Source organism: Anolis sagrei, chromosome X, assembly GCF_037176765.1.
Source record: "Anolis sagrei isolate rAnoSag1 chromosome X, rAnoSag1.mat, whole genome shotgun sequence".
Taxonomy (NCBI): Eukaryota; Metazoa; Chordata; class Lepidosauria; order Squamata; family Dactyloidae; genus Anolis; species Anolis sagrei.
In genome coordinates this window covers 30073508-30130268 of record NC_090034.1, presented here as the reverse complement: position 1 = coordinate 30130268, position 56761 = coordinate 30073508, and the positions used below count along the sequence as shown (strand labels likewise).

Genomic DNA, 56761 nt, shown 5'->3' with positions numbered 1-56761 from the left:
AGCCCAAAATCCCATTGGCTTTTTGAGCTGCTGATCACACTCTTGGCTCATGTTCATCTTCTTGTCCAGGAAGACTCCAAGATCTTTCCCACATGGAATGTTGTTGAGTCAGGCATCCCCTATCCTGTATCTTTGTCTAGACCTAAACAACTTATGTCATATCAAAGGCATGGGAGACTCTGTCGAAGGTCTTGCTGAAATCAAGATATGCTCTATCACAGCATCCCCTGCATCTACCAAGCTTGTAACTCTATCAAAAAAAGTGATGAGTCTGGCATGACTTGTTTTTGAGAAATCCATGCTGACTTTTAGTAATCACAATATTCTTTTCTAAGTGATTGCAGACTGCCTCCTTTATGATCTGCTCCAGAATCTTTTCTGGTCTTGATGTCAGGCTGACTGGACGGTAATTATTCCAGTCTTCTTTTGTTCCCTTCTTGAAGATCAGGACAACATTTGCCCTCCTACAGTCTTGTTATGGGACTTCTCCTGTTCTCTGAAAATTCTCAAAGATTATTGCCAGAGGTTCTGAAATGCCTTCTGCTAGTTCCTTCAATACTCTTGGATATAGTTCTTCTGGACCTAGAGACCTGGATTCATTTAGATTAGGCAGGTATTCCTAGACTACTTCTTTACTTGTTTTGGGTTGCATTTCCCTTGTTACCTCATCCACTCCATATTGCTCAGGTTAAACCCCAATCTCCTTTTGGGAGAAGACTGAGCAAAGAAGGTGTTGAGCAGCTCTGCCTATTCCCTATCCCCTGTTAGCATAATCTTGGGGAGCTCCTTTTAAGCCCCCAGGAAACCTGTCATGCCCTATGGAGCACTAGCCATGCCATCAATTCCCAACTGATTTGGGTCAGATCTATTTCAGGTTGGGATACTCTCTCCAGTCTTATGCTCAATTCTTCTGTGCCTTGGCATAAGGGGAAGTGTGTGTGTGCGTGTAGATATATAGATAGCTCTATTCTGATGCCAACTGGAGAGAAGTGGGCGCAGATCAGCACAGGATGCTTTGGTCGTTATGACAACCACAGGTGAAGGATGCTTCCCCCACACAGCTTGTCTTTCACCGGTGGAGGACAGGGCATCAGTCTTGGGGACCAACATGACATTGTTCCTTCTCATCACCAAACCAGGTTCCATCCCATTTGAGGAAGCAAAGCTTTGCATGGGACGCAGGCAATCGGAGGATGATGTACAAGCACTATAGAAACATCACAGCATAAGCTACCTTCTCAGAAAGTTTGATGGATCATTGGAGCTGATTGTGGGCAGGAGAGGAAGAGAGAGGGGCATCTTTCCTGCTAACATTGTTTCTGGGGGACGCTATTCCCAGGAATCCCCCAACCAACTTGGATAGGTCAAAGAGGTTTAGCTAACCAAATCAACTTTCTCAATCCCTGTTATTTGAGGAGATAGGTGTCCAAGACCTGAAATGCCAAGAAGAACCTCCAGCTGCTTTGAAACAGGCATGTCCAAAGTCCAGCCCGGGGACCAATTGCTGCCCCTGTTCAAATTTCCACTGTCCCCCTCTCTCCAGGCCTCCATCCTTCCCTTGCTTCTTCCTTCCTCTCTTCCTTCCTTCCTTCCTTCCTTCCTTCCTTCCTTCCTTCCTTCCTTCTTGGGATCAGGGCCCTGGAAAAGGCAGGCTGCTTGGGAGGAGAGAAAAAGAGATGGCCCCTCACTTTCCCTTCACCCTAATTATGCATTGCCTTCTCCTTGGGTGACTCCGACTTTGGGCATCCCCTCCAGTGGTACATCAGTCCCATCTATTCTTAAAATTTAGAATTAGCATCTTATGTTGCCATGTGAATTGTCCCTGAAATTATAGCAAGGAAGTATTTAAACTCACACAACTATTATGCACTTCTCTCTCTTCTCCTCAACTTTTTCTATATTTCTTTGCAAAGGAAGACTCCCCAATTGCCCTGCTTGCTTCTGGTGCTTACTGCTGACTCTGCCGCCTCCTGCATCATCACCCTGCGTTTTCCACAAAGGTTGCCCTTCGCTGTGGTCCCTCATTTTGGAAGAAAAGAGGAGGGCCAGGCAGCAACTATAAGCCCCTTGCCACAATAAAATCCCTCCTGACAGATGGCCATGCCACCTCTGCCGAAAAACCTCCAGAGAAGGAGAACCCACCAGACTCTGAGGCAGCATATGAGGCTGGATCTATACTGCTCTGTACCCTAGGATCTGACCCCAGATTATCTATTTATCCCAGATTATCTGGCAGTGTAGACTCATATAATCTGGAATCAGGTCCTGGGATATAGTTCAGGGTAGAAGGGCCATGAATGAAATGCCCTTGAAGGCATGCAACAACAATAATCCTAATGAACGACTCTCTCCTCAGCCAAAAGCACGCCCACTCTTCCCATTGAAAGACATGTACGTTTACGTTGGTTGAAATTGTTCTTCATTTTATATATTGTATTGTTTTTTCGTGGGGTTTTTTGCACTACAAATAAGACATATGCAGTGTGCGTAGGAATGTGTTCATATTTTTTTCAAACTATCATCTGGCCTCTCAACAGACTCAGGGACTGTGAACCGGCCCTTGGCTTTAAAAGTTTGGATACCCTGCCTTGGAGTATCCAAGCCCCACCTCTATGAAGGAGGGAACACAAGGCATGCTAATCATATTTGTAGATGACACCAAATTAGGAGGGAGAGCTCATACCCCAAGAACAGGATTAGAATCCAAAATGACCTTGATTGCATGGAGAGCTTAACAACATGAACATGGATAGGGATAAACTGAAAAAGAAAGGCATGAGTACTATAGAATGGGTGAGATCTCAGAAGACCACAAGCTGAATGTGACTCCAGAGTGAGATGCAGCAGCGGAAAAGGCCAATGCAATTCCAGGCTGCATCATTACAAGTCTAGGTCTAGATTCGAGAAGTAACCTAGGACATGGAGAATGGACACTTGGCTTGACAACAGTCCATGGTATCTAGAAGTCTTAATAGACCACAAGAGTTGAATCTGCACCAACAGTGTGACATGCCAACTAAAAAGGCCAATGTGAGTCCAGGCTGCATCAATAGGAATTATTATTATTGTTATTATTATTATTATTATTATTACAAAATTACCATCTGTCAGCTGCAAAAGGCCACCCTACTCAGATCTGCAAGCATTATTCACCGATACATCACACAGTCATCGACCCGTGGGAAGTGTCCGATGTGTGATTCTATGCAACAGCCAGCAGTGACCTTGTTTGCTGTGTACTAATCTTGTTGTGTTTCAAATAATAATAATAATAATAATAATAATAATAATAATAATAAAGTGTAGACTCTGCAAGGAAGCAGAATGAAACAATAGATCACATCCTCAGCTGCTGCAAGAAGATCGCGCAGACAGACTACAAGCAGAGGCATAACACCGTTGCTCAGATGATTCATTGAAACTTGTGCCACAAAGACCATCTGCCTGCGACAATTAACTGGTGGGATCACAAGCCGGAAAAAGTTACAGAAAATGAGCACGTCAAACTCCTCTGAGACTTCCAAATTCAGATGGACAGAGTTTTGGAGCACAATACTCCTGACCTCACGATCATGTTAAAAAACAAAGTATGGATTGTCGATGTCGCAATCCCAGGGGACAGCAGGATTGAAGAGAAACAACTGGAAAAGCTGACATGATATGAGGATTTAAAGATTGAACTGCAAAGACTGTGGCACAAGCCAGTCAAGGGGATCGGAACACTGGGAGCAGTGCATAAAGACCTTGGCCTGCACTTAAACACAATTGGCGCTGACAAAATTATCATCTGCCAGCTGCAAAAGACCACCTTACTGGGATCTGCATGCATTATTCGCCGATACATCACACAGTCCTAGACACTTTGGAAGTGTCCGACGTGTGATCCAATGCAACAACCAGCAGAGTGATCTTGTCTGCTGTGGACTCATCTTGTTCTGTTTCAAATAATAATAATAATAATAATAATAATAATAATAATAATAATTCTTACCCATTTCTTCTTGAGGCAGAGTAGAGTGTCTAAATCAAGGGAAATAATATTGGAGATGGATGGAAAACAGTCCATGCAAAAGAGACCTAGGAATGTTGTGCCCCCTCCCCCCCTCGAGCCATGAGGAGAGGTGGGTAAGAAATAACATTATTATTATTATCATTATTATTTTAGTGCAAGGGTCCTCAAACTAAGGCCTGGGGGCTGCATACGGCCCTCCGAGGTCATTTACCTGGCCTGCGCTCAAGGTCAACCTAAGTCTGAAACGACTTGAAAGCACACAACAACAACAACAACAACAACAACAATCCTATCTCATCAGCCAAAAGCAGGCCCACACTTCCCATTGAAAAACTAATAACTTTATATTTATTAAATTTGTTATTCATTTTAATTATTATATTGTTTTTAAATGTTTTTGCATTACAAATAAGATATGTGAAGTGTGCATAGGAATTAATTCTTTTTTTTCCAAATTATAATCCGGCCCTCCAATAGTTTGAGGGACTGTGACCTGGCCCTCTGTTTAAAAAGTTTGAGGACCCCTGTTTTAGTGGACCACAAGCTGAACATAAGTCAAGAGTGTGACATGGCGGCGAAAAAAGCCAATACGATTCTAGGCTGAGTCAGTAGGTGTACAGGGTAAGACTAGATAGCCTTTGGGGTCCCTTCCAATTTTGTGATTCTCTGTTTCCTCAAAGCACAGAGAGCCCAGAGCCTCCTGTTTGTGAGAAAAGAGAAAAGGCTTATCTAACCTTTACCAGAAGAAAGCCCCCAACAGACCTGGTGCGGGGGGGGGGGGGGGTTGAAAAACTATTCCACTCTCCGCCTCACATTCTCTGCACTCTTTTCCCCTTTAATCCTTTAATCCTCTTGCTTCTGGCATTAATCTCCCAGGTTCTCCTTGTTTTGATCCTTCCCTCACTCAAACAATAGCAGTTCGCATAGGCAAAGCATCACCCTAATGGCTAGGTTAGTCTGGAATGCATGCAGAGTTCCCCCCAGGAAGACAAGTGAAACCAGTGAAAAGATACACGGCGATTACTGTGTTTTATCACTCAAACTGCCAATGGCTTGTTGTGGTATACCTTCTGGTTCTTTTCTTGGGCTGAGAGTGTGTGACTCAGCCCTGGGTTTCGAACTCGGCTCTCCAGAGTCTGCCAAGCGTCCGACACATGCTGCATATTTTTGGACGGCCATTGACCCATAGAGTTTGCACCAGCGAACTGAGAAAAAGACACATTATATCAAATATGGATAAATGAAACTGCAGGTATAATGAACTCTATTGCAATGGAGGACTTCTGACCCCTGAGTTGTGCTGGAGGACCTTGAAAAGGCCTAGAGAGAGAAATGTAGATCCCAATCCTTCAGATGTGGCTAATCCTGAACTGTGATGGTTCAGTTTTCTTGAGCGGTGACACTGTTTGACACTGTGAAAAGTTTACCCCATTTGCTGGAATCTAATACTTTTAATTGTAAGGCATCAAGAACAAATGGAGATGATGATGATGATGATGATGATAATACAATGGAAAACAAACAAACAGCGATCAGCCATCCCATGCAGGGGAAAAGAGGGAGGGAAATAGCAGGAGGGAATGAGATTGGCCAAACCCGCAGTGGATTCCCTGCCCCACTGGCATGGGACGCCCTACCCAGAGCCTGTTTTGCGCCCCCTTTTGGTATTGATGATTCTCTCTTTTCTCTCCTTGACCTTGGCTCCATCCCTCTGGGTCTTCTCTCTCCATCTGCTGCTCTCCTTAGCGGCTCCAAAGGCACTCGGCCCCCTCCTTGGCAAGCCACCGGCCAGGGCTTAATTAATTCATGGAAGTTAAAGGAGATGCCAGGGTGACACTTGGCAAAAGGGCAAGCGGAGGCGAGGGCGCAACCCGGCCCAGTAATCCGCCCCAGCTGAGCAGACAGGTGTCTCTGCCGATCCGATTAAGGACGGATCCCATTTACCCAAGGGGGGTTAGGTGGCCGGTCAATTAAATGGATGAGATGGAAACACTTTCCGACCAAGCCAGTTCTCCTGGAGGGCACTGGCGTCTGCTTGCGACAGCACCCATCTTCCTGAGAAATATGTTTTTGCCACTGTTCAGTATTAGTTACCCCAACCATTGGAAACTTTCAGAGGGCAGCGTACATTTTGCTGAGTGTTTGGAAGTGCTGGGGGAATTATTATTTATTTATTTACAGTATTTATATACCGCTTTTCTCACCCCTAGGGGGACTCAAAGCGGTTCCTAGGGGGAACTCAAAGCAGATGGATGGCCATATTTATTTATTTATTTATTTATTATTTAAACTTATATGCCGCCACTCCCCTGGGGCTCGGAGCGGCTTACAAGAATAGCTAAAATCTAACAAAGTTTAAAAGCAATTTAAAACAATTTAAAAACAACAGTATCAAACATTAAAAGCCTGTCGGAACAGGTATGTCTTACATGCCCTGCGGAAAGCTGGTAAGTCCCGCAGGGCACGAACTTCAGGTGGCAGAGCATTCCAGACTGATGGCGCCACTGCTGTGAAGGCTCTGCGTCTGGTTGCTGTTAGATGCAAGGTCTTGACACTGGGGACTTCCAATAGATCTTGGTCCTCAGAACGGAGGGATCTCTGGGTTTGGTAGGGGGTGAGACGATCCCTCAGATACATTGGCCCCAGACCATGCAAGGCCTTAAAAGTGAGTACCATCACTTTGAAAGTGATCCGGTGCTCAATTGGTAACCAATGCAGCTGTAGTAGGATTGGTGTTATGTGGCATCTCATCGGAATTCCCGCAAGAAGCCGAGCAGCTGCGTTTTGTACCAACTTGAGCTTCTGAATCACCGACAGAGGGAGGCCAATGTAGAGGGCGTTACAGTAGTCCAGTCTTGAGATGACCGTGGCCTGGATCACCGTAGCTAGGTCGTCCCTGGACAGGTAGGGGGCCAGCCGTCTGGGAAGGTTTTGATGGTGTCCTCCTTCATGGCAAGAAGGGGGTTGGGCTGGATGCTGGATGGCCCTTGGGGTCCTTCCCAACTTGAGGATTCTATGATATTGACTGAGATTGTCCATTGCAAGACTAATGTCAGACTGATGCCACTCTAATGCTTGGCTGCAATGTTTATTTATTTATTTACTTATTATATTTTTACCCCGCTCTATCTCAACCCCGAAGAAGACTCAGAGTGGCTTCCAAATTGGCAATAATTCCATGCTGCATTAAGACATAAAAACATTTTGCCTTAAAATCATAAAACAGTAACATATAAATACATAAAAAGATAGCACAGAGTCCCGAAATCATAGTCCAAAAGCCGTTTCAATCACATAATAATGATAACAACATCGAGAGCACCTCAATAAATAATAATAGGAACATATATTACAACACGAATAATATAATAATAAATAATATATTATTAATAATAGAAATATTTAATACTAATAATAATATAATAATAATAACATGTAGCCATATTCAGGTTGGAGGTGGCTCTCCCTCTTGAATAATGATGATGATGATGATGATGATGATGATGATGATAATAATAATAATAATAGAATAATAAGAAATATAATAAATATAATTATAATAAATATTATATATATAATTTAATAATAATAGACATATATAATAATAAAAATATAACAACAACAACAACAACAACAACAACAACAATATAGTATAAGAATAAGAACACCACTGCCTGGACCTATAATAATTATAATAATTAATTACAATAGAAATATGTAATAATTGATTGAGACAGTCCATTGCAGGACTGACGCCAGACCGATGCCACTTCACTGCTTGACTATAATGTTGACTGAGATTGTCCATTGCAGGACTGATGCCACTCCAATCTCATAAATGCCCCTCTGCCAGCGTCTTCAGATCCTCTGGGGAAAATAGAGAATGAGTTGAAAACAGTACATGGGAAAAGGATCTAGGAGTCGTCAGTAGACTACAAGCAGAACATGAGGCAACAGTGTGATGCAACAGTGAAAAAAGCCAATGCGATTTGAGGCTGCATCCATAAGATAATGGTGTCCAGATCAAGGAATATGTCACCATTCAAGAAGGATAGGGTCAAGCTGGAAGTGCCCGGACAAGGGCTGCCAAAATGATCAAAAGCCTGGAAACCGCTATTATTATTATTATTATTATTATTAGCAATATAATAATAATAATTAATAATTAATAATTGATAATTATAAACAATATAATTAATGTAATTAATAATAATTAATATTAATATCCTACTTTTTCTCTCCATAGAATACTTAGAGCAGCTCACATTAAAAGCATCACAATACAATTTAAAATATACAAATCTACAAGATAAAAGCAGCCTTGGAAAGCAATTCAGTGAAATCCATGCAAACAAAAAACCTCTAACCTCTGTTTAAAAACCTTGATGAAGGAAATATCCTAAATTCCTTCCAAGATGTAAGAATTAAGGTTTTTCAATAGAGGTTGTAAGGCCAGTTGACAGGATACTTTAGCCATGGGTCAGATTAAATGACCTTCAGGGGCCCCTTCTCAACGATCACTGTTTCTGACCTATGGTGACCCTCTCTTGGTATTTCAAACCTGGATCTTCCGAGCCAGACTCCATCTTTACAATGATACTTCGTTGTTCTGGTCTTCCTGTATTGCAGGGAGAAAAGGAATATATTTATCACTGTGAAAAAAGACCAGGCTGCAAAAAAACAGAGATTTGCAAGGGCTTTTTATGCATGAAAGTCACCCCTGGCTGGTGGTGCCAATAAGCATTTCACTGTGTAAGACGAGGGCAGGGAAGATAAAGGTTGGGACTACAACTCCATGATGCTTTGCTGTTGGTTGCATTGTACAGTGGCTGATGTGAGTGAGGTATATATATGCCTATGGAATAATGTCCAGGGTGGGAGAAAGGACCCTTTTCTGTTTGAAGCAAGTGTAAATGTTGCAATTTGCAAGCTTGATGATCATTGAGTAGCCTTGCAGCTGCAAAATCATCAGTGAGGGTATCTGCAGAGAGGTAGCCTGGCTGTTGTTGCCTGGAGGCATATTCTGTTTGAGCGGTGTTAACTGTCACTTGATTGTTTCCTGTCTGGAGTTCCCCTGTTTCTGAGCGCTGTTCCTTATTTCCTGTGATTTTTTAAAATACTGGTACCCAGATTGTGTTCATTTTCATGGTTTCCACCTTTCTATTGAAATGGCTTCTCTGTGTCATCAAACATAGAATCATAGAATCATAGAATCAAAGAGTTGGAAGAGAGTCTTCAACCTCAGCAAGATGGAGTGGATGAGGGATTGGAGGACATCCAACCACAAATTGGGAAAGAAGTCGTCCAGGAATACCTGGCCGCTCTTAATGAGTTCAAGTCCCCAGGGCCAGATCAACTACATCCCAGAGTATTGAAGGAACTAGCGGAAGTCATTTCGGAACCATTGGCAACCATCTTTGAGAGTTCTTGGAGAACGGGAGAAGTTCCAGCAGATTGGAGGAGGGCCAATGTGGTCCCAATCTTCAAGAAGGGAAAAAAGGATGACCCAAACAACTACCGTCCGGTCAGCCTCACGTCGATACCGGGCAAGATTCTGGAAAAGATTGTTAAGGAAGCGGTCTGCAAACACTTAGAAACAAATGCAGTCATTGCTAATAGTCAACATGGATTTATCAAAAACAAGTCATGCCAGACTAATCTGATCTCTTTCTTCGATAGAGCTACAAGCTGGGTAGATGCGGGGAATGCCGTGGATGTAGCGTACCTGGATTTCAGTAAGGCCTTCGACAAGGTCCCCCATGACCTTCTGGCAAGGAAACTAGTCCAATGTGGGCTAGGCAAAACTACGGTGAGGTGGATCTGTAATTGGTTAAGTGGACGAACACAGAGAGTGCTCACTAATGCTTCCTCTTCATCTTGGAAAGAAGTGACAAGTGGAGTGCCGCAGGGTTCCGTCCTGGGCCCGGTCCTGTTCAACATCTTTATTAATGACTTAGATGAAGGGCTAGAAGGCATGATCATCAAGTTTGCAGACGACACCAAATTGGGAGGGATAGCCAATAGTCCAGAGGACAGGAGCAGGATTCAAAACGATCTTGACAGATTAGAGAGATGGGCCAAAACTAACAAAATGAAGTTCAACAGTGACAAATGCAAGATACTCCACTTTGGCAGAAAAAATGAAATGCAAAGATACAGAATGGGTGACGCCTGGCTCGAGAGCAGTACGTGTGAAAAAGATCTTGGAGTCCTCGTGGACAACAAGTTAAACATGAGCCAACAATGTGATGTGGCAGTAAAAAAAGCCAATGGGATTTTGGCCTGCATCAATAGGAGCATAGTGTCTAGATCTAGGGAAATAATGCTACCCCTCTATTCTGCTTTGGTTAGACCACATCTGGAATATTGTGTCCAATTCTGGGCACCACAATTCAAGAGAGATATTGACAAGCTGGAATGTGTCCAGAGGAGGGCGACTAAAATGATCAAGGGTCTGGAGAACAAGCCCTATGAGGAGCGGCTTAGGGAACTGGGCATGTTTAGCCTGAACTTCCTGACTGTGAGAGCCGTTCAGCAGTGGAACTCTCTGCCCCGGAGTGTGGTGGAGGCTCCTTCTTTGGAAGCTTTTAAGCAGAGGCTGGATGGCCATTTGTCAGGGGTGATTTGAATGCAATATTCCTGCTTCTTGGCAGGGGGTTGGACTGGATGGCCCATGAGGTCTCTTCCAACTCTTTGATTCTTTGATTCTATGAAGAGACCTCATGGGCCATCCAGTCCAACCCCCTGCCAAGAAGCAGGAGTATTGCATTCAAATCACCCCTGACAGATGGCCATCCAGCCTCTGTTTAAAAGCTTCCAAAGAAGGAGCCTCCAGACTACAGACTACACAAAGCCACTGACATCCACAAGCACACGGACAATTTCAACAGAAAGGAGGAAACCATGAAAATGTAAGCTGCCTTGAGTCCACTTCAGGGTAGAGAAAGGCAGGATATAAATAGGGTAAACAAACAAACAAACAAACAAACAAACTCTCGTTAAGTAAAGGTAAAGGTTTTCCTCTGACATTAAGTCCAATCGTGTCCGACTCTGGGGTTGGTGCTCATCTCCATTTCTAAGCCGAAGAGCTGGCGTTGTCTATAGACACCTCCAAGGTCATGTGGCCAGCATGACTGCATGGACCACCGTTACCTTCCCGCTAGAGTGGTACCTATTGATCTACTCATATTTGCATGTTTTCGAACTGCTAGGCTGGCAGAAGCTGGGCCTGACAGCAGAAGCTCACGCCGCTCCCCCGATTCGAACCTGCGACCTTTTGGTCAACAAGTTTAGCAACTCAGCAGTTTAACCCACTGCACCACCGGGTCCTCCCTAAATTCTGGTTACCGGAATTTTAAAAATCCAGAATCAGGACAGTAAATAAAAAACAACACTCAGAAACAGGGAAATTCCAGACAGGAAACAATCAAGGGCCAGTTGACACCTCCCAAACAAAGGGTACCTCCAGGTAACAACAGTCAGGCTATTTATTATGCTTGCTTCACACAGACAAGGGTTTTTCTCCCACCCTACACATTATTCCACATTGCACACTACACTGGCCACATTTCCAACAGACTTCTCAGGATGCCTGCCACAGATGCAGGCAAAATGTCAGGAGAGAATGCTACTGGAATATGGCCAGACAGCCCAGAAAACTCACAGCAACCCAGTGATTCCAGCCATGAAAACCTTCAACAACACATCTTACATTGGGCACTTTGGGGTTACTCTAGATCTCCTCATCCCTCCCTCTTGGATAGGACTGATGGGAATTGTGGGCCGACAATGTGTCTGAGACTAACGGACACCCTTCATTTTCAGCATTGCACCTTCAAGTCACTTAGGACTTATGGTGAAGCTATAATGGGGTTTTCTAGACGGCAAGCTGTCAGGTACAGAGAGCTTCCCAAGTTGGCATCCTTTCAAAGGGTCCGACCAGGAGGCATGACACATTCCCTTTGCCATTGGGGTTGAATGGTGTGGAACGTGGCCTGTGCTGGAGATGATGCCCAAAGGTTGCACATCCCTGTGTGCCTTGCCAAGGAGCTGGTTGGCAAGAGGGGCAAAGATGGCACGCAAGGAGTTAAGCAGTAGGCAGTGCTAGCGGCCTGCGAATAGCACATTTGCTCGGCTGGCGGTGGAGCTACGGCAGCAGAGAGCAAAGGAGGGAGGGAGAAAGGGAGAGGAAAAGAGAGAGAGAGACAGCGCCAGCCAGATAGAGATGTTAAGCCGGGGAACAGTTGGGAGTCACATTTTCGGGCCAGACATCCTCCCCTGCCTTTGGCCAAGAGAATGGGCATCTTGGGGAGAAGAAGGGGGACCCTGGCAAGGGTGACGGCATGATGGAGAAGAAGCTGGTCAGGGGACGCCAGCAGCCAGAACCACTCCGCAGCAGCGTGACTGGGGCTTGCAGTGCTCCGAGGTGCCACATCTGACAGGGGCGGCACGGCATTAGCAGCCTCGATCAGCCTTGGCACCCACTGCCACATCCCCACAACCAAGGCTCCAAGATAGACATGCCAGTGGGATGCATGCCGTGACGCAGGGCTGGCGTGTATCCTTTCGCCAGCCTTGCTGCCAAGGCAGCCGGGAAGAGATGCACCGATGGAAACTCTTTGGACGAGGCCCAAGCTTGCCAAGGCCAGGTAAGAAAGGCAATGCTGCCAAGGCCGCAAATGGATGCGAATGACCTTTGACCCTGTAATGCTTCCCCCCCTCCTTTGAAAACAGAAAGTTTGAAGCCAGCCGTCATCATAGCTGCATCCCCCCACCACCTTGGCAAGGGGATGGAGCGGGTGTCCCTTTGAATTGGTGAGGATTTGTACCGATGACAGATATGTCTTGCATGTACTCTCTGGTACGCAAAAAGGGACCAAGATGGAAAAGCTGCACGTTGAATTGTCGGCCAAAGGGGTGATGGAACCAAGTTCGGTCTTGAAGTCAGAGGGCCCCTGAAAGGTATCGGTGGAAAGCTTTGTAGTCAAAGGGGTCTGAGGCATGAGTTGGTGGCCGACTCTGAATTTGTGCCATTCCTGATTTTGGGACTTGGCATACAGAGGGCTCTCTGTGTGCCGGGGATGATGAGCACAAAAGAGGGCCTATGAGATGCACTTGGGCAACTCAGGCAACTTACGGCCAGGCTCTTCATCTCAGTGGGTACACTCATATTGAAAAACGACCCCTTTGTGTCCTTTCATTGCCTCTTTTGAACAAGAACCTGGACAATGAATGTGACAGTTTGTTTGCCTTTCCGGGGTATGCTCACAGGTGAGACAGACGGTGACATTCCCTCTGCTGGCCCATTACCTCCAGTTTGAACTGTGCAGAAAGTATGTCGTGGCATCTCCGGGCAACGGGAAGATCCAAATGAGTGGGAAAGGGAAGTTAGGGGTATCTTTTGTTGTTCAAAGCCCTGCAAATCCAAGGTGGGGCTTTGTTTCAGGAGCAACTGAGCCAAGTTGCACATGGGGCGAGAAGCTTCCAAACCAAGGGAAAGAAAGGTACCTTGTTGGTTTGTGTGGTATATGGATGCCAAAAGAATGCCGGTGTATAGCACACAGTTCCTTTCCAGCTTTGTAGGTCATTCCCAAATAGTTCCAGTTGTGCTGGGCGAATGGTTGCTCAGCTCCTGCCGGTCAGAATTACCTCTTTCCCTTCCTGAAGTTTTCTGGAGCATCCTTCCCTGATTTGGATGCACCACCAGAGGCTCCAAGCGGGCATTACCCTTGTTGAAATGAACCAAAAGAGGGTTAGCAATCCTGTGTGTGAAGAACCAAAGGTCTGCCCAGGTTGTGGATACATGGGCCTAAAAGAGGTGGAAGTGCCACCTGTAAGACGGCCAAATGGGGAGCCTTCAAGGTCACAGTGAATTGGGATGTTGAGATTTAGATAGGTATGGGCCCAAGCGAGGAAGAAGTGAGCTGCCTTTTTTTTGTTTTGTTTTGGGGGGTTTTTTTTGGGGGGGGTGTTGTGTGGCTGTGAAGTTTGCTGGCTCTCCGGCCTTGACATTGCGCAGCTTGGTCCCGTCCTTCCTTACACACCAAAGCTTGCTTTTGGTGGCCTTTGTCCTCCACTGCCTGGGGAGGAAACGGGCGGCAGTGATGGCTCCTCCTCACCCGGTGTTGGAGCCCGTTTTGCCTCCTTTGATCAACGCTGGAGCAATTATGCCAAGTGTAGGAGATGGACGTTCCTGGGATTTGAAATGCCAGCCATCCTTTTCCTGTAAAAGATTGGCTGGAGGGGTTGGTTTGCTTCCTGCCATTTATCTCTCCCAAAATTGCCTGGACTGGAGATAGCAAATGAGCAAAAAGTCTTTGCGTTTCCCATTTGGGAGGTGTTCCAGAAAGGAAACAGTACAGAAGGTCAGGGATCTGAAGCCCCGGACAGGATGCTTTGTGTCCAAATCATGGGTTTCGAGGGAGCCACTCCAGTCAGGTCCTGTCCCTAAGAAAGTTTTCGGAGTGCTTTGGTTTGCTTTTCCTGCTTGACAGGGGTTTGACTAGATCGCCTTTAGGGTCCCTTCCAGTGCCATGATTTGGTGATTCTAAGCCTCCACTTCTCAAGTGGCCCATCATGTTTTTGTATGATCTTGATATTGATATTGCTTGTTTGCTTCTACTTGTTTTGCCTGATCTGTTGATTGGAATACACTTCATTCATTGATTCAGTCATTGGTTTCCAAAGAACATTTCCCACATAGTCTCTATGATGCCCATCATCCTCTCTCTGGAAGGTGGAAGTTGTATTCCAACATGTTCAGCAGAGTGCTGGGTTGCAGGGGCCCCAAACTGGGAATATATGGTGCTTCGGTTCTTAACTGGGTTGCATCCATCTCATCCCAAACTGTACACACAAAAGTCCTCCCAAAGTAACAAAGTATGAGTTGTTGATGCTTTAATCCTTGTTTGCAAAGACAAATAATTACAGTGCATTTCCTGCAGGAAAACCAGTAATGTCCTCAGCAGTATTCTCCCTTTATTCAAACATGATTGCGGCAGAAGGTTGGACTGGATAGCCCTTGGCCTCTCTTCCAACTTTGCGATTCTAAGATTCTGAAGGGTTGTAGAGAAGATTGTGATGAGTAAAACACAATGGTTTTTGTTCCAAACAGGTCTTTTCTCTGCCAAAAACAGGTTTTCTGCTCAAAAAACTCATGTTTTGGGCAGATTTGTGTTTCGCACAAGGGAAAAAAAATTTCTCCATGGAATCATTCTCATGTGACACCTCGAGATGCCAACAATTCTGCCAAATGCTCTCCCTCTTCTCAGTGGGGTTCCTCAGCTCCCAGGAAATCTGTTGTTTAACCTGGGCCTGTATTCTGGAGAAGCCCTCCTCCTCCTCCGATGATGATGATGCGGCGTGGAGGGGAGTCACGGAAAACCTTGGAGAGCAGCTGTCAGTTGGGAGTCAACCTGGCGGATTAGAATTTTGATTCCAATTTCCAAAGTGAATAATCCCACAGGGGCCACATGTCCCTTTCCAGCTGGCTTTGGCCTTTCTGCCATCCAGGAGCTGGCAAATGGACAGCGGTCAGAGGGATTCACTACTCATTTCCCCCATCCCTTCCAGTTAATTTCTGAAAGTGCAAGGGAGGGAGGAAGTGCTCCAAGGTGTCCCCGAATCAGGCATGTAGCCGGGGGGGGGGGGGGGGGGGGCTTGAGGGGCTTCAGCCCCCCCCCCCCGAAATTCTCATGGTGGTTCGCGAAAAGGCCTTATTGGTGCATTATTTAAACTGTTATGTTTATTCATATCATGATCTGATCACCATACTCAATATATCCCATATGCATGGGGGTATTGGGGTAATGATACAAAAGGTTTGCTAGGCTAGACCCTCTTTCACTCAGACTCAGCCCCCCCCCCGAAACTCAGCCCCCTCGAAACCCCCCCTGAAAGAAATTTAGCCCCCCCCCCCCCGAAATGAAATCCTGGCTACGGGCCTGCCCCGAATCACATAATTCCGCCAGGTCCGTTGGCTCACTTAGCCATTTCTACATTCCCATACATAAAGTTCTGAGAGTGCCTTGGACTGCGAGAAGATCCAACCAGTCCATCCTCCAGGAAATAAAGCCTGACTGCTCCCTGGAGGGAAAGATACTAGAGACAAAGTTGAAGTACTTTGGCCACATCATGAGGAGACAGGAAAACCTAGAGAAGACAATTATGCTGGGGAAAGTGGAAGGCAAAAGGAAGAGGGGCCAACCAAGGGCAAGATGGATGGATGGCATCCTTGAAGTGACTGGACTGACCTTGAGGGAGCTGGGGGTGGTAACGGCCGACAGGGAGCTCTGGCGTGGGCTGGTCCATGAGGTCACGAAGAGTCGGAGACGACTGAACGAATGAACAACATACATAGACGATGGGTGTGTCTGCAAGACCTAGAATCATGGAATTGGAAGAGATCCCCTGAATGGAATATTGGAGTTGAGTAGCCATTTGTTACTTAGATTGCCAACCAGGAAACAGAAACACTGCCAATCAGTTGGGGGATCTTTTGGAGACCTTTCTCCTCCCCCTCCAGCCTCAGGCAGCACAATGTCTTGGGTTAGCCATATCTCCAGAAGAGCCCTTCCCTTCCAAACTGCAACCTGGGAACTACTGAAAAAACGACACTGACTCCTCTCTCCTTCTTGCATTGAGGTCCCCAGCTATCTGAGTAATGGTTCCAGATAGGGTTCGCATGCCATCCAAGGAGAATTGCTCACTTTTGGTGTCACTTTCCCCTCTGCCATGCATGTTCCCCATCCCAGGATAGCTCTTGTGCCACGTTCCACCTTACTTGCCCTTTGCCCTTCTCTTCTCTTTTCTCACTCACCAACTTTTATTTTCCAATAATTTCCTTGCTAGGGAAAACCATGGGGCCACCTTGGACAAGTCCTATACTCCCAGCCCCAGAAAACACCAGGATGGAGTCCCTTTTGGGTTGCCATAAATCAGAAAAGGCGAAAGGACAACATGGGGCCGGAGACCTTTTTCTGAATTGCATTCTCTTGTGCTGGCCTCCATCTTTTAAAGGGACCGTGCTGGTTTTGGGGCTGCTCTCAGGTTCCAGACAGGGATCTGATTTGGAAGGGGAGGGGCTCTTCCGTAGATAATGTTGTGGGGGCCAAAAGTCCCCAAAAGGACCACCATTGTTTCCATATCCATGGCTTGAAGTCCAATTAGCAAATGCCTACTGAGCTATTTATCCAAAATGGAAGTGACCAGATGTCTAGATCGATGGGGGGTTTTTAGCATGCTGGTGGGGCACACTTCTCTGGTCTCCCCTTTTCCTGCTCTGGTTTGCTCTTTGTACATACTCAGCCGAAAAGGCCACTGCTTCCTATCTTGCCTATTCTAAGCAGATACACACGGCTAAAACAGGAGACTAGTGTTATAAAGACTTTCACTAGCTTTACGGTACCGAAACGCAACCCAGGCTCCTCCTTCTGTCTCTGTCTTTTCAGAGTTGGGGGGGGGGGGGAAGCCCGAGTAGACTAGTGGTTCTCAGCCTTCCCAATGCCACAACCCCTTAATACAGTTCCTCATTTGTGGTGACCCCCAACCATAAAATTAATTTCATTGCTACTTCATAACTGTAATTTTGCTACTGTTATGAATTGTAATGTAAATATCTGATATGCAGGATGAATTTTCATTCACTGGACCAAATTTGGCACAAATACTCGATACGCCCAAATTTGAATACTGGTGTGGTGGTGGGGGGGATTGATTTTGTCATTTGGGAGTTGTAGTTGCTGCCAAAGAGGTTTTTAAGAGCATCAGAAATACATGTTTTCTGATGGTCTTTGGTGACACCTCTGAAACCCCCCTCATAACCCCCCCCCCAGGAGTCCCGACTCCCAGGTTGGGAAACACTGAAGTAGACAGAAGATAAAGGAGCAGGTTGAGAAAGACTTTGCTGCAAGCGTCACCCTTCTCCTCGTTTGCCCAAAGTCAAATTAACCTGGCACCTTTGCCTGGCATGAAAGTTCCTTGGCCAGGTGCCGAACTTGCTCTCGGTTGTCAAACTCGGTCATTTCCGCTGGAGATGTCTAACAAATCCAGGCTGTCTTGCTAGTTGGTTGGTTCGCATGGGGGCTAAATCCTGGCACTTGTAGTACTTTGCTTTCCAAGGACTCCAATGCCCAACTTTCAACTGGTGAGACATGCCATTGTTGCATTGATGCTGCAACGTTATGACGCTTTTAATGATAATATAATAATAATAAACTTTATTTGTACCCTGCTCCATCTCCCCGATGGGGACTCGGTGCGGCTTACATGAGGCCAAGCCCAAAACAACAATTACATGAAGGAAAACAAAACCAAAAACGCAAGTAATAAACAATAATAACGCAATTACATAAAACAAAAGACAACATAGCAATATAAAATTACAATAAACACAATAAACACAATCACAGTAACATGGGCGAGCTACATGTAATGGATAAAAGAAAATTTAATAAAAGAAGAAGATTAAAAACTCAGGCGAGATAAACACGGGATAAACAAAGACAGATTATTTGCGGAGGAGAGTTCGTTTTAGTAGAGGTCGTGGAGCAAAACTTTCCTATGGGGAGAATGCACTCCAATAACAAAAGCCGTTAAACTAAACAGTAGTATGAGGATGTAGATCTACTCATCAAATGCGCAGCGAAAGAGCCAGGTTTTGAGGTACTTTTTAAAGGTTTCTAGGATAGGGGCTTTTCAACGTTAGGAAGTGGAATCTGCCATGCTCCTGCTGCAACCAGGCTGGATTGTCATTGCATTGCTAGCCAAATCAAGCCTCCCCTGGGCAAAGGCAGTATATCTTAGTTTAAGCCTTCTGAAAGGCTGTGAGCAGCACAGTGTAGGAAAGCTAATGCTGACTTTCTGGCCTCGTTGAGCAGAGCTTTTTCTATCGTGTGTCTCTGAGCATGTGCAAAGTGCCATCCTATTCTATTGTATTATTGTTGTGTTCGGGCATTGAACAATATAAATAAATATTATTATTATTATTATTATTATTATTATTATTGCTCAATAGCAGGAGGTTGGGCATCGCCCAAACGTCACCCTGCTTTGTTTGCATTGAGCTCAGTGTTGGTCGCCTTAGGTCAACTACAAAATGAATGCAGTCTTACCCCACTTGAACTGCCATGGCTGCCTGGAAGCCCTAGGAGTTGTAGTTTTACAGGGTCTTCTGCCTTCTCTGCTCAAGAGGTATGGGGCCTTGCCAAACTACAACTCCCAGAACTCCATTGCATTGAGCCAGAGCCAGGGGTCCATTGACTTGACTGAACTGCAGCGCTATAATTCCACTGGCATGGAACCCTGGGACATGCAGCTTGGGGAAAACTACAAATCCCAATATTTTCATTGGGTCTGTGGATTTGGCATCTGGGGATTCAGTTGTTCACAGTTTGCAAATACTGCCTGTTCCAGCAGAGTTGAACTGTATTAATAGATGGGGAGGGGATCTCCCAGGGAAGCCCGCCCTGAAATGAGTGGACCTTGCAGTTTCCCCACCGTACAGTGGGGATGAATTTGCTGGCGCAGCACACGCTGCCAACTGTCCAGACAGAACAAGGGAGATGAAAGCAAATAGATTAATCCACGGCCGCTGACATTCAATGGGCTGCTGGAAGGACAAAAGCACCAAGGCCGAGAATGAACTCTGCATCAAATGAGCCGCTCAATAAGTTTCAAAGGCAACCATGTTTTGGATCTCCAGGGTTTCGGATTCCAGACTTGAGGTGCCTCTACACTGTCAAATGAATGCAGTTTGACACCACTTGAACCACCATGGTTCAAGGCTATGGAATCATGGGAGCTGTCGTTTGCATTGAGCCTATTCCGTTCAAAGGAGGTCACTCCGCATTCATTCGACAGGGTAGACAAGAGACAGGGCCTTCTCAGTGGTGGCCCCTCGGCTGTGGAACGCCCTGCCTGCAGATATCAGATTGGCCCCCTCCCTGCTGGCGTTTCGGAGAAAAGTGAAGACCTGGCTGTTCGAACAAGCATTTGATTAAACAGTGTAATTGAACATAGGAATACGTAATAATGGATGATGAGACTGGATTCTGATTTTACTGTTGAGGCACTAATGATTGTTATACGGATGTTTAATGATTTATGTTACAATTGTTTTTAATTCCCCTTGTCTCGTGATGTTTTGTATCGATGTTGTTCACCGCTTTGAGTCGCCTGAGGGCTGAAAAAAGCGGTATATAAATAAAGTAAATAATAGATGCACCCTCAGGCATCACCGAGTGCTTTCAGTGTTGGATTAGAACCTGGGAACACTGGCATTCGAATCCCTGCTAAGTCATGAAAACCCATGGACAGCCTCAGACAGGCCACACTTTCTCAGCCTCAGAGGAAGGCGTTGCCAAGCCTCTGAAGAAATCTGTAGGATCATGGTCTTGTGTCTTGGAGATCCTGGGTTTGAATCCGCACTCACCTGGGTAACCTTTGGCACCTCAGAGGAAGGCAATGGCAAATGTCAGAGGAAGGCAACAGCAAATGTTCTGTGTGCCAAGTTTGGTCCAGATCCATCATCGGTGAGGTTCACAGTTTCTCTGGTTGTAAGTGAACTACAATTGCCAGAAAGGAAGGTCAGTTCCCCACAAACCCCTCCAGTAATCAAATTTTGGCATATCGGGTATATGTGCTAGTTTGGTCCAGATTCATCGGTGTTTGGGTTCACAGTGCTCTCTGGATGTAGGTGAACTACAACTCCCCAAAATCAAGATGCATTTTCCCCAAAGACCTCCAGTATTTTTTACTGGTCATGGGGGCTCTATGTGCCAAGCTTGGTCCAATTCCATCTTTGGTGAAGTTCAGAGTGCTCTTAGACTGCAAGTGAACTATACATCCCAGTACCTACAACTCCTAGCCATTGTCCTCCCAACCCTGCTATACGCCTGCGAAACGTGGACTGTCTACAGACGTCATACGCAATTCCTGGAACAATTCCATCAGCGCTGCCTCCGAAAAATCCTGCAAATCTCTTGGGAAGACAGGCAGACAAATATCAGCATGCTGGAAGAAGCAAAGACCACCAGCATTGAAGTGATACTTCCTGCCATCAACTCCGCTGGACTGGGCACGTTGTCCAAATGCCCAATCACTGTCTCCCAAAGCAGTTACTCTGCTCCAAGCTCAAGAACAGAAAATGGAATGTTGGCGGACAGGAAAAGAGATTTAAAGATGGGCTTAAAGCCAACCTCAAAAACTGTGGCATAGACACTGAGAACTGGGAAGCCCTGGCTCTTGAGCACTCTAACTGGAGGTCAGCTATGGCCAGCAGTGCTGCAGAATTCAAAGAGGCATGAATGGAGGGCAAAAGGGAGAAATGTGCCAAGAGGAAGGCACGTCAAGCCAACCCTGACCAGGACCGCTTTCCGTCTGGAAATCAATGTCCTCCCTGCGGGAGAACATGGGGATCAAGAATCAGGCTTCACAGCCACCTACGGACCCACCACCAAGACACCACATCTAGAAGACAATCATCATCAAGCTTCAAGAGATCGCCTAAGTAAGTAAGTATAGATCATGGTGTATTCTCCCCAAATCTCTCCAAGCATGTTCAGTTGCTGATCAAATCCTCTGTTTGCTGTGTGCCATAAAAAAGAATAGGAAAGGGTTAAGGGAGAGGCAGTGGGCAAGGTCATGCAAATTCCACACCAATGGAGAGAATCAAATAGACTTTGATGTCTGTGGTGGAGGAAAAACAGAAAATCTAGGATGAAATGGTCCCTGGATGGCCTTCACTTGGGTGGTGGGCAGTCTGGTGTTTGTGGAAGACATGGCAGGGCTCTTGGGCATGTTTAGGGCGTTCTTTATAACCTGCAATGTCACTGGAGGGAGGGCCATTGGTGTCTCCTGAGCACTGGGAGCTATAGATATTTGTGGAAGTGGGAGCTAGTCTGTGTAAGTGGACACCCCAGCCACACACACAATACATATTTTCATGTGTGTGTGTGTGTGTGTATCAGGCATGGGCAGGGCCAGTGGCAGAGGGATGGAGAGTTTTTGTGTGAACTAATTCACATAGTGGAAAAATATAAATATAATATTTGATATGAAGAACAATTGTAACCAACCTAAACTTAACAGTATTTAAGTGGAAGACCCCTGTGGCCATCCAGTACAACCACCTTCTGCCATGCAGGAAAAGCACAATCAAAGCATCCCCAACAGATGGCCTTGAAGCCTTTGTAATGATGATGCTGGTGATGATGATTATGATGAGGTGGGGCACCCACAAAGCCCCTGAGCACTCTCACAGAGCCCCAAAGGCTCCCTGGAGCACAGTTTGAGAACCGTTGCAATCAGGAATTCAAATCATTGCCATCTCCCTTGTTCCTGGTCTGTAAAGCATTGCCTTAAGTTCAAAACAAGATCCAAGAGGGTTATAAAGTCCTGATACCAAAGGGACAACAGATTGGCATGTAAGTGCACTGTGGCATTTCTGTTTGTGCGGTAATACTCCCCTCTCCTGCTGGGATATCACCTTGCAAGACAAAGAATGTGGTTTTTCTTAAGCCCCTTGGGGAGATGTTATTCCACCCTGAAACTGGCACCCCTTGTCGTAACTCAAGAGGCAGCTCTCAGGCCGGATTAATGAAATGCGGCTCGCAAAAGGTTTCCCTTTGCCCTCCTCCGGCGCTTTGTTCGCCAAATGTTCCGGCAGGATGGGCGATGCCAAGGCCTCCTTTCTCTCTCTTCTCAAGAATCTGCTTGGGCAAGGCTGGAAGGAGAACTCAGTTGGAGTCCTTTGTCTGATCTTCGGGTCTCTCCAGGATCAAACAGAGCTCTGCCAAAGCGGAGAAGCCCCAAGCTTTAGATCAGCATTTCTCAGCCTGGACATCAGGACCCCTGGGAGGGGGGTTGCGGGGAGGCTTTCAGAGGGGTTGCCAAAGACCATCAGAAAGCATATATTTCTGATGGTCTTAGGAACTCCTTTGGCAGAGAAGGCTGAAGATCTCTCCACCTGTCCTCTTCCTTTTTGGAAACAGATGGCAAATTCTCCCACCATCCCCCCCCCCCCCCGTTCTGATTGGCCAGGGGGAGGGCTGTTTCTGAGACTTCAAGTGGGAAGTGGAGAGCAGGTGTGCTCAGCACATGGCAGCATGGTGCACTTGCATGGGCGAGGGAGAGTGCATAAGGCTGGAGGGAGGCTCACGTTCCTTCAAGGCAGGTGGAAAACTGCCCTCGTGATGTGGGTCCAGTAGCATCAGGAGGATCACAAGCAGAAGTGGCTTAGGTAATTCGTAATGTTGTTTATTAAGGAAAAGTCAGTCTTTTCTTTTGCTTTTTATTAATGCTCCCATTAGAAAATGCATAAGGATGTGGGTGAATCACAACTCCCAAAATCGTGAGTCAATCCTTGCCAAATCCCACCAATATTCACAGTTGGCCATGTTGGGCCTGTGTACCAAGTTTGGTCCAGATCCGTCATCAGCTGGGTTCAGTGCTCTTTCGATGCAAGTGAACTACAACTCCCATATGCCAAGGTCAATCACCCCCAAACCCCGCCTGTATTCACAGTTAGCTACATTGGGTCTGTGTGCCCGGTTTGGTTCAGATCCATCATCAGTGGGGGTCACAGGGTTCTCTGGATGTAGGGAGAACTACAAATACCATCATGTTGGATCAGTTCCCCCCACCCCTGAAACCCCACCAGTATTCAAAGTTGGTCATATTGGGTATTTGTGCCAAATTTGGTCCAGATCCATCAGTTGGATGCACAGTGCTGTCATTGTGGGTGAACTGTAACCCCCAACCTCTGAGGTCAGTTCCCTCGAAACCACACCAGTATTTAAAGTTTGGGCATATCGGGTATTTGTGCCAAATTTTGTCCAGTGGGTGAAAATACATCTTGCATATCAGACATTTACATTATGGTTCATAACAGTAGCAAAATTACAGTTATAAAATAGCAACAAAAATAATTTTATGGTTGGGGGTCGCCACAGCATGAGGAACTGTATTTAGGGGCTGCAGCATTAGGAAGGTTGAGAAGCACTGGTTTAGATTCCGGCCTGCCTCCCTGCTTTTCCACGACACCCAATTTGGCATCACTCTCACGAAATCTATTGTAGATTTCACAAGGCCCCCGGACCAATGCCGAGGAACGGAGATATCAAATTATTGTTCCCTCTCATGTAATTATTGTCTCATCTTGTCATGTGTCCAAAGTACGATAGCCTCAAATCGTTTTGGTTTTTCCGGAGGAAATCCAGTCTTGGTTTACTTTTGGTCCCAAAGCTTTTTCTTCCTGGTGGTCCGTGGCATTCATAGATCCTCCTGGCTTTCTGTGTTTTCCAGCTTTGGAAATATGGCCCACTGTTAGACACCTGGGCGAGGCTCTACAAAATCCTGAGGTGTAACCAAGAAAATTCCTATGCCCAACCAAGGCAAATAAATCCACTATTTTTGGCCCCAAGTTCCAAGATGAGTCTTGGCATTGGCCGTTTCTTCGAAAGAGAGGTCAACGTACTTTGGACTGAAAGCTCCTTCTTTGGTGATTCTTCTTGAATCCAGGGTTTGTTCTTCTTGGTCCTTGCCTTCCCAAGTGGCCAATGTTTGGGCCTCAATTTCTGAAAAAAGAGGAAGAAAATGGAAAGAGAAACTTCATATCCTGGAGCTGACAAGGGGTTGGGGATGTATAGTTGATGTGTCATGACACCGTAAAGGATGTTTTGGCCTGGGTTTAGGATCGTCCTAAACTCGCAACCCTAGTACCATTTCCGTTCCCTCCGGAGACTCTCCACGCCAATCTGCCATGTCACTCCCGTCCTATGCCAGGCCTTCAATGACTTCTTATTCAGCCATCTGGCGCTCATATTTCCCTATTATGAATGGCAAGAGTCTCTGGTCAATTACGACGGATTTGCATTGCAGCCATTAATAAGCTGGCTAATTGTCCCGAAGCAAGGAGGCGTCCCGCACCACTCGGCAGTGTCTCCCCCAGTGAAGGTTACAAAAGGCAAAAGCTGGGACATGGATGCTTCCTTAGCCACGTTCCTCCCCTCCTTGGCCTCTTTTGTGGCCATTTGGAAGGGGAGTCAAGGAATTTCAATGTCCGAAAATGGACGGTGTTGCACCCCTCCGTGACCCAAAATCATAGCCATGGGACACAATTCACTGCCTTAGAGCATAGGGGACAAGAAGAGGCAGGTAATACATGTATTGGGTTGCTGTGAGTTTTCTGAGCTGTCTGGCCATGTTTCAGCAGCATTCTCTCCTGACATTTCACCCATATCTGTGGCAGGCATCCTTAAAGGTTGTGAGGTCTGTTGGGAACTAGGCAAGTAGGATATATATATATATATATATATATATATATATAGAGAGAGAGAGAGAGAGAGAGAGAGAGAGAGAGTTACCTGTGGAATAATGTCCAGGATGGGAGAAAGACGTTTTGTCTGTTGGAGGCAAGTGTGAATGTTGCCATTGGCCAGCTTGATTAGCATTGAATGACCTTGCAGCTTCAAAGCCTGGCTGCTTCCTAATGATAATAATAATGATTAAATAGTGACAACAAGGGCACTTCCTGCACAGAAAACAGGATGTTTTGCGCAGAAAATGACATTTCTGCACAAACAATTAATTTTTCGTGCAGAATAAATTCTGAACCATGAAGCCCCTTTCCCATTTGGCATTATTGCCTCCCTTTGGATTTGTCAACCATTTCCTAAATATTTTGGAGTCTTCTTTTCAAAAGCTTGGCAATACAACCTAGAAACTGCAATGTATTTAGGGAAGAGTTCCCAACCTTGGGCCTGCCAGGTTTTGTGGACTCCTGCTCCCAGAAGCCCTCACTGTCAGCTGAGTTGGCAGGGGCTGCTGGGAGGCGAAGTCCAAAACACTGGAGGACCTCAAGCCCAATGACCCGTTTCCCTTTGGCACCGGCGGACATTTCTAGGACACCCTCCCTGGGAAAACAGGCCCCCGGCGTAGATCGCAATGAAGCCAGCCCTTCCACGTGGAGGAATGTGTGTGAATAATTGCGCGAGGGAGCCACATTAAAACATTTATTTATATGCCACGCTCTTGGCGTATATTTTTTTACTTAATCATTCCGAGACAGATGGCAGAACATTAGGGCCCATTAAACTAATAACATTCAGGGTGCTCCATTTATTTTCTTGTGGGTTATTTTGGGACTTTGGTTGTCGTTGGTGTCCTTGCAAATAAATTCAGCAAAGGGAGCAGCATTTTTTTTAAAGTGGCGTATTCAACAAAGCCGGTGGTATTGCCAGTCCCCTCCTGCCTTCACTAGCTTCAGTGAAAAGAGGAATATTCAACAGGTTCATAGGGAAGGAGGTCTATTGGTGTTATTCCTGACTGCAATGGTAGTGAACATTAAAGCTGCTTGGGGGTCAGGGACTGAGGAAAGCCAACGATCCTGCCATTCTTTCTCCATAATTTTTCATCCCATAGTTCCAACCTGTCGATTTGGCAGGATTCTTACCCTTTAATTCCCTGCCTTCCCAAATTCTCAGATGCATTGAAAAGGTCCCGATTTCTTTTTCTCTCACTTTCCCTCTTTGTCCTCAGCCTCCATCCATTGCCGTCATCTGTGTTCAAACTGCAAAAGCAGAGGAGAGGAAGCAGAGGAAGCACAGAATATGTGTGTGTGTAGCAAGTTTTCTGTTGATGTATTTGAGCATCACTTTGCTTTGTTGAAGGAGAAGCCATGGCGACGGGCCTCTTCACCTTTCCGTTCCTCACCATCCCAATCTTTGTGTGAATTATTCACTGTTGGTTAAACAGCTGTCGGAGCTGTTCAAAGCAAAGAAAAAGGCCCTTTCTTTCTTTCTTTCTTTCTTTCTTTCTTTCTTTCTTTCTTCAAAGCAGCCATTCTTTTCTTTCCCTTTTAAAACAACCCTGAAGATTTGCATTTTCCATTTGCGAAACCTCAAATGAGCATCTCAGAGCAGAATCACATTCGGCTTCTTTCTGATGCAGCCAACCTAAAGACAGATATAATACTAATAAAATGTTATATATATATTCTATACACATAATAAAAGTGAAAGTGTGTGTGTGTGTGGATGGGGTGTCCACTTACACAGACAAGCTCCCACTTTCACAAACAGCTATAGCTCCCACTACTCAGGAGACACCAAAGGCCCTCCCTCCAATGATATTGCAGGTTATAGTGAGCGCCATGAACATGCCCAAGAGCTCTGCCAATGTCCTCCACAAACAGCATACTGCCCACCATCCAAGTAAAGATTTTCATACGAGGACAATTTCATCCTAGATTTTATGTGTTTCCTCCACCACAGACATCCCAGTGTTTTCGACTCTCTCCATTGATGTGGAATTTGTATGACTCTGCCCTCTGCCTCTCCCTTAACCTTTTCCTATTCTTTTCCATGGCACACAGCAAGCAGAGGACTTGATCAGCAATTGAACATACTAGAGAGGTTTGGGGAGAATTCTCCATAATTTATGGGAGTAGTAGGTACTAGGATTAACAATTCACTGCAATCTAAGAGCACTTTGAACTCCACCAATGATGGAATTGTACCAAACTTGGCACACAGAGGCCCTATGACCAGAAAAAAATACTGAAGGTCTTTGGGGAAAATTCACCTTGATTTGGAGGAGTTGTGGTTCACCTACATTCAGAGAGCACAGTGAACCCAAACACCAATAGATCTGGACCAAACTAGGCACACATACCTGATATGCTGAGATTTGATTACTGGAGGGGTTTGGGGGGGGGGGGGGGGCTGACCTTCCTTTCTGAGAGTTGTAGTTTACCCACAATCAGAGAAACCGATCTCCACCGATAATGGACCTGGACCAAACTTGGCACACAGAACCCCCATGACTAACTCAACCTACTGGAGGGCTTTGAGGGGACTGACTCACCATAATGGGAGTTTTAGTTTACCCTACAGCCAGAGAGCACACTGAATCCCACCGACTATGCATCAAGAGCAAATTTGCCAAACATAACAAACTTTAAGTACTGATAGAGTATCTAAAGGTTAACCTGGAATTATGTGAGTTGTAGTTCACCCACAACCTTATGCATTTTGTACCATTTTTCAAATAACCCAGGCAACGCTGGGTATGCAAGCTAATATGTGTGTGCGTCTATATGTGTGTGTGTGTGCGCGCGCGCATGCATGCGTGTGTTTTGGGAGGATGGTCAACCTGAAAGTAACCAGTTCAACAGTTGGATAAGGCATTCAATTTGTTTTATTTTGGAGGGGAAACCGTCAGAAGTTAGAGGCGGAAGGGAGGTCAGAGCAAATGAGCACACAGTAGGCAAGGCATGAATGGCTTTTTGTGGGTGCATCCACACTGCAGAATCCATTCAGTTGCATTCAGCTGGAGATGCTGGGGATTCTCCCTCAGAGGATGAGGGGAATTGAGGATTTTTCATTGAGTCTGTGTCTGATCAGACTGAAACACAGACAGAAATGTAGGCTGTAGATCAGAGGGATGGGCCGGCAGCTGCCAAAGTGATAGAGGATGTTTGGGATTCTGTTTCTCTCGAGAATCGGCCTTCTCAGCCTTCAGAAGATGGGAAATTGCCCTGCGATGTGAGATTAGGTCTCTGCTGGGAGAAAGCAAAGGAAAGGTTAATTAGAAGGTCAGGAAGACTCCATGAGAAGCAGTCCTTGCAATCCAGGTGCCGTAGGGATGACCTCATGACTGTTTGGTCGGGTTAAGCTTAAATTAAGTGAAGTTTTCCTGGGCTCGTTAGAGCAGACAACATCACCTTAAAATCAAGTACATGTTCAGCTTTCAAGTTTGCCTTTGTTCCTGAATGAGTTTTGTCTTGGAAAAGTTCCAGGGTTGCTACCTATGCTCTTGAATTCATGGATTTCATGTACCTTGCTACCTTGGACTATTGATCTTTGAATATTTGGAATATTGCCATTTCATAGCACCTTTTCACTGCTTTTTGTGAAATGTCCATTTTCTGTTTTGTATATGCTTTTAAAAAATAAATTGCTGTGATAATGGGTGGAAAGGAGTTCCTGGTCTAGAGTGCAACAAAGAGGAAGAGACAATCTTGCCCTTCCCAGGAGACTCCAGCAAAAGTAGATTGTTACAGCCTCTCCTCCTTGCCAGTTCTTCCTCGTCCTTCATGTTGTCTACCTTGTTGGGTCTCAGGGGTCACTACAATCCACACTTCCTAGGGCCAGAGAGATCCTCTGAGTATTAGAGGTACTGGCGGGTGAGACAGCTGTGCATGACATCTCAGAACAAAAGGCTACGGGAGCTGCTCTCATACCAGCCAGAACTGTGAACTTCCACTTTGAGTGTAAAGTACAAAAGGTAGTAGTGGCAGCCTGCGGATAGACACCCAGAGCTGTGAATGCACCCGAGGAGAGGTTTTTCTCTCCAGCCGGGTGGGAAAGCCAACTGCCTTCACATGCCCAAAATAGCTCAAGTGGAAGGACACCAGACAAGGGACAGCGGTACTGGCGAGACACAATGAGGAGGGAAAGCCAGGTCCATAAATAAAGATCACATACAATTATCAAGAACAACACTAGTTTTCTCCCTGCCATGCAAGAAAAACCAAGTGAATATTTCTCTGTCATCTTCTCTCCCTATTTGATTGTCACATAGAACTGGAGGAAACTTATCCTGTATAGATCAAGACATGGCTTTCATAGGAAAACATGTTTTTTGTGTGAAAACTATTTTTGCGTGAAACCAATGGTTTGGGTGCTAAAAATGTTTTTTGTGCAAAAAAAAAGGTTTCTTGCATGAAATTTCTTCCTGTTCTTGAGTAAAATTACCCATATTTACTTACCATCAAATCTAATGTGCACCTCAATTTTCAAAACCCCAAAACCCAAAAATGTTTTTGCTACATTAGGCTAATCTAATGTGCACCCTAATTTTGGAAAGGTAATTTAGTCCAAAAAGGTGAGCACTGGAATCGAGGTAATATGGTATTTTTTGTGCAAACAAAACCAAAACCCAACCACAGGCCAGGATCCTGAAATTTAAATAATCAATGGGGGTGGAACAAGGGGGTGGCTAGCCTCAGGTCTCCTTCTCCCTTTCTGATCCTTTTCTTATTTGCCCTGTAGGCTGACTCTCCTCGCTCTGATGCTGCAGAGCTGAATGGCGGCTTGTCGAACAAAGTTTCCAGTCATCTCCCCCTTGCTTCAAGGTCCCTCGATACCTTTCCATTCTCTGGTGGAGAAAAAGAAAGACAGCGACCTGGCCTTTTCCATTTCATTCAGGATCGGCCTGCAAGGAAAGCTGCGGCGTCCAATCAGCTTTCAAGCAGCTTTTGAAACTCCTCATCTTTTTGAACATGATCCTTCCATCCACGGCATCTCCCTTGCAGGGGATATTAAGAGGAGACAAAAGGAAATGGCCTCTGACTAAGATGGTTTGAGACAGGACCGCCTCTTCTCAGAGCCAAAGAAGAGGATGTGCCTTCTTTTTTTGACATCTCAGCCTTTGAGACCAACTGTGGAACCGTGAGGCATTTCTTGTGGTCTATTTGGCCCGTGGGACTCTGCGACAACACTTGCATTTTGTCTTTGGGAGGAATCAACTGCTTGTTCCTTCGCCGCCTTGGAAATTGATGCCCGGGTGGGATTTAACCCCTTTGGGCACTGCGGGTTTGCGCTCTCCTCCCCAAACGGAATGCCACTGGCATGGCCAAGCTCTTGCTGAGATTCCAACGGTATTTTCGGCGGAAACCCATCCGCTTCTTTATGCTGATTGCCCTGTACTTGACAGCAGGAAGCCTGGTGTTCCTTCATGCCAGCTTCACTGGACAGACCCGGGTGCCTGAGCATGAGCCCAGCCCCAACAGCCGTGCTGGGGTTGGGACGGAGGCCAAGTATCCGGGGACGGCCCAACTGGGTGGGGAATTCAGAAATGCCCCAGAAACGTTGACCACGGCCCGCAGGTATGGCACGTGGTTCAAGAGTCCATCCAAGGAGTTGCCTGGGCGGAGCAAAGTCGGCGACTATGGCGGGACATGGAGTCGAGCCCTCAAGGGAAGGAACATGCGTGAGAAGGAGGAAGACCGAGGTAACAATTCATCTGAGTGGGGTGAGGAAGGACACATGTAATCCAAATGGTTTGGGCATCCTACAAAAGCAAGGTCTGTTGTGTTTCTGTGAGTTGAACTTTCGTGGATTGGATTATTACCAGGTTTGATTAACCTGTTCTTTCAAGGAATCTCCACTTCTGCTAGACATTGATTGTAGAGTCATGCTGGAGGACCTAGGCCCCTTCTACACTGCCATATAAAATCTGGATTATCTGTTTTGAACTGGATTATTTGACAGTGAAGACTCATATAATCCAGTTAAAAGCAGATAGTGACTCATACAATCCAGTTCAAAGCCGCTTTGAGTCTCCTGCGGGAGAGATAAAGTGAGGTATAAATATAAAGCAGGACAATAATAATAATAATAATAATAATAATAATAATGTGGATTATCTGCTTTGATAATAGAATAGAGTAGCTTTATTTGTCATTGTGCTATCGCACAACGAAATTACATGCCTTCCTTCGCACACACCACAAAACAACACACCCATCCCGCCACACTACCACCACCACCACACAGCCCCCAATGCCACATCAGCACGAAACCACAGAGTTCAACATAGCCACAGCTCTAGGATAAAAGCTATCCTTCAGTCTGTTTATCCTTGTCTTTGTCACCCTGTACTGTCTGCCAGATGGCAATCATTCAAAAAAGAATATGCTGGGATTATAATATATAATCTGGATTATATGGCAGTGTAAATGGGGTCCTAGAGATTCCCAGAAAGAACACTTCTCTAGGCATTTGTATATCCTCTGGTGCATTTCTATGGCCCACTTCTGATGAAAGTAGATCATAGACTCACACTGGAGAACATAGAGATCTCTAGAGTGATGTTCTCTTAGGTTTTTTAAAAATAGCATTTTGGGTGATTTCCCCACATGTTCCCCAGCACCCTCTAGGCAAGCTTAAATACCCCTATTTCTGCCTGCAGTCCCTTTCAAAATAGTGACAGGAAGTAGTAGGCATGTGCAAAAAAATTTCGGAAGTTTTAGAAATGTAAGAAAAATGAAAGTTTTGTAAGTTGGAAGCCATATCCAAAGTGTTTGCGTGGCCCACACCAAATATTTTAGAATCGAAACTGACTCAATACTTTTTCATTTTACTTTTATAAATCTTGGAAGGCTCCCAAAGTCTGTTTCATATTCAGTGCAAGGAAGCAAAAAAGGCCGCTTGCCTGCCTGCCCTACTGTCTGCCTTGCCATTCCTCACCCTGGAATTAATGGAGTCTTGGCATAAGGAGCCATGAAAAGAGGGAGCAGTGTGTCTTGGGAAGGGGAGGGGCCCTATGCCAAAGAATTCAAAAGGCTCTGCCCTAAACTACATTTCCCAGTATGCATCAGCATCAGAAAGCCCCAATTAGAAGATTGGTCTGTAAGCAGCCAGAGTTCCAGTACATTTGTTAATATTCTACTCTATGATTTCTGTTCCTGGGTTACAAATGTCATTTCCTAATTGGTTCTATCTTTTTAAAAAGATGGCAAAAGTTTATTATACTGCAAAAACTTTGTCTTTGCACAAGGGACGTCGTCCTATATGTAGCAGCACATTTTGCTTTGTTGAGTCTACACCAATTTAGCAAACTTTCTGCCACAAAAGCAAAGTTTCTGAAGTAGAACAAATATGTTCAAAGTATGAACTATACCATTAAACAGGAAATAACACTTTGAAACTAGGAACAGATTTTCTTTATTATTAAAAATGTCGTTTATAAAAGCTTTGAAAATTCGCCAAAAATACGAGGATAAGTGAAACGTACTGAAATTTGGTGGGCTAACAATGGTCATTGTGTTCTAACATTATAGCAAGTTTAACTCCAATAGCTTTAAAAATGAGAGTTAGGAACCCCTCAAGTTTCCCCAATTATAGTCATAATTATGCGTAATTACTGGAGAGAAATAGTAACAACATTTCATTAGTCTCATTATAATCATGAAATTTTCACTAAGTATACTTTAGAAACACTTTGGAAACAAAACGCAATCCCCCCCCCCCCCCCCCCCAGTTTTGTAATGACTTTTGAACCATTCTTTATGGATCACACATCCCTAGGAGTGAAGGTTCCAAAAGCAACAATTCTAAGCTCAGAGGGGACTCATGCAACACTAATCCCAAACTCCCTACATACACAAATGCAACAAGCCAGGGACAAATCTCATCCAGAGCAGCTTCTGGTGTGAAAGTGGCAGAGATCTCAGTATTGGCACAATTGTAATGCAGGAGGTGGGAAGACTGAAATTCGTCCCTCGTGCCCACGGTATCTCCGCTCAGCTCAGGCATCCCCAGGAGCCCCAAAGCCCACTGTTCTAATCTTCTCTTCCATTTGTTCGGCTGAGAGCATCTTTTGACGGGTGACTTATGGGGCCTGTCTGCAGAGCGCTTAGCATCTCTGAAGGCCTCATTTACTGCACCTGACAGGACACTCTTTTCTGGCGAGGAGAGGCTTTCGTTGCGGGCGGCACAGCTTCATTTATTATCGGGCAGCTCTTTCCTGCCGTTCTGACACCAATGTTCCCATTAGTCCTGATTTGCACGGTGGCGCAGATCAGGCAGCGGCTTTCCGGGGTCCAAAAAATCGTTTGATGCGTGGCGATGAAGGACAAGGTTTAGAGGGCAGTCCAGAAAGGGGAATAAGGCCACAGCCTTGACAGTGGGGTGCTTGGCTTCATCTGATCATTGGTGGGAGAGATTGGCCCCATTCTCCCATTAGGGTGGCGTGGAGTTACACTTTGTTTGCACGATGCAACCCTTGTGTCGAATGGCAATACTGCACCACTGAACACATTTTTGCCAAGCAGCCTTTTTGCCAAACAGGAAGCAAACTCAACTTCCTTTTGGATGAACAGTGCCTTCAGGGTCTCAAGGAACCCATCCATGGCAAAATTAATCTTTGTAATTGGTTACTGTTGGCCGTGTATTTAATTTGAAATATCTATTGTTTTATTATGCATTTTGTGATTTTTATTGTAATGAGCTGCTCCGACTCCCTGCGGGGAGAGGGAGCAGGATATAAATAAAGTTATTATTATTGTCATTATTGGGAGCTACAGTAGTGCAGAAGGTTAAACTGCTACTTGCTGATCAGAAGGCCGATGGTTTGAATCCTCAGGACAGGGTGAGCTCCCGTTGTTAGCTCCAGCTTCTGCCTGTCAGGAACTGGTTTCCAGGCCTTGAGTCTTGGCGCAAAAAACCAGGATCCTGACATGTGATGCTGATAAGAATGTGCAGCTGGTGGCCTTGGGGGGAAGCAGTTGGCATTTGGCGGGGAATATTGCGCGGGACTCTCAGCCGGCGGGAAAGGGGAATTCAATTGTGAGGGAGGGTATATAAGGGTTAAACCGCGGCGGCCGGCCAATCCTGGCTTTCTTCGTGTATGAATGTCCAGCAGTAAAAGTTCCTGATTGATTACGGATTGGCGTCCTGTGTCGTTATTGGGACGGCTGCTGTGAGCTTACATTAAGCCAGGATTGATCGGTACCATCCCGCGGCTGCGGTGAGGTACCCTTATGGGACGGGAGGAAATTCCAGCGGCAGAGGGAGAGCCGGACTTCCCTTTCGAGAATGCGGAGGAGGAGCTGGAGAGAGTGGCTGCCTTGGCTTCATCGACTGCTTATGCCCGGCCCAACGGGGTGACCCAGAGGCGAGTGAAGGGGGCAGAGGTGGCAGCGAGAGAAAGCAGTGGGCTAGATTTCCCCTCCCCGCAGAGGTTGGAGTATCTGGAGGAAAAGGTGGCATCCATGGAAACCACCCTCGCAGTGATGTCGAGGGTGATGGAGCGGCTGGCCCCCTTGATAGAGGAATCACAACCCCGAGGGGAATCGGTGTGGAGTGCAGGGGAGAGGAGTGACCGGGGACCCGGAACACGGCCTAAAACGCAGGCGAGTTGGAGAGCCGGGGCAGAGAGTGATGAGGAGGAAGGACAGCCGCGGGGCCTAACGCGAACGTCCCAGCAGACGCTTCTGGTGCCCCCGGCCGGAGCCAGGCATGGCACAGGGCGGTATGGATTGCCCCCGGAGCAGCATGGGCTCCAGGGAGGGCCACCAGGAGCAGAGAGCCGGGAGATGCAGCCCCTTCTCCACCACCAGAGAAGGGAGGAGCTGAGAGTCGAATTTGGAGGTGAAGCCGGAAGCCTCGATTATTTCTTGACCATGGTGAGGGGATATCTAGAGGACAACGCACTCACCTTCAGATCGGAGGCAAGCAGAGTGCAGGCAGTGGGCGCGGCACTGAGGAGAGGAGCGGCAGAGTGGTATGTCCAGCTCCATGCCAGACGTGACCCATGTTTGGGATCCACGAGGCGATTCCTAGCAGCGCTGGAAGCACGCTTCAGGGATCCGCTCGAGAGAATCCGAGCGAGAGAGAAGTTGCAGACAATAACCCAAGGCCAGCGTTCCGTGTCCGAATACGTGGAAGAATTCCAGTTGCGGGCAGAAAAGGTGCCTGAGTGGTCCAATACCACTAAGGTCCCAATATTTAAGGAAGGCCTGCGGAAGGAAATCTTGGCTTGGGCACTTCATCGCGATGATCCGGAGGAGATAGGCGGATGGATTGAGCTGGCTGGCCACATCGAGACGACCCTGGCTCAGGTCAGGAGACATCGAGGGGCGGCACCGCAGCAGACGAGAGCCAGGGAGGAGAGTTGGAGGACGGAGAGAGGCATTTAAAAGGGCAACTACATCCTCTGGGGTCAGTGGGCCTTCTTTACAAAATAACACTATGCAACACAATTTGTGTTTCTGGGTGATCCATGTCATTTCCTAATTGGTTCTATCATAAAAACACGGGGAAAGTGCATTAAACTTTTTTGCAGGAGGGACGTCTTGTTATGGCACATTTTGCTCTAGTTTTTCAATGAATTTCTCAGAGAGTCTCAACCAATTCAACATAATAATGATAACAACAACAACAGTATTAACAATAACAATAATAATAAACTATATTTATTTTCCTCTTTATTTTCCCGGAGGGACTCAGAGCAGATTACAGTAACATTTAAGGCAAACATTCAGTGCCTTTTACACAATGAACAACAAGATACGATACACAGATAAGGTAAAGGCCTTTTCATCTCCTGCGTCTGGAGGCGGTGCTCAACTCCGTCCATTGGGAGGTGCTCTTGTCCCATTTTCCATGCTGAGGAGCCTGAGTCCGTAGACATCTCCGAACTTTTTGCCAGCATGTCTGCATGGGTTGCCCTGTTACCTTCCAGCTGAGGCAGTACCTATTGACCTAGTCATATTGCATACTTTAAAACTGCTAGGTTGGCAGAAGCTAGGGATGACAGTCAGGAGCTCACTCCGACTCATGGCTTCAAACAGTTAACCCTCCTATCAGCAGCTTTTTACTGCAGCTAGCAGTTTTAACAGCTATTCTACTGTGGCCCTATAGTTTGTGCCAGAAACATAGTTTCTGGCACATAAACAAAGTTTCTGGAATGTAACATTGTGTAATTTTCCTCCCAATTTTTTCATGCCACCTTTGTCAAAGAAGTCAAGTGAAGACTGCCCTCTTGTGTTTTCCTCAGGCCGGTCCCCTCCCCGCCACAAGGAATTAGCAGTCGTCCTCTCGGAGGTTAATTGTTGTGGATGCCTTGCATATGGCTGGGACCGCCACGGCAACCTTGACAGCAACTGACAGTTGATTCGCACTTACCATCTGGTAGTGGATGCACAGCGTATCAATTCAAATTAAACTAATGAGCATGGCTGAATACCATTCCCAAACGAGCCCCCCCCCCCTCGGTTTGCACAGTGCTGCAACCCTAATGAGGGAAACCATGGCCGCCATTCTAAATTAGCTTCTCAGTGAAGTAGACTGAACTAAGGACCATCTCCTGGACCAATGTCCCTCCTCCAATCCTGGTTACTGAGCATCAGCTGTTGCGAGCAGCAGGGATCAGTTCTCCTGTCAATTGAGATTGATAATACTGGTGTTTGCAATAAGGATCCTGCTTCTTTAAAAAAAATTGGATACTATACGTAGAGTATAACTGTCACCATTATATTACAGAAGTATTAAAGAAACAAAATCAGCCAACCAAATACAAGTCAAAGTGATAACATACTGTCCTGGTATAGTTCAACTGCGGCTCCTTTCTAATTCCATCTTAGTCTCCTACTTGTACTTTTCTCCTTATTCCTCTCTCCACTCCCTCTGGGAAAAGTTGTGATTCCATTTCCACTTTTTTTATTCTATCTGTTGGATCATTGAGATGATCTGATTTAGTTCCTTGCATTTTCATTTTCCCTTCACGTTTGCTATCCGTTCTTTCCCCTTTGAGACCCAGTTCCCTATAGGATATTTATATATTTATTTTTCCTTTCATTGATATAATCCTGGAGCATATAATCTGCTAAATATTCATGTCATTTTTAAATTTTTCATGTTTTGTACTCTTTCCATCCTATCGCCACCATTGCTTGTGCCACTTCTACCATATATTTTATCATATCTGCCTAATCTTTATTAGGAATCCTGCTTCCGATTGTTGGAGATCAGTGGTGAAAGGGAGACATCAGTTTGTTGTGCCCCGATCAACAGAAGAACAGTCCTTCATTGCTCCCCTGTACCATCCAAGTCCTTGTTGTTGTTGTTGTTGTGTCTGCCAGACACATAGGACTTATGACCACCCTGCCCTCTGCAACAGTTGCCCAGACCCATAGTAAATCAAAGGATTTTAGGCATGCAAGAGAGTCACTCTGAGTTGGAGGATCCCACCTCCAACCCAGAAACATTGACCAGATTTGGACATGCTACAATTTTCACCTGAAAGAACACTCGAGTGGAAAAGGAAATGCCTCAAACCTTTTGGAAAAGGGAAATCTCCATAACTTTCTGTTGATTTTATGATCTGTGGAAAGGCATGACCTTGTTAGAAGCCACAACCTTTTCAAAAATGATGCCATAACCTTTTAGGAAAATGGTATTCATGCAAGGCAATTAGGTTTCTCAGCTGTTAAACTGATGTACCTGGGTATGTCTTTGAACTGTTAGGGACAAAGGTATGGCAATGCACAAAAAGCACACACACATACAGCAGAGTTTCAGAAGCATTCTTTTTACTTGCCCTAAAACATCTACTCTCCCTTAAAATATATTTTCCTTTAAATCATGCTCTCAAGAGACAAAAATAAGCAGACTTCTTTAAAAGTAACATAGTTTGTTTACTCACAAACTTCATGTATTCAGCACACAGGTACTTTGCTTATCAGTCCAGTTACAGATAGGATTTGAAGTAGTTTCACTGTGTAGGTAACACAGGGCATCTTTCTTACAATCAACAGTTCATAGTCCAAAGCATCTCTCGGTTCTGAGAGTCTAATGAAGTCCCTATCTAGTCTGAAAGTCCAATGGAGTCTGAGATCTAAAATGGAGTCTGAGTCCTGAACAAGCCCAGATCTGATCACATGGTCTGCAGTCCCTCCCACAACAAAGAGTTAAGGTAAAATTGCATACCACACACACACATACAATACAGTAAGCAATCTCATTTATATACATAACAAATAACTAGTGGAGGCTTGAAGAAGGTTGTTATTTCCAACAGAAACTGGGCTGCACACTGGGCCATATCTCAAGCCACATGCCCCTTGTCAGAACGCATTAATAGGCCGGGTTTTAATAGATTGCAGAAAGGCTGCGGACCCGCCTGGCAGTCCCTTCCGCTCTTGCCTTAATAGGCATAAGAAATGGCAGCATCAGCTACAGTTCACTGAACAAACAAGTTTATTTTTCCAACAGCGCCCCCCCCCCCCCGACGGGTGCTTTATTGGGAGACAAGATAAGAAATGTCCTGACCTTCTGCCCTGGTGAGCAGAAATGTTGGCTCAACTCTAGAGACCATTGGTCTCTAGAGTTGGGCCTCCAGTGGGATAGAGAGGCACACTTCTTTGTAGGCATATCCACCAGATAAATTCCCAGTTCCAACTTTGTTGGGCTCTACAATCAGCCGGGAAAACTCATCTTGTAGTGTCTTGGGGTCTTCCTTTCTCCCTTAAACCAATATTTTCTTTTTCCCTTCCCTTCTTCTTATCCTCCTTCCATCCCTTCTTTCCCTCCTCCCTCTCTTTCAATATTTATATGTCCTATATCTAAAAATCCCAAAGTACAATCAAATCAAAACAAACAGCAATAGCTATTTAAAATGCTAGGAATATATTAAATCATTCATCACCGAGAGTCAGGCAAATGAAAGCCAGTTAAAACTGATATTAAAATCAACACGAAATGAAATTATCTACCTCCCTCCACCTCCTGTGCACGCCTTTCATTGTCACTAGGGCTTTGAATCTGCTGCAGGAGTTGAAGGAGCTCTCTAAGGTTCTGAAAATAGTCAAGCCATGACATCCGGCACCTTGGTGAGCCCCCTTGGAGTCCAGTCTTGGATGGGGCTGCCCTAGATGGTCTTTGGAGTCAAGTCTAACTCAACAAGTCTACCGATTTGGGTCATCAAATAGTCTTCCTCATGCACTGGTACCAGCTTGAGTCTCCATTTGATCCAACCCAGTTCGGAAAGGAGACGAGAAGGTTTTCATGCTGGGAAGTGATTTTTGTTTTTGTACAGAAAGAACACAGTCACTTTGGGATGAGAAGTGTGGGTGCCCCAAGAGGATTGTGTGCCCCATCCCTGCCAGCAGCCTGTTGGGACAGATGTTCATCATCCAGAACAATTGAGGGTTTTCTTCCCTTCCAAGGTCTTACAAGGAGGAAAATGCTTGAGCCCTCCCTGGGTGCTGGGGCTCTCCAGCTTGGCACCTCCAAATTCATTTCAGGGGAGCTTCCCTGTGGCTTTGCCAGGAAGCAAACTAACTAGACAGTGCCTGCTGAGGCAACAATCTTGTATCTACCACAGAGAGGCCTGGTGCGGGTACAGCTCCCAGCGAAGAAGGCATGAAGAGGCCGAGGTCACGGCGGCAGGTTAAACTCTGTGCTTTCCAGCTTGCGGGTGGCCTGGCAGTTCTGCTACCTGAAGGGGTGGTGGTGGTGTGTTTGCTAATGTGCTGGGATGTTCCCTGGGAAGTGGTGAACCTTTGTCTGTCCAATGAGGGGTTGAAAAGATCTGTGCAATTTCTTTCTTTTTTTCCCCCCGAGTTAGATTTTTATTGGGTTATATCATTAATAAGTAGAAAGTAAAACAATGAAAGAGTGAGAGCAATTTCTGGATAGGAACGCTTGGAAAATGAGAGAATTAAAAAAAAAACAGACACAGAAAAAAAGTAATAAATACATAAATGGTTTGACTTCCTTCTATTTTTTCGGTGGTTGTGAATTCATAGTTATTGGACCCTCTAAGGGGTAAAGAACAAATTTGTCTGAACATCCCTGCAGTTTCTGATCTTCTTTTGTGGGTATTTGTTTAATCATATTATTAAGTCTTACTTTAATAGTTTAAGGTAATTCTTGACCAGGTCCCAATTCATTTTTTTTAGAAGTCCTTGGTTGGGGGTAATTCATTAGATAAGCTTGTCCATGTTCATTACCTCCAAAACTTTCTTCAGCCAGTCCTCTTTTTTAGGAATCTCCTTTTGTCTCAAATTTTTAGCAACTGCAATTCTCACTGCAATAACTAGTTAATTGAAAAGAATTTCTTTGTCTTTATCTTCCGCCACATCCAACATGCCTCACAAGTAATATTCAGATTCTTTTGCTATCTTTATATTTAATATTTTTGTATCTCAGTATGGATCTCTGTCCAAAACTTTTTTTTACTTCTGAACAAGTTCACCAGACATGAAAAAAGGTTCCAGTTTGTTGCCCACATTTCCAACATTTGTCCAAAGCATTTTTATATTTTTATTTTGAAATTTTGTGTGGAGTTATATACCACCTATATAATCTTTTTCATCCAATTTTCCTTTAGTTCATTCACATGGGTATATTTAATCTTTTGGTTCCAGTTTTTTCCAATTTTTCTAATTTTATTGGATGTCCTACATTGGAAGCCCATTTGATCATTCACTCTTTTATTTGTTCTATTTCAGTGGCCCACTCTAAGAGTTTTTTGTATATCTTGGTAATCAGTTTGTTGTCGGATTTCATTATCATATCCCAGAAGGAATTTTCCTCACCAAAGCCATGTTTTTTCATCTGTGCAATTTCTTCCTAACCTGAGAAATTAGTTTCCTGCCGCTTGAGGAACCCCATAGGGAAGGTTTACACAGACGAGGCTGGATCAAATGGAGACTCAGGCTGGCTGAGGAAGATCCAGTTGGTAGACTCATTGAGTTGGAAGATACTTCAACCCCATTCAAGTTTTACTCCAAGGTTGCAACTGCTCTCTGTCACAATTTCAGGGGTGAAATGCCAATGTGAGGTCTATGCTGTTGGTAGTTCTTGTGCCTACCACCTCCTGGCTTTCTTGTGTCACAAAATTTTAATATGCATATTTGAGAAATGTGAATTTGATATATGTGTGGGAATGAATGGAAGAATGAAAGAATGGATAAAGTTAATAATTTTGGAAACACCAGTAAAAGACCAAGGCCTGCAATGACTAAACCTGCTTGTTGAACCGTAATTAAAAGTTGCTAATAAGAACTGAAAAGTAAACTCTGATAAGAACTGAGACAAGGTTCTTTCAAGTTAAGGATATTTTTGCAACATTCCTTATGTTAAGAAGGAAGTCAGCACAAACTTTGTGTTTGTCAATACCAATAAAAAAGAGTCAACATCTGGCCACGAAACTGAGATGGAGCCAGGATAGAAGAAGTCTATCATTAATTTACAACTTTGGGACTACATCAGCAGAATATTTCTATAAAAGACTCTAATAATGCTCAAATTGTGGCAGACCTTAAGAGTCTGGGCCACCCGCTATGCTCTGCTCCATGGGAAGGAGAGAGATAGTGTACCATGGAGTGGCAGATTTGCAAGGGAGCAGTCTGGTCACTTTGGCCTTCTTTCTCAAAGGATGAGGAAGAAATGCACTTTTGGAGGCCTAGATTTTGTGCAGGGAGTCAGATTCTGCTGTATGGAAAACAGAGATGTGGTCCTTGGCATTGTTCTTAGGGAAAGAAGTTTTGAAGTTATGGAACTATGTGTTGACAGTCTGCAGGAAAACAAGCAGGGTCTGGCCTAACAGGTGCTTCTCCAAGGAGGGAGAAAATGATATAATAATATTTGGGTGCATGAGGATGAATGTATGTTCATGTGTGTGAATGTTGAGTGAAAATGTAATTCCTCTTTGTTTGTTAGCCCAGTGTAACTGTAAGTTGTACATCCAATATAGTTGCTTAGAATCTGTATATCTGTATGTCTAAATGCTTTTCTGTAATCTGATATACCCTCTCACACTGGAAATTGCAATAAAAAGAGCCTATGCTTTAAAGTTATTGAAAAGTCATTCATGACAATGTGGTGTCAGAAGTGGGATATTCTTTTCCAGTGTGGGGAAGTTATTCATAACACTTGTGCCATGTCAAGAGAGTGACTGCTTTTGTGATGGGCACTTTTAACCATTTGTTTTTCCCTCCCCAGCAAAATACATCGGCTGTTATGTGGACAACACCCACCGGAGAGCCCTGCGTGGCGTGTCTTTCTTTGACTACAAAAAAATGACATTGTTCCGTTGCCAGGACAACTGTGCTGAACGGTAGGGTGGCAAAGCCGTGACGGGGGCTTCATTCATTCCAAAGTATCACGTGTATATCTCCACTGCTGGCTTGGGGCAGTAGAGTGAGGTGCCTTTCTTCCTGGGGTTATTTTTCTTCCTAATTCCCACTCTCCCAGCATCGTGGTCTGGAAAGATTACATTTGCAATCATTGGGGGATCACTTGCATGGAGATGTCAGCCTGTCTAAGGCTGGAAAGGAGCAGTTGGGCTCCTATATTATAGTCTGGGACACACACGAAAGGGGATATCTTAAGGTTTGCTTCTAACTGCAGGGATGATAACAGGAAACTAGGCCCGGGGCTGAATACCTGGCCAGTTTTCAGGCAAAGCACTACTCTAATATAACAATGATCATCCCAGAAACTGTGAGTGAATTTTGCAAAGAATATTCCTTGAACTGTGAAAATTCACATCACTCCAGGATTCTTCCTGTTCAAGTTTCTTGACCCTTGAGAGACAAGATTGTGTAGTTTTCCTATCCCCCATCTGCTTCAGAGCTTGGGGGAAATTCCTTTTTGTGGGACTACAACTCCCAGAACCTCCCTGTAGAACTTAGTTGTTTGGCTGGCCTTCAAAGAAAGACAATCCAGCAGCAGAACCTAACTATTTGACCCTCCCGAATGCCCTTTTTGTTCTCCTGGCAGGGGTTACCTCTATGCAGGGCTGGAGTTTGGGGCCGAGTGTTACTGTGGGCACAAGATCCAAGCCACCAACGTCAGCAACTCTGAGTGCAACATGGAGTGTAAGGGGGAGAAGAGCAACATCTGCGGCGGGATCAACCGACTGTCCATCTACCGCCTTGAATTGGCCCAGGAGTCCGCAAGGAGGTGTAAGTCAGGCTATCTCAACGGGGATGTGAAATTGGGGTGAATAAACAAGAAACCTTCAAGTCACCCTGTCCTTATTCACCAAAGTCAGGGCAGCCCGGACTTCCTTGGTTAAGTCCATCCACTTGAAATAGTCTTCCTCTATTCCTGCCACCATCCACCTTTCCAAGTATGACTGTCTTTTCTAGGGAGTTATATCTTTGGGACCATGGTGGCGCAGTGAGTTAAACCACTAAGCTGTAGAACTTGCTGATCAGAAGGTCGGCAGTTTGAATCCACGGGATGGGGTGAGCTCCCATTGTTAGCCCCAGCTTCTGCCAACCTAGCAGTTCAAAAACATGCAAATGTGAGTAGATGAATAGGTACTGCTTTGGTGGGAAGGTAACAGTGCTCCATGTAGTCATGCTGGCCACATGACCTAGAAGGCATCTACGGACAACACCAGCTCTTCGTCTTAGAAATGAAGATGAGCACCACCCCCAGAGTCGGACACGACTTAATGTCAAGGGAAAACCTTTACCTTTACACCTTCGGATGCTATGGCCAAAGTGTGAACATCTCAATCTACTTGTCTTGCCTTACGAGGGAGTGTTCTGGGAGTCAGGTCTCCATGTCGACTCCCATGGAAATTCAGAGCTGTTTTGGTTCACTGGCATCCAAAAATGTCATGGGGGTGGATGGAAAGGGGGCCGAAGCATCCTGTTGTACCGCCTGGGCCATGCAGTGCCACAAACCAGAGAGAGGGCCACCCTGTCCCTGGGAAAGGAAATAACTGGTGCTTGAGCACCATTAATGAGCTTCAAATAGGCTTTTGATCTCTCCCTGGCTCTCAAAGGCTTTTCTCCCCGTGACTCCGCTGCTAATATTGCATTCCTTGTGTTTCTCACCGCCTCCCATAGTTGAGATGCCGGGGCCTGTGTGGCTCATTAGCAGGTACTTAAATGTCAAAGACAGAGGAGGAATCGGGAAGGTGAACGAAGGAGGGATACATAAGGGAGGGGGGGGATATTGGCGGAGGGTCCTACAGGAAAAGCCAGAAGAGGCCCCAATTAGGGGCCTGCAAAATGTACATGGCAAGTCATGTAGGGAAAGCAAGGGGAGGTTTTAATGTCCTGATGCACGGACCAACACCAAGCTTTGGCCATAACATCGAAATTTAAAATAATTCATTTGTTAAAGATGGGAAGGCTTGGAAAAAAATGGGGAAAATGGGAAGGCTTGGAAAAAATGGGGAAAATGGGGAACAAACAATTTTTCCATTTTTTACCGGGTTTTCCCAATTTTTCACATTTTTCCCAGGTCTTCCCATCTCTGGGTTGGCATTGATTCCTCTCCCAAATAATCATCTCGTATGTGGGGAAATGTCATAGGTCTTAGTCGTCCCCAAACCTCGGTGCCCCCATAACTTTTTTGTGCCAAACCTGGACCCAAATTGCATCACATTGGATATGAAAATTGGCCCTATCCTCTTCATGCTTGTTATAATTAGTTTTCCCGACATTATGCCAGATTTAGGCCTAGTTCTGCCCCTTGCCTGAAATACCCGCAGAGCGCTGCCAGTGCTGTTGTGGACAAACACAACACTCTCCTAGTTTTAAGAAGACACTCAACCTCATTATGCGATGGGATCGCAACTATTCCCAGCTCTTCAGACACAATCACAGATGTTTCCGAACTCTAGTCAGTCCCCCTGGCAGAGAGCAAAACCAAGCACAATAACGTACATCAGATGCAACCTTAAGTTGTGGGCGACCACAGGAAATGAAGATTAGCTTTTGATCTATGAGCCATTTCCTGAGAATTACTGAAGACAAATAACAGCCACTTGTCATTTCCTTGGTGAGACAGAAGCTGAGAGCGAGAGATCTGAGCGAGAGATCAATAGAATGGAATGGTGGTTTAGCAGTGGACCAGCACGACTGTAACCCAGAGTTGTGGGCTCAGAATAAATAAATATTCTGGATGCGAGTGACAGATACCATTTTTCAACTGACATTAATATGTCCCATGGTTTTTGAACGAGGGTGTTGGGACCTGTGAAAGACACGGGCCCAAAACAATCAGAGCGGGGTTGAAGGTAAGCGCATTAATAGTGGTGAGGATGTGATGGCAGTACAAAGAACGCTCGAGCAATCTTTTTCAAGCCTGGCAATAGACTGGTATATTTTGACTGATATTGGGGTTAAAAAATACAACTGAAAGACACATGACGGCTGCCTTCCCCAGCATAGAACACAAAACCCCAGAAGGGTTGGAAGACAACTCCCATCACCCTCTGACAGCTTGCTGGTAAGAGCGGCAGTCCAATATCTCTGAATGGCACACCATGCTTCAGCCTAAAATAGGAACCCCAAGACATGCTTGCTCCAACAAATCCTACTGGGGCCTTTTATACCTCTGGGACAAGACTCCTCCCCTCAGGCTCCACCTCTTTCACACAAAGCGGGAAGCCTTAAAGGGACAAGCCTTTGGTTCAAAGCCAAGCACATCTTTTTTGTCTTTTTGAAGTTTAGGCCCAGCAGGGAACTCAGAGGAGGCATGTTTCAGGCCTGGCTTTTCTTCCCCAGCCCTAAGGGGAGGAATCTGTAGAGTGAGAGCACTGCTTTGAAAATGGAGTATGTGCATATTTTCCTCTTTTGTTAGACTTGGTGTTTATTCTTGGAATGGCATACACTGTACAAACATGATAGATGTTCAATGCATCCATGCTTAATTACATCACTGGGCACTGCCCTTTGGAACATCGTCCTTGCAGGACCTGCTTACTGTGACATCACTCAGTCTAATAATAGTAATAGTAATAGTAATGGTAATAATTGTTTTGTGTTGCCTGTATGGTTCCTCTTCCTTCTGCAATTCTGCACTAGTAATAGCTTCCAGGGCAGCTCTATGTTGGAGCCAGATGTCTATTTGGGAAGTTGCCAGCTCATGAACCACTGTGGCTGAGTTATCCCTTGACAAGAAGCAAAAGCTAATTCTTTCAATAATTCTGTCAATCTGATGCCTTTCTTTTGCCTCCCTCCCTCCCTCTCAGATGGCAGTGCCATCTTCCGCGGTTGCTTCCGCCGCCCGGAGAATGTGTCACTGGCTTTACCTGCCAGCCGATTGATGAAAAACATGTCGGTGGACCGCTGCGTGGACTTCTGCACCAGCAAGGTATGAAGAGAAACCAAAGGCCTTCCCATAAATCCTACTGGATCCCCCCTAGCAGACCCTTCCTTTTGTCCTATATCACCCCAGGAAACCAGAGCTGGGAAAACAGTGCCTTTAGAGAGTGAGTCATACTGGTGTTTTCAGTAGGGATCCTTCTTCTGATCGTCAAAGATCAGTGGTGAAAGGGAGACGTCCGCCTGTTGTGCCCCAATTAACAGAAGAACAATCTTCAGTTGCTTTCCCCAGACCATCCTAAGTCCCTGTTCTTGTTGTTGTTTTGTGTTGTTGTTGTTGTTGTTGTTGTTGTATGTCTGCCAGACACCTATGACTTATGACCATCCTGCCCTCTGCCACAGTTGCTCAGACCCACCCAGGAAGCCAGAGCCGGGAAAACAGTGCCTTTGGAGAGTTAGTCATACTGGTGTTTCCAATAGGGATCCTGCTTCTGATTGTCCCACATCCCCCTGCCAGAATATTTAACTTTCCCTGCCCTTGCCACAGGAGGGTATTACAAAAATATGTTTGATGGGGATGGCATGGCCCTACAAATTCTAAGGGGTTAATGTGCCCTCCTCATGCTTGCCCACCCATATAGCCTCCAGTTGACCCAATCTGGCACGGACAATACCAATTCCTCCTCTGATGTCCCAGTTTCTCAGATGCTTTTAAAATGTCCTAGTTTCTCTCTCCTCCTCCCATTTACCCTGCCAAGGGAGCTTAAAGTGCAACAAGAGTTTGCCCTTGTCATAAATACTTTTTAAACTTTAAAAGGCTTTTAAAAGGTTCTTTTATTCTGTTCACATTGAGACAGAGTATTAGGACCTTTACAGAGAAAGAAGATAGACGCACACGGATTATAGCTCCATTGGGTGCACAAACAAAGCATTCACACACATACACATTCACTTATCATCATGCATACATTACCATCTCTTCTTCCTTCTCCTGGAATAGAGACCCAAACATAGGCCAGCGTTCCCAGTAAATCTACCATTCTGCGAATACACCATCTTCCTCTGTCCCTTGGAGAAGATGGCAGGTGACCAGACTTCTCCAGTCTGCCACAATCTTTGGACAGTAAATTGCCTCTTATACAGCAATATTTCTGCTGATTTTGTTCCAAGAAATTGTAAATGAATGACAAATTGTTTTCCAGCTAAAACATGCTGACTCCATCAGTTCCAGACAGATGTTGGCTTTTCTTCCTTAAGTGATACTGGTTTTCTTTCATAATGTAAGGAACCATTTAAAAGAGTAATTGTCTCTGGTCATGTAAACATGTTGTTTTCCACCAAGAGTTAATCATTTGTCTCTGGCTATCAACAGTTCAGCTGTTCTCATCAACAACTTTGAGTTATAGTTCATGAATTCTCCTTTTGTAGTTTTCCAGACTTCGTTTCTTAGGATGGCATCTCTAGCCTCATATAGACTCCAACCATACTTCTTTCATACTACTTCATTCAAACTGTACATCTTTCATTCATCACATCTTCAGTTCACTCAGTAGGGAAAAGAAGGAAAGAAGGGGCAGAACCGTGCCCTTCCCAGTTGGTTCATATCAAAGCAAATGGGTGCGCGGCTAGGGCAAGGCAGTCTTGGGGTGTTCTTGGAGGTGCCAACCTTTTCTTGGTTGGAGACATTCTCCCATCTTAGTAACCTTCCTTTTGAGGAGCTCTGAACAGCACACGCACAATCCTATTGTGTGTGCAGGTCAACCTGAGTTAAATGTGAATGGACCCAAAGGTTTTATTGATGGGGATTTGTTCTGGGCAGGGCTTCAGCCAGATGCCACCTCTGCTGAGCTTCTCAATGGCATGACGCTTTGTGTCTGTCCTTTGCCAGGAGTTCCCCTTGGCAGCCCTGGCCGGTGAGTCCTGCCACTGTGGTTTCCCCACCACCCTCTTCACTTTGCATGAGCGGGAAGATGAGCAGCTCTGTGCCCAGAAATGCAGTGGTGAGGAGTTTGAAAGCTGTGGCACTGCCAAGTATTTCATCATGTACCAGACACAGGTGCAAGGTAAGAAGGTGGGATTGGCACCAAGGTGGAATGGAAGGGGGATTGCCACTCGCTGATTCAGTGGAGAGGCAAAAGCAAACTGCAACCGCTTCTCCCAGCTTGCTTCGTCTCCCTCTTCAATCCCTTTTGCCATCTTGGCCACGTGTGTCCCAATTTTCATCGGTGAAATATCGGTGGGTATGTGACCCAAGACTTGAATCCGTACCCCTTGCTGACATCTCACTTCTTATCCATTCACAGACAACCGCTGCATGGATCGCCGTTTTTTAACATCTCGGGCCAAGCAGTTCATCGCATTGGCGAGCTTCCCAGGCGCAGGCAACACCTGGGCCCGGCACCTCATTGAACTCGCTACAGGCTACTACACCGGCAGCTACTACTTTGACGGTTCTCTCTATAACAAAGGTGAGAATGTCCCCACAAAATCAGCAGCTTGTGGGATGACTTTTGGGGAGTCAGGGTGAAGGCTAGCAGAGGGGAGCATTTGCAAATATGAACGTGGATTACGAGAGAGTTAGAAGATTATCACACAACACCATTGAAGTGCTCATATTCCACTTTAACTGCTATGGCTGCTGGTAGAATCCTGGGATTTGCCATTTAGGGAGAGCCCTTTAAAATTCTCAGCCAGAGATGTCCTGGGCCTCACTAAACTACATCCCCCAGGATTCCTCAGGGGGCAGCCATAGCAGTTAAAGTAGAATAACAATGCTTTAACAGCGTTCTGTGATCATCCCCTCTGTTTCCTATTTCCCCTCCTCTTCCATTTGAGCATTGCTTCCTTTCTCTGTGTTCCTATCTCAAACTCCTGCCGTGTGCTTTTCTTTCCTTCTCCCTTGGCTCCAAAGGGTTCAAAGGCGAGCGGGACCACTGGCGCAGCGGGCGGACAATCTGCATCAAAACCCACGAGAGTGGGCAAAAGGAGATCGAGGCCTTTGACGCAGCCATCTTGCTGATCCGCAACCCATACAAGGCCCTCATGGCGGAATTCAACCGGAAATATGGCGGCCACATTGGCTTTGCGTCCCATGCCCACTGGAAAGGGAAAGGTAGGCACGGCAACCTGTCGGGGAAGCCATGGCCCACCTTGCGATCCTCTCCTGCCCGCTTTTAGAGATCGGCAGTGATGCGGTTTCTTGCCCATTGATCCCAACATTAAAATCCGTTGATGACAGGGTGATAATGAAGCAAATATAATCAGCCCAATCTGGAAAATTTGGCAGGCCCCACATCTTACAAAGAGACCTATTATATTTGACTACCCACCATTTCATGCCACCCTCCACTGAAAGAATAATTGAACCTGTGCCCGGTGTCATGAAGCATAAGTAGCACAATTCACCGTGCATCATCCCTGTGTGTAAAACTTTGCTTTAGAAACCAGTCTGTGTTGTAAAATTAATGGCCTGAAACAAAATAAAGAATTTAAAATATAGATATAGTTCCTCCCCCCAACCCCCCCCCCCCCAACTAGGTTGGATATGTATGGCTGGTTTCAGTGGCAAAGTGGGGACAAAAGGTAATCCTGATAGGCTCCCTCTCTTCTTCCAGAATGGCCGGAATTTGTCAGGAACTACGCCCCCTGGTGGGCCACCCACACTCTGGATTGGTTGAAGTACGGCAAGCGGGTCCTCGTGGTCCACTTTGAGGACTTGAAACACGACCTCTTCATCCAGCTCAAGCGCATGGTGGGCCTCTTGGGCATTGCCGTCTTGGAGGACCGGCTCTTGTGTGTGGAGGGCCAGAAGGATGGCAACTTCAAGCGCTCCGGCTTGCGGAAGCTGGAGTATGACCCCTACACACCAGAGATGAAGAAGACCATCAATGGCTACATCAAAACCGTGGATACAGCCTTGAAATTTCGGAACCTGACGGGTGTCCCAGAGGACTATTACCCGAGATGATGGCCGTGGGCAATGGGGAGGTGGTTTGGGGCTGGGAGGCCCGGACTCTCCCCTGGAAAGGTGCCCTGGGTTTCCTGAGCTGGGAACAATTTCCACCCAGTGGGTGGTTCTGCTCTTGGCGCTCATTCCACTGCTGATGAATTCCCTTGCATGAGCAAATGTGCTGTCACCCACCCTTGGCAAAGCTGCCTGCACCACCGTTATGTTTGCTGGGCACTGTTGTGCACCGACTTCAGCCTTGGACTCCATGGCACCTCAAAACCTTTCCTTCCCCTGGAACCCCCGTAACGCTGGTCGCTTCCATTCTTTTCTAGCTGGTTGCAACCCTATGATGCTTTTGGGGCCCCGATAACCCTGGAAGAAAAATCAGGTCAGGGTGGTGTATGGCCTTTGTTCATTGTTTTTTTCAGGAATGTCTCCCTGGCATGTGGGGGGTGCTCTGCTGCTGGACACTTGGGACCAGAAACACAACAATGCTTGGGGACCCAAGTGGGCCTTACCACAGAGTACAACGGTTGGTAGAATCCCGAGGGATGTGCCACCGCAGAGTGTGGACCAGTTATTTTGCGGGCAGTTCAGCTCCCAGAATCTCCCAACCAACATGCTGGTTGGGGGAAATTCAAGCGTATCTGCTGCCTAACGTCACTGGCCTCTGATCTCTGTTCATTTTATTCTTCTATCCAGGGAGTTGTGCTGTTGTTGTTGTTGTTGTTGTTTGAAAGGTGTGGGATTCAAAATGGCTACCTCCTCCAGCTGCTGCAGTGGGCCATGCTTTGCCCACTCCGGCATTCGGCAGTTGAACGGCTGCAGAGGGGCAGTTGGGGTCGACCTTGCAGCCCACATCTCCTTGGTATTTTTCAGCCTGCAAACCGGGCAAAGGGAGATGCTCCTCCTTGCATTTGGTTGTGCATGCCACCACCCCGGAGACTCTCTGCTGACGACCCGTCTGTGATTTGCCCCCTTCCCTTCTCCTTTTCACCTATTTTCTCATTCACCTCTGTGCTCAAGAGTACAGAGCAGGACTATGGCCTTCCAGAAGCCCTTGGCCAATGCCTCCTTCCTGCCCTCGCCAACGCAATCCATGTGGAATTGCGCTCCAATGTGACATGGAGGCTCACCAGCAACCCATCCCTGGTTGAGAACTTCTCACAGTGTTCTCCTTTTTCATTGCTTTGTGAATAATACGGCCCGTGTTATAATTCCCCTGGAGATGCCCCTTGGTGGAGGGGAAATGGCCAGACCATTGCCTAACAAACCGCTCACCTCCTTTGGGATGTGCGTGCTTGCTGCTGCTTTCCCTCCCCACTTTTTTTTCCTCTTTTTCTCTTTTGAAGTTCAGCCTCAACAGCTCTGCAGAGGTCCTTCTGCTCCTGAATGTATTGGGGAAGGAGCAGTAACAGCAAATGTTTTGTGTGTCTCTTGGGGGCGGCGGGGGGGGGGGTGTTGTTGCTTTCTTTTGAACCTTCCTTTTGCAAAAAAACCATTTCAATTTAGTGCAAGTGAGCTCTGGTTTCAGCTTTGCCCCCTCCATCCGCTGAACTCTGTCTGAAAAATCCTCAGGTCAAATGCTGCCCATTAAACCAATGTTTTGTTAATATTTCTATGGTGCGGTTGAATGGTGTTTTTTCTTGCGAAGGGGTTGCGGCTATGACTCAGTCATGTCTCTTGGGCCCACTCAAACTGGCCTGGTTCAATGTTATGACATCCTGGAAGTCGCAGTTTGGCAAGACACCCTTTGACAAATAACCCGGTAAAACTACAACTCCTATAATTCCATAGCATGAGGTCATGCAAGTTTAAGTGGTGTCAAACTGTATCCAGACTACACAGAAGAGTTACGCATCAGTGGCCCTAGGCTACGAACTTAAATTTTGGAGGAAATAATACAAGGGTTGAGAGAGAATCCTTCCAGTATGTCTTTCACCCAGTTCTGAATATTTTAGGGGATATGTTTTTCACCATTTATTTTTATTTTTGGGGTGAGGTGGTAGATATTGTCGCTGACTCTTTCCATCTCTTCCCGGATAGTGATTGAGAAATTGGAATGAGAAGTTAAGCTTCCCAGAGATATGGGCTCGCCTCTCTCTGTTCTATGCCAAGGAGGCTGTCAGAGAGGCCTGTGCTTGTTCCTCCGTAGTTCCCTCCCCTTCTCTTTTTATCTCCCTCGCTTCCCAGAGTTTTATTTCTTTTTTCTCCGGCGCTGGCTGTGGTGCTGAATACTAAATCCAGCCTGGACTCTCCTGAGACTCCCCATCTTGGTTGGGTTCGGGCACAAAGGATGTGAGCAGCATATTTTTCCAGAGATGTCGGTGCTCACAAAGACTGGGAACAGGGAAATGTGGATGCAGGGAGATAGATCTGCTTCAGCCTGGCCCTGTCCTTTCAAGATCCTATATTTATGTGCAAAAGAGGGTTCAATGGAGAATCATGTTTGAAGTATTCACCCTGAAAGCCATAATCAAGGGCTACTGGGGCTAAAACTGTCATCATCAAAAGGCAACATGTGTCCAAAATATGTTACCCAAAGTAGGGGTGTGCAAAATGGCAGAAATCCATTCTGTATTTTGGGAAGATTCCGAGAAATGAGGAGCAGGGTTGTTCGAAGTCTAAATTCGGGATCTGGAAATCTATTTCAATTTCAGGAAGAATAGTTCCAAAAACAGAAGTGGGGGGAGAATTTTAAACAAAAACAGAACGAAAACAGAATTGATTTCTGCCATTTCACACACCCCTAACCCAAAGCTTTTCAATAAGGAAATTAAAGAAGGGATTTTGAGTTTTGTTTTGGAGAGCTGGAGGTTCATGCCAGGTGAACAAGCCAAGGAAGAACTGTGGTGATTGACGGATACGGATGCTTCCTGTACGTTTGCTAACTATACTTTCCAACGGCCCCCTTTGCAACAGATTTAGCCCATTTTTTTCTTGGAAGTAATTCCATTAAGAAGGAGTGATGTCGCTTCGGCAGACTGATGGGAATACATTATTATCCACTTTGGGCATTCAGTTGGATTCACTGTTTGGAGAATCAGAACAGAGACAGACAGCAATGGGGTTGCAAGCGAGGCTGGAGAAAGTTCCTTATTTTGGAAGACAATTCCCAGAATTCTCCAGCCAACAGGGTTTCGAATCCCTGCTCAGCAGTGCACACTCACTGAGTAGCCGTGGGCACATCACACTCTCTCAACCTCTGAGGAAGGCAAACCCAAAAGTGAAAAGCCCCAGCATAGGGGCTCCGTATGTTGGAAATGCAATGCTGCTCTGAATTTCTAACCTTGTAAATGTTAAAAAATACCTCTGGCCAGGCAATGCTTTCTGAGGATGGAGGGAAATGACTCATGACCCAAGGGGGCAAAATGCCTTGGCTCCAAACAGCCTGACATCAGTTGCTTTGCTGATAAAAATGGAGACAGAATGGCTGGGTGCCCCATTTTGCTGCTGCTCGGGCCTCCTTCCAGCCCAAACAGAAAGTCTTGCTGAGCAGTTCCTGCTGAAAAAAACCCGAGGACTGAGACTGCAAGGGCAGAGCCATGCCAAGACATTGGGCAATGCCACTGCCCCAATATACCGCCTCAATGCCAGTCCTAGCCCAGTGGCATCTGATCTAAAGGAGTAAAGGTTCAAATTTTCACACAGCCATTGAAACCCCTGGTTGAATCACACACTCTCAGCCTCAAAGGGAGGCAAGGGCAACTTGCCTCTCAACAAACCCCACACTAGTTTCACTGTAGGGCAGTGGTTCTTAACCTGCAGGCCGCGGACCACCAGTGGGCCGCAAGGACAAATATCTGGTCTGCAAGCCTCCTTCCTCTTTATTTATTTATTTATTTATTTATTTATTTTTCACTCCTTTTGCGCTGCCTGCCACTCCTTCTGTGTCGCTGACCATGGCATGTGTTCTGTATCAGAAACTAGAGCTGATGTGGCCTATCCAATGTAATTTTCTGAATCAGCACCCCAAACCGAATCTAAAGTTGACCAAAAACTGATTCGTAACCCTTTGGTAGCAATGTTGGAGAGTGGTCCCTCATCAAAGTGGTCCTTGGTCAAGTGGCCCCTGGTCAAAAAAAGGTTGGGAACCACTTCTTTAGGGTCACTGTCAATCCCAAACAGCCTGGGGGCACATCACAACAAGACCTAAAACAGCTCAAGGTTGCTGAGTTGGGGACACCCAAAAGCAATTTATGTCTTTAATTTTCATCCAGTCTGCAACCCATCTGGCACCTTCTACTGGTGTCAGGTTCAGAGCCTGAGAAAGGAGTGATGCAGAATCTGAGCCGAGTGCATACAGAGCTCAGTCTCTCCTTCCCCGCAGTGATCGGAAGAGAAGCTGCGAGCCCGACATGCGCCCAGGTTCTGCTCCCATTTCATTAACCTGCCTGACATGATTTATGCAAGGCCAGGATTAATTCCCCCAAATGGCCACCTTGGGAAGTAGGTTGGGGGACACACGGCTGTGCTGAACAGATAAATGGAGGGGGCTGTGAGAGGTCAGCTGGTGGCACCGTGCTTCATGTAGTCGGCAGAGGTGACCTCTTGCTCTGCAGCAGCGCATGTGGGCCTCGCTTGGCTGGGTTGGCTTGACAGGCCCACTTCCCGGGACAGGCCGGCACAGATGGAGGTGGGAGAGGCAGGAAGAAAAAATGAGCCCAAGAAAAAAAGGGCAAGGTGCCACAACCAGTATAGCCCATTACCCTATTTGTTGGGCGATACTGGGAGCTGTAGTCCACAAAGCAACTCCTTGCCATCTTTTGCCTTGGCAAGCTGTTGACATCAATTCATTGAAAATATAAGCTTCATTAATGCTGTAATCTTGTGGATACTTAATTGTGAATAAGACCCACTTAATCTAAGTGAGACTAATTTCAGAGTAAACCACATGCATAAGACTGGTCTGTAAGTATCCAATGGACTTAAATCATTAGCTTGAATCCAGTCATTCCTTTCTAATACAATTTCCGTTCATCCTTCTTCAGAATCTGCAATTACAGAAAAAGCATCTCTATCAACGCATTGGGGCTGAATACAACTTTCTGTTAAACATTCAATTCATTTGGATTTCACAACTTTGTGTGCCATTAGCTACAGGTCTCATTTGTAAAAGTCATTTTTTTTTTTTTACAAAATGCATAAGGTTGTGGGTGAACTACAACTCACATTATGCCAGGTTAACCCCTGAATCTCCATCAGAGGCTAAAGTTTGTCATGTTGGGCAAATTTGCTCTCTAGATGCATCATTGGTGGGGTCCATGTGGTCTCTGGCTGCAGGATGAACTACAGCTCCCACCATGGTGGGTCAGTCCCCTCAAACCCCTCCGATAGATTCAGTTGGTCATAGAGTGTTTAGCGTGCCAAATTTGGTCCAGGTCCATCATTGGTGGGGTTCAAAGTTTCTCTGGTTGTAAGTGAACTACAACTCCCAAAAATTGAGGTCAATCACTCCCATACCCCACCAGTATTCAAATTTGGGCATGCATGCTAAATTTGGTCCAGATCCATCAGTGCTTAGGTTCACAGTGCTCTCTGGATGTGGGTGAACTGCAACTCCCCCAAATCTTCGGGAATTCCCCAAGAAGCCCTCCAGTATTTTTTGTTGGACATGGGGGTTCTGTGTGCCAAATATGGTTGAGATCCATTGCAGTCAGAACTACATCTTCCATCATACTGAGTCAATCCCCTAGTCCTCTCCACTCTGTTTGCTGTGCACCACAGAAAGGGTTATGGGAGAGGCAGTGGGTAGGATCATGAAAATTCCACATCAATGGAGAGAGTCAGAAACACTGAGATGCCTGTGGTGGACGAAACACATACAATCTAGGATGATATTGTCACCGTATGAAAGCCTTCACTTGGGTGGTGGGCAGTATGCGCTTGCTATAACCTGCAATGTCATTGGAGGAAGGGCCATTGTTGGCTCCTCATGGGTGGGGATCATAGCTGTTTGTGGAAGTGGGAGCTTGTCTATGAAAATGGCCACCCCAGCCACACACGCATACATATTTTCACTTTTGTTATGGATATAGATCTAGATAATTGTTGCAAGTTTCACACCAATACCTCTCACAATGAAGGAAAAAGGAGACTGAAGTTTCCCCACTGGGACAATTACGGAACGAAAAGTAACAATAAAAGTACTTAACTCATTATAGTTATGATACGAACCCTGTCCAATTTCAGAAACACTTTAGAAATTATTTTTCCC

At 45.8% G+C, this 56761-nt stretch overlaps 1 protein-coding gene across 2 annotated transcripts; it reads left to right on the top strand.

The window, feature by feature from the left end:
- The first annotated feature begins 12016 nt into the window (after positions 1 to 12016).
- Positions 12017 to 52159, top strand: WSCD2 (WSC domain containing 2). 2 transcript variants are annotated; one of them, XM_060786098.2, is made up of 9 exons: positions 12017 to 12660; positions 30064 to 31045; positions 42526 to 42640; positions 43306 to 43490; positions 46523 to 46644; positions 48484 to 48658; positions 48899 to 49063; positions 49507 to 49707; positions 50210 to 52159. In XM_060786098.2, exons 2-9 carry the CDS (start codon positions 30643 to 30645, stop codon positions 50560 to 50562), a joined length of 1719 nt encoding a protein of 572 aa, XP_060642081.2. In that variant the 5' UTR covers positions 12017 to 12660; positions 30064 to 30642; the 3' UTR covers positions 50563 to 52159. The 2 variants fall into 2 exon arrangements, with proteins under 2 accessions (XP_060642081.2, XP_060642082.2); XM_060786099.2 differs by having other exon boundaries at positions 12021 to 12660; positions 30064 to 31024.
- Positions 52160 to 56761: the final 4602 nt, after the last annotated feature.

What these genes read in the sequence shown, in the direction of transcription:
- WSCD2 (XM_060786098.2), top strand. Translation starts at nt 30,643, where the DNA reads ATGGCCAAGCTCTTGCTGAGATTCCAACGGTATTTTCGGCGGAAACCC. An exon ending in CCAGGAGTCCGCAAGGAGGT is followed by an intron (nt 43,491 to 46,522) that starts GTAAGTCAGGCT and finishes CCTCCCTCTCAG; the next exon opens with ATGGCAGTGCCATCTTCCGC. An exon ending in CGGTTCTCTCTATAACAAAG is followed by an intron (nt 49,064 to 49,506) that starts GTGAGAATGTCC and finishes TTGGCTCCAAAG; the next exon opens with GGTTCAAAGGCGAGCGGGAC.